At 42.4% G+C, this 72,089-nt stretch overlaps 1 protein-coding gene across 2 annotated transcripts; it reads left to right on the plus strand.

The window, feature by feature from the left end:
- The first annotated feature begins 1,190 nt into the window (after positions 1-1,190).
- On the plus strand, positions 1,191-25,284 carry LOC114026523 (lysophosphatidic acid receptor 6-like). Of its 2 annotated transcripts, none has more exons than XM_027840268.1 (3): positions 1,191-1,255; positions 18,483-18,528; positions 24,249-25,284. In XM_027840268.1, the coding sequence occupies exons 2-3, from the start codon at positions 18,512-18,514 to the stop codon at positions 24,919-24,921; spliced, it is 690 nt and encodes a 229-aa protein (XP_027696069.1). In that variant the 5' UTR covers positions 1,191-1,255; positions 18,483-18,511; the 3' UTR covers positions 24,922-25,284. The 2 variants fall into 2 exon arrangements, with proteins under 2 accessions (XP_027696069.1, XP_027696065.1); XM_027840264.1 differs by lacking the exon at positions 1,191-1,255 and adding an exon at positions 5,443-5,694.
- Positions 25,285-72,089: the final 46,805 nt, after the last annotated feature.

Here is a 72,089-nt window from a genome sequence, read left to right on the forward strand (position 1 = left end):
ATCATGCAACGTGGCTGTTATTGTGTACAACATTTTCTTGGTTCTGCTCACTTCACTCAGCATCAGACCATACAAGTCTTTCCAGGTTCTTCTGAAGTCAGCCTGTTCATCTTTTCTTACAGCACAATAGTATTCCATTACATTCATATACCACAACTTGTTCAGCCATTCCCCAATGGATGGGCATCCTCTCCATTTCCAATTCTTTGCCACCACAAAAAGAGCTGCTATGAATATTTTTGTACATGTGGGTCTTTTTCCCATTTGTATGACCTCTTTAGGATATAGCCCTAGAAGTGCTATTGCTGGGTCAAAGGGTATGCACATTTTTATAGCCCTTTTGGCATAGTTCCAGATTACTCTCCAAAATGGTTGGATCATTTCTAGGCCACATGTTTGCACAACAACTCCCAAGGCCCAAATAGACCCCAGGACATGATGTTGTATAGATAAACACTACTCAACAAAACACTTCATTGTGTCTAACAACTTGTTCTATATCCATTTCCCACTTCCATGGGAAAGGTGGTTAGGAGTTCGAGAAAGCTGGACAAGGTTGGGAGTGCGATTTAAGAAATATGAACTAGAGTCATTTGGGGGGTTGATTTAGGAGGTCAGGTGGAAGGAATCCTGGAAGGAATCCATGGAGTATAGTATAAAGGGATGATCGTGGGACTGGGAGTCAGGAGCCCCCTGGCATAAGCTTGCCTTTGCCCCTTACTACATAGTGAATCACTTTCCTCTCTGGTCCTTAGTTTCCTCCTCTATGTAGCAACACCTCTGAGGCTGCTCCCCAACTCAAATTCCTGGTTGGGTCCTCCAGGAACCCACATTCAAGATACTCTATTGGTCTGCACTCCTAAAAACTAGAGCTTGCAAGCCCCCATCAGTACATTTACCTTTAATAGTCAGCAAAAGGACACAATTAGCTCAAAGCAGAGGTATTTACTGAGATGTCATTGTAAGAAAAATAGCTACAAAACATATCCACTCTAAGTTCGCTTACAGTGTTCACTCTTCACAAGTATGACATCAGTAGCAAGAGTGTGCATACACATAGAGTACGCTGGTAGAGAGGCACACACGTAGGGGACACGTGCAGCCAAGGCAACTCATGACTATGATGTTGCAGGGCCCTGATAGCCTTTTTCTCTTCATAGTGTTGTCATATTGCTGACCTTGGTGAAATATTTCTGCTGGACATGTCAATCTTCCGGGATCCGTGAGTCTGCTGCTCGCAGGTGCCTCCAACTGAGTGAGTAGCTCTGTTGTAAGATTCATTGGTGGGATACGGGAAGAGAGAGAAATCCCTTCCTTTCTCCAAAGGTGCCCTCTGCCCTGGGCTTCTTGTGACTGGAAGGCCAAGAGGAGGACTCTTCTCAAGGCCTCCATTTAAGAAGGGTGCCCAGGCCAGCCAGCTATGCATTTCCCACTTGGCTTCACAACTTTGGACGTCCTTAAGCTCTTTGAGGGCAGAGATTATCTTTCTTTATTGGATTTTATCCCCATCACTTAGCACAGTGCCTGACACATAGTAGGTGCTTAATAAAAGTTTACTGACTGACCGAGTGGAGTCAGAGGGCCTTTGCTTAAGTCCCAGCTCTGCAACTTAATACCGTGTGACCTTAGGCAAGTCAACTTAGCATCCTGAGCCTGAGTTTCCCCATCTGCAAGATATGGGACTGAACTAGATGATTTTTCAAGGCCCCTGGCAGCTTTACAATCTATGATTCTATATCCTAAGATTCCTTCCAATTGTAGAGCTAGGAACCTCTCCAGGGGTGTGCTGGTAAATATTTAACAAGTCGATCTCTAGGGAAAATATACACACATACACACATATGCGCACACACACACATGTCATACTTTGAAGTGTAATCTGCATTATCAACATTTTCTCCATCGTTTTCTTTGATTCGTTAAGCAAAATTCAGGTCCTGCTTTGTAGCTTTTGCTAATTTCTGAGGTGTAAATGCTCACACTGAAAATTGCACAATCAGTTTACGCTGCAGAGCGAGCTCAAGCACAACACTGAACCTCCTCATCCCTCAGAAAGTTTCCCCAGCCCTCACCAAAGTGTTTTCTCTCCTGAAATTTTCCTAGAGCATTTTGCTCCCTTCACATTCTTCCTTGTATAATATTTATTTGTGAACACTTCATATCTACCCTAGTAGACTATAAGCTCTCTACTAACAATAATGATACCAATAATAGTGTTTATATACCACTTTAAGGTTGACAGAGCACTTTATAAATATTATCTCATTTGGTTCTCACAAGAACTCTGGTAGAAAGGTACTATTATTATTATCATCACCTCCATTTTACAGATGAGATAATTGAGGCTGACAGAGGTGAAGTGACTTGCCCAGGGTCACAAGCTAGGAAGTGTCTGAATCCAGGGACTGTGGTTCCCATTTTTGCATCTCCAGTGCTAAGCATGGGCCTTGTACATGTCACCACTCAATCAGTAGCTCTGCCATTTTCCTCCTCAAAAAACTGATTGCTTCAAGGTTAAGCTACAAGCTCCCCAGTCTGGGTCTCAGGACCCTGTAATATCTGACTACAACCCACCCTTTCAGCCTTACTTCACACGGCTCCCTATCATGCTTTCTATTTTCTGCCGACATTGGACTCTGCATCCTATCTCTTTCTTCTCTGTGTGGGCCAAGGCTGTTCCCTATTATTCAATGTCATCCCTCCTGATCTCTTTCTCTCAGGTTCCTTGTCTTCCTTCATGGCTCAGGCCCTGTGCCACCTCTTACAGGAAGTGTTCCCTCAATGTCCCATTTGCTAGTTCTCACGCTCTCTTCAAACTACCTTTTATTTATCTGTGTATCAGTTGTTTCTCCAACTCCTTGAGGGCTGGGACAGTTATTTTTATTTTTGTTTTGTTTTGTTTTGTTTTTTAATCTCTAGAGCCTGGAACATAATAGACCTTTAATAAATGCTTATTATTAAACTGAATAAATAGGCTGATTGCATGTATGTACAGGAAATTTGGGTCTCTATTCTTTTTTGGAAGCACCCCAAGTCATCAGCAACAGAGGTTGCAATCTAGGAAATTGCCTCAATTTTCAGTACCTAATGGAAAATCCTGGCCCTGAAGAACTGGGAATCAGAGCTATATGCTTAGGTCAGGAAATAGGCTGGGGGACCAAGAACAGGGAAGAAGAGAGACCACCTGGCAAGGGTTCTGGATCATATATTTAGAGCTTGAAGGAACATTAGAGATCATTTAGTCCAAGCTCCTCATTTTACAGAGGAGGAAACTGAGGCTCAGGGAGGGGAAGTGACTTGCTCCAGGCCACACAGAACTGGGGCTTGAACTCATGCCCTTTGACTTTAAATCTGACTATGTCTCCTTGCCCTTCCTGGAGGCTTCTGGGTTCAGGTTAAAAGACATCTGGTGCCCTCACTGGTTGCTTCAGTGACCTCAGGGCAAATATAAGGGCTCTGGCAATTGTATTGGAGAACAGTGTTCACCAAGAAAAATTTGACTGAATTCCCTCCTATGGGAATTCAGAGAGGGGCTGCTCCATCCAGGGTACTAGAGGGTCAGGGGCCACTTAGCCTCCCCCAAACTGCCTGGGTCACCAGTTCCTGTCAGCCAGCCAATAAGGGAGCATGGCTAGTGAGGAGTTTTTCCAAAATTCATCTGTGTGATCAGAAGCAAATCCTTTAAGGTTTCTGAGCTTTGGTTTCCTTGTGTGTAAAATGTAAGGGGTGGGAGAGCAGCACCAGAGGATCTGTCTCAAAGAGAGAAAAAGCTCTGGATTTGAAATTCCAGGATGTGCCACTTACTACCTAGTGTGACCTTGGAAAAGTCACCTCTCTTCTTTGGGCCTCTGAAAGATGAGGGCATTGAATCAGATGATTTCTAAGGTTTTTGCCAGTGAAATCCTCTGAGCCCATGATCTCAAAGCTCAACACTGACTTTGCAGACTGTTTGTGGAGGGTGGGGTGGCAGGGCCTCTTTACTCATTATTATTCATTAGTTTGTAATTCCCCATCACTATCTTAGAATCAGACAGTCTCTTGGCAACATAAACAGTGTGTATAACATACATAGGTTACTGTTATTTCATCAGTTATTCATCTGCTCATCCGGAAAGCTAGAGGTATGAAATGAGGGCTCAGATTAGGTCATCAGATTCTTTCTTTGGGTTCTCAGCAAGGATCTGAATTATTTATGCTCTTGCCAGGACATGGCCACTACCTAGACATTCATGGAAAACTTTCCCAAATGCTGGGTAATGGCACTATGGCCTTTATGACAACCCAAAAGAAAGAGGACTTTCATGGTGTCATTGAACCTCATGCTAGGAGGGACCTTAGAGATCATCTTGTTCAACTCTCCCATTTTACAGAGGGAGAAACTGAAGCCAGACTCACCAAGCATTTATTAAACACCTACTATGTGACAGGCTGGAGAAAGAAATGGCAAACCCCTCCAGCATCTTTGCCAAGAAAACCCCATGGATAGTATTGGCATGCTGTGATCCATGAGGTCACGTGCATCAGACACGACCGAATAGCCAATATTATAGGCATTGAATGGCTAACAGCTGGGGTTACAAAGAAAGACAAAAAAGTCTCTGCTTTCAAGGAGCTCACAGTCCAATGGGAGACAACATGCAAATAGCCCTGTGCAAACAGGCTAGGTACAAGATAAATTGGAAATAATCAACAGAAGGAAGGGACTAAGATTGAGGAGAGCAAGAGACTTCTTGCAGAAGGAGGCATTTGATCTGGGACTTGAAGGAAGCCAGGGAAGCCAGGAGGAGAAGGGGGAGGGAGCCTGGAAAGGTAGGAAGGCCCCCCAAAAAGAGGATTTGGGATTTGATCCAGAGAAGGGAAGTGACTTGCCCAAAGCCTTACTGTAAGAGGCAGCACAGCGGCGTGGAAAGAGAAGTAGATCTTGAGTTCAAGGTCCCAGGTTCAAATCCTTGATCTACCAAATATTTGACATGTGACCTTGGGCAAGTCAGTGGCCTTCAGATTTTTCCTCTGTAAAATGAAAGGGTTGGATCAGAAATTCTCTAAAGTCCTTTCCAGCCCTAAATTCTGTCATTCTCGTGAAAGTTGAAAGGGCTACGCAGATACAAGGTGGTTATTTTAGGTTTATTGTTATTTTAGGCTGTTTTTACTTGATAATTCAATGCCTGTGAGAGAAAGCCATGCCTCAATGTCAAAAGCCCTGAGCTGGAGGACTAACCCCGCCCCAAACTTTGCCCATGGCAGTGGTCCCATGGACTACACCCTTGGCAGAGCCCAACATGGTTCCAACTCTTGGTGTGTCAGATCCTTCACAAGGCAGTTTCCTTGGTGTTGAACCCAAGCTTTAACTTGTCCAGAGACTTAGACCTCATTCCCACGGAGAAGGGCTTCAGCCTTTAGTTCCTCAGAGGGAAACTTGAAGACAATTAGCTGAGCCGTGAGGATAGAAACATTACCTCTTCCAGATTGCACAGAGGCTTATTAACAGTTGTGATTCAGATATTTCTTGTGAAATCTGCCGTTGGGCATGGAGCCTAGCAAACTCCTCATGGCTCACTCTAGATAGACGATTTACTCAAGGCCCACAACTAAATATATCGCCAGGAAGAAGAAAGATTAAGTGATTTTTGGCCCTGGTGCCACTTGGCTATACACGACACTGGTGAAGAGAACGGGGCTGGCTCACCATCCCAAGTAAGTGCTTTTCTGACTCTTTTTTGGGGGGAATCTCTGCATGGTAACTGAATCTCACGTCTCCAACTAATCCTGAAAGTGGGGATAACTGGGAGAGAGAGAGAGAGAGAAAATGGAAGCCAGTTGACAACAGACGAGAGGAGTAATGCTTGCCTTGGAATGTAGTACCCAATTCCTTTCACTTAAAGCTCAACAGAACCTTCTTGCCTTATATTGCCAACATTTCGTATGTACATCTCTTCTTTCCAACTAGACCATGGTTTCTGGTATAGTGGAAAGAGCCCTGCCTTGGCAGTAAGCAGACTCACGATAGAACGATGGCTTTGCCACTTCTTAGCTGGGTGAGTTTGAGGAAGTCACTTCTCATCTCTGTGTGTCAGTTTCCACATCTGTAAATGGGGATAATAATACTTACATTACTTATGTAATACTTACAGTACTTAAAATATTACTTCATGGGGCTGTTGTGAGGATGATGGTTATAAAGCTCTTGGCAAAACTGTACAGCACTGTAGAAATGTGAACTAGTGATAAGCGTCTCTAATAATCACTTCATAAGCTAGTTTAACGTTCCCCTTGGCTCAACAGAACAGAGCTTGCCTAGGTAACGTGGTACAGTGGTATGGTTTGGAGAAAAGTACTGGGTTTGGAGGCAAATGACCTGGATTTAAATAACACTAAGGTCTGCTACTCACTAGCTTTTTGCCTTCAGGTATGCTATTTACCTTCTGTGGACCTCAGTTTCCTCATCTGTAAAGTGAGGAAGTTGTATTGGATGGTCTTCTAGCTTTGCATCTAAGAACCTTGAATGTATAAAAGTGGGGGAGAAGTTGGCCTAGGTAGTTAGCAAAGTTCCTTCTAGCTCTGATGCTCTCTAAGCTTCCATGCCAGCTGATTGCAGGACTAGAGAACATGTGAACTCGAAGGGACCTCTTTCTCTATTTGTAAGGGAGGCCTTCTGTTTATTTTCCTTCCCATTTATCGAACCCTCTTTTGGAACAAAGAAAAACAGCTGGGCAAAACTGAGCAACAAAGCAAGCTCGTCTGAAAGTAGACGCAACATGCCACCCCTGCGGTCCTCCTCACCATCACCTGTTCTCCCCATCAAGATTGTTCATTGAGTTTCGTTTGTGTTTTACTGCCTTTGAGAATTTTCGTTTATTTTCTCGTTGTTGTAGATGTGTTTCTCCTAATTCTCAGCATTAATTCATATAAGTGTTCCTACATATCTCTGAATTCCTCATATTTGTTGTTTGTATGATCCAACAATATTCCGTTACGTTCATACATGAGTAATATTTTGTTTCGCCATTTCATTTGGCTAATGAGGGGCTTTGTTTCCCATTCGTTTTTGTTAGCACAAAAATACATCTATGAGTATGTTGGGGTGTATTTGTATGTGTATAGTGACCTATTATACACACATACATATATATGTATGTATATATGATTTTTCTTTATGTCTTTGACCCAAGTATTACAACCTTTTATTTTACAAGAGAAGAACTGGAGGACGATAGAGGCAAAATAACTTGCCCGTTCTTATACAGCCATCTTGGCAGAGCCAAGATTTGAACCAAGATTTTCTGCATTCAAATCCAGGGCACTTTCCATTAGACCAGACTGCTTTTCAAAACTTCACATCATATAACCAATCCCTCCATGCTTGGGTTAAGATTCAGTTTCTCAATTCTGATAATATGGCTAATACCATTCCCTACCATATTGCCTGTCTTCATATGCAAATAGTTCTAATATTTCCTGTTCCCCTGAAGAATTCTGAGTTTCATTGATCTAAAGACAAATAACCATGCCATCTTAGATTCGGTGATGTCAAGTTTTGGGTGCCTTTGCCACAGGGCAAGTGTGCATAGTTTTATCTCTGCTGTGGTTGGGAGTCACCCTTTCATGCATCTTGCTTCTTGCAAATCACCATTTGCACACGTCAGCCAAACACACCTTTTGAAGTGGGCTTCCTGGGGCACCTCTAGGTAGATGGCTAAGTATGGGATTTTGAACCTTCTGACCCACTCCCTGCCTGGTAGTGTTGGCAAAGGTAGCCTGTTACGGGGCCAGAGCCCCTTATTTCACAACTTGGTAGAGTTTTTATCAGTAAACTGCCCGAGGATTGAGGTTCTTTGACTAGGCACTGGGGTGTGGCGCACCATTGTTTTCCTCCATCAGGCGGTGACCTCTCAGAGGGGAAGTGGAGCTAGAATTGAGGAAGTCAATGGTGGCACAGATCTGCCCCGCTCAAGACTGCCTGACTGAGGTGTGCTCTTGGCTCAACTGGGAGGTAAGGGAGTTTGTCTATGGGGAGCAACAGTGTGAACACGTGGAAAGAGCCGAGAGCCACGAATAAACAACGAAACCAAAACCATCCAATGGGATGGCAGCCTGCGGCTGTTTCCCAAACCCTTTGACTGAAAAACCCAAACCAGGGAGCTCAAGGAAACATAGTTTAGGAGCTCAGACTCAAGCCTCTCCTTTGTTTGCAAGCAAGCCAAAAGCCGGCACTCATTTTCTCTCCACAATAGCGCCGTAGGGAGCTTGTGAGTGTCCATCCCCAAGCTGTTCCCCTCGTGATGAAATCTTTCAGTGGGTCAGTGGCCAGCCAGGTGGGGTGAGCCAGGAATCCGGGGTGCTCTGGACGATCTCTGTCTCCTGCTTGGGCTCTTGGCTCCCTCGGCAATCCCGATTGGATGACGGGCCCCTGCTCCGGCCGCAGCTCTTGCTTCGCCCCTGCTGCATACATGCACTCATTTGCCCTTAAGCTTGCTAATGGCCAGAGGTCAGTCCACGCCATCGTTCAGAGGATGGGTGAGTGGTGAAAAAGCAAGCTTCCTCCATGCTGACGTTTGCTTTATCTTTTTCTTCTTTCTTCTTGAAAAACCCCAGCCTGTCCCTTTCCTGCCATTCCTACCCCACTGACTATCTTGACACTGAAGCCCACAGGGTACTGGACTAGATTCAGGGATTCTTTTTTCTCCATTTTTTTAAATTAATTAAAAATATTTTATTTTTTCTGATTACATGTAAAAATGATTTTTAACATTTAAAACATTTTTTTGAGTTCCAGGTTCTCTTCTTTCCTTCCTTCTCCCCTCCCCACCTCTGAAAAGGCAAGCAATTTGATATAGGTTCTGCATGTACAGTCATGCAAAACATCTTTCCCTATTAGTCATGTTGTGAAAGAAAACACAGATTAAAAAAAAAAACAAGAAAAATAAAGAAAATAAAAAAATATGCTTGGATCTGCATACAGACTCCATCAGTTGGAATCTGGAGGTGGATAGCATTTTTCATCACAAATCCTTCAGAACTGTCTTGAGTCACTGTATTGCTGAGAATAGCTAAGTCATTCACAGTTGACTGTTGTACGATATTGCTGTGACTGTGTACAATGTTTTTCTGGTTCTACTCACTTCATTTTGCATCGGTTTATGTAAGTCTTTCCAGGTTTTCCATCATAATCATATACCACAACTTGTTCAGCCATTCCCCAATTGCTGGGCATTACCTCAATTTCCAATTCTTTGCCCATCACAAAAAGTGCTACTAGAAATATTTTTAACTTAAATTTTTAAAAAAAAATTTTAATTAATTCATTTATTTTTAGTTTTCAACATTCACCTCCATAAGCTTTTGAGTTCCCAATTTTCTCTGCCTCCCTCCCCTCCCCCTTCCCAGATTGCCAGCATGCAATCTGATATAGGCTTTACATATACATTCCTATTAAACATATTTTCACATTAGTCATGCTGTAAAGAAGAATTAGAACCAATAGGAGAAACCACAAGAAAGAAGAAACAAAATAAAACAGAAGAAAAAAAAAAGCAAATAGTATGCTTTGATCTGTATCCAGACTTCACAGTTCCCTCTCTAGATGTGGATAGCACTTTCCACCATGAGTTCCTTGGAGATGTCTTAGATCCTTGCATTGCTGAGAAGAGCTAAGTCTATCAAAGTTAGTCATCCATTGAATAATATGGCTGTTACTGTGTACAATGTTCTGGTTCTGCTCACTTCACTCAGCATCAATCCATACAAGTCTTTCTAGGTTTTTCTGAAGTCCACCCGCTCATCATTTCTTATAGCACAATAGTATCCCATCACATTCACATACCACGACTTGTTCAGCCATTCCCCAATCGATGGACATCCCCTCAATTTCCAATTCTTTGCTGCCACAGAAAGAGCTGCTATAAATATTTTTGTACATGTGGGTCCTTTCCCATTTTTATGGTCTCTTTGGGATACAGCCTTAGAAGTGCTATTGCTGGGTCAAAGAGTATGCACATTTTTATAGCCCTTTGGGCATAGGTCCAAATTGCTCTCCAGAATGGTTGGATCATTTCACAACTCCACCAACAATGCGTTAGTGTTTCAATTTTCCCACATCCCCACCCAACATTTGTCATTTTCCTTTTCCGTCCATTAGCCAATCTGATAAGTGTGAGGTGGTACCTTAGAGTTGTTTTAATTTGCATTTCTCTATAGATTCAGTATTTCTTAATCTGGGATCTATGAACTTGTCTTTTTTTTTTTTTTAAAAACATTTTGATATCTATGTTTCATTGTTGTTCAGTTGTGTCCTACTCTTTATGACCCCATTTGGTGTTTTCTTGGCAAAAATACTGGAGAGTTTTGCCATTTCCTTCTCCAGCTCATTTTACAAATGAGGAAACTGAGGCAAGTAGGGTGAAGTGACTTGCCCAGCTAGTCAGTAGCTGAGGCCAGATTTGGACTTAGGAAGAGTCTTGCTGAGTCCAAGTCTAGGACTCTATCCTCTGCAGCGCCACCTAGCTGCCCAATATAGTTGATAACTATATTTAAGTATAATTGGTTTCCTTTGTAATCCTATATGTTTATACATTTAAAAACATTATTCCGAAGAGCAGTTCATAGGCTTCACCAGACTGCTCAAGGAGTCCAGGTTACAGAAGGGTTAAGAACCTGTGGTCTTAACTAAGGTTAAGGTCCCTTCTAGCTCTAATGCCTAGGATTCCTGTCTCACTCTTCCCTATTCCCATCTGCCACCCCACAACATCCTCCGTGGAAGGACTCTGCTCTCAGTCATTTATATCTGGGTGTGGATGAATTTGTCATCATGGTGTCTTCGGAGAGGTTTCTTAGCCTGATCTCTCAACGAGGAATAAAATGAAAGGTTTGGACCCTTGTTAAAAGTATTCCAGGCATCAGCGAGCAGATGGCAGGAGGGACTTTGGAGGAGACCAAGGGGAGCTTCTTTTTTCCCAGACCCTCAGACTCTACCACATATGTGATCACTTACACAGAATAATAGTCCCTGTTTCTGTATTACTAACAATCACTGTTGTAAGGAAACAAAGTCTATCCTGTTTTAAGGAAAACAACAGCCCTGGAAGTTTGTGAGTACAAGTATTATTGGCCCAATTTTATAGATGGGAAAACTGAGGCTTATGGAAAGTAAATTACTTTCCCAAGGTAACATAACCAGTCCGTATTCCAGTTTGGATCACACAGCTCCAGGTCTAGTGCTCTTCCCACTGTAGAACCCTGCCTCTGTCCACCTACATGATGCAATTAAAGGGTGCCCCAAAGACAGAGGTGTGCTGGAGCCAGCTTGGGACCAGCTTGCAAATGCTGGTTCCTAAATTTTCAGTATGAGCCTATACACTGGGGAAATCTGTAGATGCTACAAGTCATGACTTGATTTATTGTTTTACTGAATGTCTAGACCTAAGAAGTGATGTAGAAAATGTTAATAATGCAAATTAAATTTAAGAGCACATCATAGGTACATTTTTTGGAGAGTCGGTTGTTGAACATTTACCAGCACACCCCTTCAGAGTTCCATCCTCACCCTACCAACTGATCATGGGAACTGAAATTATCAAGATTAGTCTTTCCTAGGCCCCTGTTAAAGTACAAATGTCACTTGGGAGAAGGAACTCATAAACTCCTTCCTAAATAGTAACATGTTCACTGGGGAAGTATTCATAGAGCCCAAATTTTGGAAGTTGTAAGAAGGTTCTTGTTGCGTGGTAGTTAATCATGTTTCATTTCCAAAGATCCTCATATTTAAATATGGCACTCTGAAAGACTGATAGACTTTCATGCCCCTAAGAAATGAACCTTCAGTCATGGAATTTCAGACACTAGGGCCCCCAGAAAGGAGGAATATTTGGAGGCTGGGATTTGTCCCAACATCAATGAAATCAAACTTGTTTCCCCTACTTGTAAGACTGGCTCTTGCCGGCATGTGTAGTCTCAAAGTCAAAGGGCCTCAGTTTAAAATATAGCATTTCTTACTCTCTGTGTGACATTAGGCAAAGTTACATCTACTCTCTGAACCTCCATTCCTGTAAAACTGTAAAGTGAAGAGTTAAACTAAATCAGGAGTTCTTAACCTGGTGCTGTGAACTTGTCATCTTTGCAATAACGGTATTACAGTATACCTGGTTTCCTCTGTCTTCCTATTTATTTTATTTTATGCGTTTAAAAACAGGATTCTGAGAAGGGGCTCGTAAGCTTCACCAGACTGCACAAGGGACCATTCCACACAACAAAGCAAAGGGCCCCTGGATTAGATAATTTCCCAGTTCTCAATCTTATGATGTTATGAAATATTTTGATGCTATGAGCATTTTATCAGAGCCTAACCAATGTGAAATCTGGGGAAATTAGCTGACAGAAACTATGAAGTATACAGGCATCCTCTTCTTCCTCACGCAAAAGGATGCTTTGGGTAAAGTGGCATGAAGAGAAAGAGAAGGGGTGAGTTGAGGGAGAGTACCAACCAAGGCAGGCCTTACACATAGGAGGAGTGAGCAACTGCCTACGTCTTGTGATATGAGGAGTGAGCAAAAACTCCAGATTTTTTTCCATTAGCCTGTTACTGGGCCTGAAATTGGCATAGTCAGAGTACCTCCTCTGGGTCCAGTTTCATTTGATTCAACTCATATTTATTATGTATTAAGGTATCATCTTCACAAGGGCCTTGTTAGCATTTGCCTTTTTAACAGGAAGGAGTGATTGATTTTGTAGGCACAGATGAGTTAAAGAAATGAGCTGTCATGAGGGGCCTAAGAGGATGGGTCCATGGATAGGTAAGTTTTGATGAGGAGTGGAAATCCTGAGTTGGAAAAGGTCCAGAGAATGTATATGCCTTTAGTGAGGTCCCATACCAAGGGTTGGTGAGGATAGTCCTAGGTGGCCAGAATGGAGCAAAGAAAAATCATCTACTTTATAATTTGGCCATGGGCTGACCCTGGAGGTTCAAGTCTTCATGGGTCATAGGATTTCAAGCTGTAAAGTTCTTTTGAGGTCACCTAGTTCAATTCTTTCATTTTATAGATAAGGAAATTGAAGCTCAGGGAAGGGTAATGACTTGACCAAGCTCATACAGGTAGAAACTAACAGAGCTTGGGATGGGAATCCAGATCCTCTGATTTTAAGTGCAATGCCTTCTCCCATACAATATATATTTCAGTAAGTCAGACAACTAGCATTTCTTTAAGTGTCTACTATGTACCAGGCACTGTGCTAAGCACTGGGGATACAAAGGAAGAAAAAAACAATCCCTGCTGTCATGGAGTTCACAGTGTAATGGGGGAGACAATATGCAAACAACTACGTACAAGCAAGATACATGTAGGATAAATTGAGGATAGACTCACAAAGAAGGCACTGAGATAAAGGAGGAACAGGAAAGGTTTCTTTCAGAAGGTAGGACTTTAGCTGAGATTTGAGAGAAGCCAGGGGAGCAAGGAGGTAGAGCTGAGAAGGGGAGAGCATTTGAAGTCAAAAGGACAGCCAGTGACTATGCTCAGAGTTAGAAAAATTATGTCATGTGCAAGGAACAGCAAGGAGGCCACTGTCACCAGATCATAGGGTATGTGAGGGGAAGGGAGGTATAAGAAGACTGACAAGGTAGGAAGGGGCCAGGTTTTGAAGTGCTTTGAAAGCCAAACAAAGGATTTTATATTTGATCCTAACAGTAATAGGGAGCCACTGGAGTTTGTTGAATTGGAGACCAAGTGGAGGATGGATTGGAGTGGGGAGAGACTTGAAGCAGGGAGACCTAGCAGAAGACTATTGCAATAGTCCAGGCATGAGGTGATTGAGAGCCTGCATCAAAGTCATTGTAGTGTCAGAGGAGAAAATGAGCATAAATAAGAGATGCTACAACAGTAGTATTGGACAGGACTTGGCAACAATTTTGGATGTGAGGGGTGAGAGTGAGGGATCGAGGATGCCACCTGGCACTGGAAGCTTGGGTAAGAGGATGGTGGTACTCTCAGCAGCAACAGGGAAAGGCAGTAGAGGGGGAGGGTTTAGGGAGAAAGATAATGAGTTCAATTTTGGCCATGTTGAGTTTGAGATGTTTATGAGACATCTAGTCTGCAATGTCTAAAAAGCAGTTGGAGATGTGAGACAGAAGGTCAGGGGAGAGGTTAGCGCTGCACCGGTAGATCTGAGATGATAATTGAAGCCATGGGAGCTGACAAGATCATCAAATGAAATGCTATAGAGGGAGAAGAGGACCCATGATTGAGCCTTGGGGGACCCCCACTGTTAGTGGGCATCATGTGGATGAAGATCCAGCAAAAGAGGCAGAACATGATTGATCAGATCAGGAGAGAGCAAGAAGAGAGAGAAGAAAGTACCAAGGAGAAGACATATTAGATGGATGTTTGACTGCCCCCCATGAAGCGATCCCATCAGTCTGAAGACTTTCCCCCGCTATCCTGAGTCAGGATTGTACCAAACCTGAGTGGTGCGTGTTAAGTGTGAACAATCACAAAAGGGACGAAGATGCAGAGAGTACTGATAATCTAGTGAATAAAACATTTTTCATTTGAATGACAAGAACTGGGGAAAATGACAATAAACTTTTTATAGGAAAAATATATAGGCTTTTTCAGTGTGTACGTAAGCATTTTATTTTCTTTTAAAGGAATCTTATTTTGAGGATGTGCCTATGTTCATTCACATCAATACAGTCTATCTTTTCTTGATTGCTTTTGAAAGACAAGAGTGTGATGTAGTGGGAAGAGCACTGGATTTGGAATCCAAAGACCTGAGTTTGAATCTTGGCTTTGCTGTTTACTACCTGCCTGACCTTGGGCAAATTGCTTCCTCTCTCACTGCCTTACTTTACAGCTCTAAAGCTATGATCCTATGGGTTCTAGGACTTAGATACTGAAGAAAATGTAGTGCCTAGGGGCTGGGCCTGGTGCTGGTTTTGGTGCTGATCGGAGTTAGCCAGCCTGACTGATTCATTGAACAACTGAGTAGAACAGGAAATGTGTGTGTGTGTGTGTGTGTGTGTGTGTGTTTGAGTGTGTGTGTGTGTGTGTTGGGGGTGGGTAGAGGTCACTTATGCATACCCACTTCCTTGTTTTAAGCTCAAATATAGGACAATGACATTGGGCAGTTAGGCACTGCAGTGGTTAGAGCTCCTGGCCTGGAGTCAGGAAGACCTGAGTTCAAATCTGGCCTCAGACACTTACTAGCTGTTTGACCCTGGGCAAGTCACTTCACCTTGTTGGCCTCAGTTTTCTCATCTGTAAAATGAGCTGGAGAAGGAAATGACAAACTGCTCCAGGATCTTTGCCAAGAAAACCCCAAATGGGTCATGAAAGGTCTGACAGCTGAAAAAATAACTGAATAACAACATGAGACAATAACATTTCTACATGTCTCAAGTGGAACAGACAATGACGTACAAGGTAATCCCCTCTGTGTTGGCCATGTGGTAACCAGAAGTAAGATAACTTCTGAGGACATTCAACTCAGCACTAAAACATCGGGCTTGATCATGAAACTTGCTTCACTCACTCACTCATTCTTCTTTTTTTTTTTTTAAACCAGACTTGTGATTTCACCAGTACAGGAGGCTCCTAGTGAGGAACTTTCTTTACCAATGTAGATCAGCACCATACCCACAATGTCTACTCTTTTTTTTTATTGCAAGGCATTTGGGGTTAAGTGACTTGCCCAGGGTCACACAGCTAGTAAGTGTTATGTGTCTGAGGTCAGATTTGAACTCAGGTCCTTCTGACTCCAGGGCCAGTGCTCTAGCCACTGCACCCCCTAGCTGCTCCTCCCAATGTCTACTCTTAAGAGAGCTGCCTGGAGCATTGACAAGTTAGGTCACTTGCCCAGCATCACCCAGCCAGGATGTGGCAGAAATGGAGCCTAAACCTGGGTCTTCTCAATTCCTGAATCAGCTCTTCTAGCCACTACCTGGATAGCAGTACACTGCTACACTGGCCTCCCCATTCATTCATTCATTTAACAAACCCCTCTTGCATACCTATTATATTCAATGTCTTGTGCTAGGTCCTGGGGAAGGATAACAATGGTAAGTAAGACAGCTCCAGCCCTAGAGGACTTTGTGGTCTAATACTACAATGGATGGCCCCTCCTTCCATCACAGCTGATTCTAGCCTTTCCCCAATTCATATGATTCTTCTTATCCACATCCTTCAGTACATCTTCCCCAGAGGACCATTTCCTCCTGCCAATAGACTAGTTCCCTTCACCCTTGCTACAGTTAGTCCCCTCGCTTCTCTAGTTATACTTGTCTTCCGTAATGTCTTTTATCCTGTATTCCTCCTGAAAGTCACTCTTGGTCACATGCTGCAGCCTTCTTATGCCTACCATGTGTCTCTCCAGTGTACTGGGGCCACTTCACATACGAGTCTGGTTCTGCTGAGGCTGTGGTTTCAATCAATCAATCATCAAGCTGTTATTAAGGCCATGCTATGGTGGTAGGTACTGGGGATCAAAGACGAAAATGAAACACTTCCTACCCTCAAAGAGCTTACATTCTCTAATGGGAGACAACATGAATGAATGAATGAATGAATGAATGAATGAATGAATGAATGAAAAAAGGTCCTAAGTACTTACCACTATGTGCCAGGCTGGACCAACCACTAGAAATATAAAAACAAGCAAGATCGTACCTGCCAGCAAGGCTATTACGTTCTTATAGGGGACAGAGAGGTAGAGTTGGAAAGGGGTGGGGAGAGTGAGGGTGTAGGCTGCACATGTGATCTACAGGCAAAGGAGTGTACACAAAACTAATGGAAGGTAATTTTGGGAGGGAGTACAAAAGGCAACAGGAAAGGATTCATGTAAGAGATGGCATTTGAATAGCACTTTGAAAGAAATTGGGGAGGCAGGAGTGAGAGTATGCCAGGCATACAGGGCAGCCTGGGCAAAGACAGGAGTGGAAGCCAGGTTGACTGGATCATAGAGCATCTGAAGGAGAGTAATGTAAAATAAGGCTTGAAAGGTAGGCTGGAGCCAGACAGTGATGGGGCTTTAAACAGCAAATAGAGGAGTTTGTATTTGATTCTTGTGGTAATAGGGAGCCACTGGAATTTATTGAGCAGAGGAGTGACATGGTTGGAACTGCGGTTTGGGGAAATCACTTTGATAGCTGTATGGAGGATGGATTGGAGTAGGGAGAGACTTGAGGCAGGAAGACCATTATCTGAGCCATGGAGAATCACCTGGAGAACACTGGTATTCAAGAGCTGGGCTTTTGATGCAGAATGTAGTTTGGGATCATTGAAAACTAGCATTGCAATCTGTGCCATCCTTCTCTTCCTGTTCAACTTTGGGCACACTTCATTGCCTGTCCAAGATCTCTGTATGTGCTGATGGACTAAGTCAATGGGCTGCTATCACAATCTGTGGAGTCTGCCTGCTCTCTACAAGGGATTCCATTTCAGGTCCAGGTTGGAGTGGATTTCCTCTGAGTTCTCTTCTAGGTCTGATTCTGTGACTGCAAGCATTGTATTTCCTCAAACTATGAATTTTTAAATGAGTATCTCTGAAAACTAGAAAGTGGATTATTGTTAGTATTAATTAGCAGTCATCAAAGACATGGGTCTGTATTGGTTGTGTGGTGGGATTTCTCAGGATATAGGGATGCCTCAGCATGATGTGGAGGTGATCCTAGGTTCTCAAAGGCTATGCTAGTTAGGTGCGTGCTCTGTCGGGTCCTAGCAAATTGAAAAAGCTACAATCTTAATAATAATAATAATGAGAAAGAGGATGCTGATAATGATAACAAAGGGCAATTACCGTTTGCAGAGCACTGTACATTCATTATCTCATTTAATCTTCACAATAACCCCAGGAGGCAGATACTATTATTATCCCTATTATACAGGTGAGAAAGCTGGGACCCAAAGAAGTTAAATGACCTGTCCAGGGTCCTACTGCTAATAAGTGTCTGAGGTGGGATTCAAACCCAAGTCCAGCGCTCTGTCTACTGTGCTGCATTGCTTCTCAAGTTTGGAGGGGCTGATTATAATTGATGGAGAGAAGACTTTTTGGGGGGGGTGGGGATCAGAACTGTGCTTTCCTTGGTGTAAGGAAGGAACTCTGAATGGGGAAACTCTCTCTACCAATATAGATCAGCAAGTGTTCTGTAACTGGTGGTCTTAAAGAGATGCATGGGGCCCTGAGAAGTTAAGGGCAACAGGCAGCATGTGTCAGAGGTAGGATTGGCACTCAGGTCTTCATGACTCTGAAACCAAGGCTGTGGCTGGCCTCATATTCACTATACCAAGAGAACTCCAGCTCCTCAAAGCAGTGAGACTTTGACAAGTACAAGTTCACCCCTCCAGGCTTTATAATCTTGGGGATCTCAAATGAACGCATTGCATTAGACTGACATCAATGGCCTTTGCATGTGACTCACTAGGTACTGACGTGGGGATTTTGTGGGTGCTTTCAGTCGTTTTTAACATCTTGTAGTAACTGCTGTTTTCTTTCCTTAGATTTCCCTCCCAACATTCCCAAGTTATTGATGGCCCCAGGACTGATGTAAGTGTATGATATTTTCTTTATGAAATTCCCAAAGCTCTCCCTTCTCCCAAAGGGATCACAGTAAGGTGCCAAGAGCCTTGAGTGTTTCACAGTGGCCAGCCTCCAACCCCATGCAATGGGACACACTGGGAGAGGGAGACTGCCCCCTGGGGAGAGGAAGGAGCCGCAGAAATGGTGCTAGCAATCATCAGGACCCACCCAACGCCTTCATCTTCACTCCCACTACCTCTAGTAGCTGAGACAGGGGTCACTCAGCTAGGAAGTAGGACAGCCAGGATTTGAATACAGTTCTTCTTACTCTAAATCTAATGTTTTTTTCAATGGTATCATGCTGCCCTTTCTTTGACCACCCCCCCAACTTTTTCATGGCCAGCCCACAAGCTGCTACTGTTTCCTCACCATTTTCTTTACCGCCATGATGTCCCATTCTGAACACAAACCTAACCTCGCAGTGGGGAATTCCTTGTCTATTGGGGGCCAGGAATCAGTCAGGTCACAGAAGCAGGGAGACAGCAGGGTGAACTTGCAGTATTGACCCTGGGGCAGAGGACTTGAGTTTAAGGCCTGACTGTAGCAGCTGCTGTCTGTGTGACCTTGGGCAAGTCACTTTACCTGCCTGGGCCTTAGTTTCCTCATCTATAAAATGAAGGATGACCTCTGAGGTCCCTTCTAGCTTTAAACCTATGCTCCTATGAAGTTAAAAAAAGCTTCATTTAGTTTCGTTTTGAAATAAAAATCTAAAATGCTACGTTCATACTTAAAATGAAAATGAGGGGATATAAAACTATTCAATAAATGCAAAAAATTACATATATATGTATATATATTTATATATGTGTATTTATATATATATATATATATAAATATATATACATATGACAAATTCCTGCTGGTGTAATGGAATGAGCACTGAATTTGGAGTAATATTTGGGCTTCAGATCTTAAGCTTACTGGCTATATAATTTGGGGCAAGTCATTTAATTTCTTTGAGCCTCAATTCTGTCATCTGCAAAATAGAAATAATCATATTTGTAGTGCCTGTCTCTCCAGGCTATTGTAAAATGATGCATGTAAAAGTCTTTGTAAACTTAAAACACTATACAAATGTCAGTTCTTATTCCATTATGGGAAGGAGGATACAGAAGGTGGGTGAAAGAGAGAGACAGAGGGAGAGAGCCACACATACTGAAAAAAATGATACCCATACAGGAGTAGAGAGGGGGCCAGGCCATTCTTATAGGTATGTGGAGAAAGTGGTTGCCTGTCTGGTATAATTTTAGGGGCTCTAGGAAGGCTCCACTGCCATCCCAAGACATTCCCCCTTCTTCACCTCAGTGGGGCTTTTATTTGCTGATGACGCAAAGATGGCAGTCAAGCCCCATGCCTATAGAGGGGAGGCCCCTGCTTTATAGGAAAGGTATGGTGAGGGGAATTCTTAGACATAATAAAAATGTTTTCTTGTGCTTCTTCTTCTTCTTTTTTTTTTTTGACTAGGCAATGGGATTAAGTGACTTGCCCAGGGTCACACAACTAGTAAGTGTTATGTGTATGAGGCTGGATTTGAACTCAGGTCCTCCTGAATCCAGGGCTGGTGCTCTATCCACCGCACCACCTAGCTGCCCCGAAATATTTTCTAAGTTAGTGACCTAGCATTACTAATCAATCAATCAGTTGCACTCCATGGAACCTTAGATGAGAGGAAGGATTGCTTTATCCTTTGTATTTGTAACTCTAGCAACTACCACACACCTGGCACATAGTAGGTGCTTAACAGGTGCTTAGGGATTGATGGATTCAAACAAATCTTTTAAAGTCTTAATTAGACCACTGGCACAAACCAGTGATTAAAAACTGAACAAAAGGGGGTATGTTCCCCAAATCCTAACTATACATTGCAGAGGTCACTGTGTTCTGCGATGCCCGACCTCCAAAATGGCTAGGGCGCCAAGGCTTTTCAAGCCTCATGGTTAACATCTCAGACTTGGCTTTTGTTTCTCTTTCTGAACATCTGGTGTTCATTTCCAGTTAATTGTGGCTCTCAATGACCAGAGGCCGGTGGTGGTGGTGGTGGTGGGGTTTCTCTGCCACTTTTGGGGTCTCCAAATGACAAATAATGGGTGCCTACAGAGAAAGGGGGCAGGGAGGGATGTTTGCCTGCAAAACTGGCACTGGAATAGGCTGCCTGAGAACTTGGCCTTGCCGTGCTCCTAGCTGCTAATGAGCAATGCGCTCAAAGAAGGAGAATGGAAAATGTGAGTTTCTTTCCCACTAATGGGAAAAATAAAAGCATTTCAAGATTTTTGCCTTAGGGAGAAGTTCTAAGGTTTGAAGTACTCTACATGGGATTTCGAGACAAAGTGCCAATAAAGGTCTTGGTTTTACGGGAATGGGTGTTTTTTAAAAGATGGTAAAATTACCTCAAAGTAGTAACCCTAGCAGTAATACTGAGCTGAGCAGTAAGGCCTTCATTCAGAGCTTGAATAGTGGGGACAAAAAAAAAGGGAGACACTAAGTCTTTTTATTTTCGTGCCATTTCACCAAATCACAGAATCATAGATTTAGAGCTAGAAGGGGTCTTAGAGGCTAAGGAGTTAAAACATTGCCAACTCCATTTTGCACATGAGAAACTGAGGCACAGAAAAGTTAAGTGACTTGCCTAGGGCCACACCAATAATTATTGTATATAAACCTGAGGCAGGATTTGAATCTGGTCCTCCTGATGCCCAGCCCAGTGCCCTTTCCAAGACCATGCTGAGTAACTTCCTCGGACGCTATCTGAGTGCTGACAGCGTAGGCCTTCCCCCCATATCAAGAGAAGTTCAGATCTGAGCTACTTACGTGCAGGACTGACTCCCAATCAAAGGCGTCGGCAATGCTATTTCCTTGCTTGCTGAGAGTAACGTGTACCGTGCATTGATGACCTCATCAGCATGGCTATTCACTCTCTACCATCTTGGGGTGCAGAATACAACCTAGCCAAGTCATTATCCTTTTTGATTCTTGTCCATGTCCTGTATTCCTTCAGAGTGGATCCACCCACTGGGCTGGAAGCCATTCTTGGGGTCTTTTCAAGTTTTATGGATCCCAGTGCAGCAATTGGGTATCCATCAGGAGAGATGTATGGTGGATAGAAACAGGCTGCAGCACACTATTGATGATGTGAGACCAGAAAAGAAGGTGAGCCAGTCATGTAATGGAAGCCAGGGATAATAGATGGTATCATTCTATATAGGCATGAATTAGCTAGGACCGTTATATCATCTGATGGGATAGCCCACAGTGTGCCCTAGGCTCTGAAATATAGTTAGAAACTGAAGTTCCAATGGTGGACCCATTGGTGTGAAGCATCATGAAACAGGATACATCTATGGATGCGTAGAAGATGCAGAGATGAACCTTTCTTTGAGTTAAGTAATTTCTTTGGCATTCTTTTATAGTGCTACAATATCAGAGGATATAATCCTATGGCTGGAAGGGACCTCCAAGGTCATCTGGTCTAACCCCCTCATATTATAGATGAGGAAACAGAGGCCCGGAGAAGCTAATTGACCGTGACTTGTCCCAGGCCTTTCAGGTCAGATGTAGCAGAGCGCTGATTAGAACTCAGGTTTCCTGACTCCAAGTTCGGCCTTCTCCCGATTGTACCCTGATATCTCCAATCTCTCTTGGCCCTTCTGGGAAGCTTCATTTGACACTCCAACTTTTGGCAACTTGCTATCAATGTCACCCACCTTCTCACCCAAATTGCAACCCTGTTTAATCTTTCTAAAAGCTATTTGAGTAGAGCCCCTGATAGTTTTTGCTTTTCTGAGTTTTGGAGGCCCAATTAATCAATAATCATGATTACCGAATATTTCTTATGGGCAAGGCACAGTGCTGAGGGATGTAGGGAGCAAAATACATACATGAAGTAGTCACTGCTGTCATATTCCCTGCAGTGGGGCTGCTACATATACCAGTGAATGGGGCTCTCACAGCTACTGGGGAAAGGTTCCTCCTGGCTAAAGAGTGACAAGTTTTGTGATGAGATCCAGTTGAGAACCAGGCACTAAAACCTAAAGGACTGAAGCGGAAAGGGAAAGCAGGGACAGGAGTGGCGATTCCAAGGCAGAGAGCTCAGAAGCAGAGCGGCAGGTCAGGAGGGAGTAGGGTGTGGCGCTCCTTGGTTGGCTTGTCTGGCCCAGTTTATCCCCTTGAATCTCCTTCCTTTAATTGTGTCATAGACATTCTTTCCCCTCACCTGCTCTGATGTATGCTGTGAGAAAATGTGGGAGTAGATGTCATGCCTCAAGGAGTTTAGAGTAAAGCTGAGGAGCTAAGACATGCACAAGAAGGAATAATCAACTATATATGATGAAGATGCAAAGACCAGGAAGGAAGGATTATACGAGTATAGACGTCAAGTTGGAAGAGACCACTAGAATTCCAACTCCCTCATTTCACAGATGAGGAAACTGAGGCACAGTGAAGTTAAGTGCCTTGTCCAGGGTCACACAGCTAGTGTCTGAGGCAGGATTTGAATTGAGGTCTTCTTGACTCCAAGTCCTATGCTTTATCTACCATTCTACACTACCAGACACATGTATTACTAATATGAAACAAAACATTTTGGGTTGGGAATGAAACAATGCTGATCAGGCATAAGGGGGAAAGGAAAGGAATAATTATTTATTAAACACCTACTATGTGCCAGGCACTGTGCTAAGCACTTTACAGATATTATCTCATGTGATTCCCACAACAACCTTATGAGTTAGGTACTGTTATTATCTTTACTTCACAACTGATGAAACTGAGGAAAAGAGAGGTTAGATGACTTGCTCAGGGTCACACAGCTAGTGAGTATCTGAGGTCGGATTTAGATTTAGGTCTTTCTGTCTCCAGGCACAGTGTTCTATCCACTGTACCACCTAGCTGCATAAGCCATTCCCTCTGTAATAACTCTCACTTTAAAGAGAATGCTAGCCATGCTTCCGTTTTAAGTGGTATATTAGGAAAGGCATCAGTCTGGGAGTCAGCGAGCTTAGATTCAAATCGTCATTCTGCTCCTTATTATCTGTGTGATCCAGAGCAAGTCCCTTCCCCTCTCTGGGCTTCTGTTTCCTCTGTGTGATGAGAGGGCTTCCTCCCTAAGGCACTCTCCATCTCGAAATCCTACACTCCTAGCACCCACTTACGACAGATTTGACTGGCATTCTTGCCCAGCCGGTCTGTTTTCAATGAAGCACACCTTCTGTTACCCAGTCCTCCATTTCCATCGTCCTGTTGGTTGCATCCAACTGGAGCAATCATGCCCTTCCTCTGGCAAACTCTGGTCCCATGGGATTCACAGTTAAGCTCATCTTCTGTGTCGATGCATTAATGCATCCATGTAAGAGGAAATGAAATTGCTCTTCATTTTTCCCTGCAACTCAATTCACGAGGACCAATAAGGGCAAGTGTGAACAAACGTTTCATCTGCATGCAACAACAGCACAGAAATGGAACCCAGACACTGCATTTATCAGTGATCAGCAGCACAGAGGGTGTATGGTTTCATGATGATACACGGTCTGCTCTGAAGGGGGTTTAAGCAAACATATGAAAGATGTTAGCGTGTGCTAGCGTGCTCAAGAGAGTTGATCTGGCTAAAGTGAAACATACACCTAGGTTTGGGGAAGTCTGTTATTTGACCCATAGACTTACTCTAATTTCTTTCCTTCTTCACATCCTTTTAGGAACCCTTTCCATTTCCAAGGGCTCACCAAGCGAGATCATATGAAAGATCTCAGAAGTTATCTTGTGTTCAAATATCTCCAGTATCTCATCTTGCCATTCCCCAATGTCGTCATCAGCTTGCTGGGCCTGTGTGCCAGTTCATATGTCACACTGCTCCTGATGTCTCCCAACATTTCCAGGAAATCCACGGTAGTATTTATTCAGAATGTGGCCCAGGCAGACATCCTAGTGGGGTTTAGCGTGTTTGCCATGATCCAAGATGCCTCTCAGGGTGAAAGATCGTCATGCTCTTTTCAGACAGCCCTGTGGCAAAACTTCCAGACTGCAAATGCCCACATCAGCTCCCTTTTGCTCAGCTGTGTAAGTCTGGAGGCCTTTCTGATCACATTCCTTCCAGCTGAGACCCGCCATATAAGAACGGTCAGATGTGCCAGGGTGGCTTCTAAGTTCATCTGGACTTCTGTTATTGCTGAGTGTATTGTTTATCAACTGGAGTGCTTAAGGGACCTCAACATCACTTCTCTGGGTGCACCCAAGTACACACTGGTGCTACTTAACTCCTGCAATGGAGCAGCAGCCCTGATGAAGTCATTCATTTATCCCATCGGTTTATTCTTACGAATCATCAACGTATATCTCTTTTATAAGATATTCTTCAGCAAGTCACCTTGAAGTGATTCAAAAAGGAGATGCTCAGTGAATGGGCAGAGGAAGAGAAACATGTATATGATCTGTACACTGAGACTTAGAGGAATGTTTAGGGATGTCTGGCCCTCCTTATTGGTTCTATTGGGTGTTTACTATGTATTGCTTTCTGTCAAAGAACATGTGAAAAGCCTGGAGACTGTGCTAGAGGAGTTCATAGGTTCCTAGATTTAGAGCTGGAAGGGAACTCTGAGATCGAGTGTGGCCTGTCATCTTATACAGGAGACAGAGGCCCACAGAGGCCCATGTGCCCATGGTCACACAGGTAATAAGTATTAGAACCAGGATTTGAACCTAGGTCCTCTGCCTCCAAATCTCATTGTATCATGAGAGGTGAAATTGATTAAAGCACATTTTAATCATATAATCAGGAATTCTTCATTGATTGCCTACTACGTACAAAGCATTGTGCTAGGTGCTGTGAGGGGAATAAAGATAATGAATACTTAGGGTCTCTCCCCAAGGAGTGTACAGTGTAGTGAGGGAGATAACAGAAAGCAGTATAAGCTAAGAGGAGGTGGCATAGCAGAGTCACAACCTCTACAACCTTGGGTAAGTCACTTCCTCTATGTGGGCCTCTGTAAAATGAGGGAATGGATGCTTTCAGCCCTGACATTCTGCGACATCCTGAATGAATGATACAAACGTGAAGTGCTGTAGACTGACAAAGGAAGGCTGCAATCGACTTGGTTTCTGAGGTAGGTGGGGAAGGCTTTGCCAAGGAGGTGGTGGGATGTGAATCAGGCTTGAAGGCTAAGCTTGTTACTACCCTCCCATATACCTCCCAAAGGTATCATGTATACCTCCCAAAGGTAGGTATACACATACCTCCCAAAGCCACTCTCTTGGCCAAATGCAAGTTGGCTCAGGCCTGTGTTTATGGATACCTATAGTTCTTTGCAAAGCTCTTGTTAGAGCTTGGGTTCAGGAGAGTGGTTCTCCCTTAATTTCTTTCATCTAACATTTCTGGTGATCGAACCTCGAGGTGTTTCAAGTGGGCATGCTAGTTTAGATCTACATGAAACAAATATATCATTTGCCCTAAGACATTCTTTTTGTCCCCTTGCTTTATCTATGTAGTCACTAATAATAGCTCACATTTCTCTAGAGTGCAAAAGTTTGTAAAGTACTTTGCACAATTATCTCAATTGGTCTTCACAGTAGCCCTTCCAGATAGGAGCTGTGGTTTGATTGCCACCATTCTATGATAAGGAAACTGAGGCTTCAGTGACTTGCCCACGTCAAAGTCAGGATTTGAACTTGAGTCTTCTCACTCCAAGGCTAACACTGTTTATTACACCATTCTGCCTCCTCTAATGAATGAAGCTATTGAGTAAGAGCCTCAGTCCATAGTTAAAGTCTATGGACCTGTCAATGCTTGGCTCATACTAGGTTCCTCAACAGAAACTTTCCCTTAATGGACATCTCTGGGTCAACAATTTGAAGTTAAACTCAAGGACATCTGGGGGGCAGGAAATGGAAGCATGAGGAGGCAGGAAGGCCTAGACATCTGGCAAAATAAAGAGCTGCACACGTACTAGTCAGACCAGAAGATTCATAAGATCCCGTCTCTATACCCATGATCCTATGAGATTGGCCCATAGAGGATCTGGTGGACTGACAGGCAAAGCAAGTACCTTAGGTCAAACTGACTCCTAAGACTGATGCTTTCTAATTGGCTGGAATTACTTCTTTGCCCCTCTCTGACATGACTCTTTTTAGAGTGTAGCATACTCTCTGTATTCCTCCTTCCTTTTCCTTCCTCTCCTAATCCCTACAGAGAATGAGAATAAATGATCAGAGCCAGACATAGCCAGCAGACCCAAACTCTCTCCTGTGGTATTTCCACTCTTTCTAGGTCAAAGAGTGAAGCTAGAAATCCCCTTTCAATCCTCTTCCTGCCTCATGAAGAGACCAATTCAAATGAAATCGTTCCTTGAAGTGGACTGTGAGCCAGATGACAGGTTCTGATGACAGCTCAACTCATGCTCTTGAACATTTCTCTCATCTTCCTGAGATGGGGTGTGGCCTTAGAAATGCTTCTCCGTATAAAGGAAGGAGTACTTGGATTGCATTTCAAGAGTGCTTGAGTTCTCTAGTTCTGGCTCTGCCTCTTATTAGCTGTGGGACCTTGGGTAAATCCCCTCTCCTCGATGGGCCTCAGTTTCCTCCTTTTTAAAGTAAGAGGGTTGGCCTGAGTGATTTCTTTGGTCTCTTTCAGCTCTAACTTTCTATGATTCCCCATGGATGAAAAGGTTGGGGAGTGGGATTAAGTGGTAATTTTTATTGCTGCTCTCCAGCATGAGAACAATTCCCTCTGCACCCGCTATTTTGCACAATGATTACCAACGTAGCTGCTTCTGCCAAGAGGGTCTGGGAGGAGAGCCAAGGAAAAGGGAAGTGCCAGAAGGCTCTTCCTGTTCAATAGAGGAGGATGACTTATGAGACAGAGCCCTAGAAAAGGTTGCTAGAGAAGCAGAGGTTCTTCCTTTCCAGACCTGAATCATGGGTTGTTTGTCAACCGAGGAGGAGGATAGTTCTTATAATAGCTCCTTTTTCTGTAGTGCTCTGAAGTCTACAAAGTACTTTTTTCACAACCTCGTGAGGTAACTAGTATAAGCGTTTTTACAAGTGAGAATTGGACTCAATTGGACTTCCAATTGGGTTAGACTAGACAGCCAAGGAGGTTCAGTGATTCTGTGAAGCTAAGTTCCAGAGTGGTCAACTGATCTGCTCCAGGTCACATAGATAGGAAGCAAATTGAGATTTGAACCTGGGTCTTCTGGGTCTGAGACCAAGTCCAGTGCCCTTTCTACTTCACTGCACTGCCTACTTACTGGGTGTCAACTCACTAAAAGACTATAGGATACTAAGCATTGTCCAGGACACACATCCAATCTCTCTCCATCTAGAAACACAATCAAAATCTCTCTCTCTCTCTCTCTCTCTCTCTCTCTCTCTCTCTCTCTCTCTCTCCTTTCTCACTTTCTGGGTCTGCTGTTTTTCTGTCCAATGACTTCAGTTTTCAATCTATCTGCATTTTTGGCTTTCTTATGCATAGAGTAAGCCTTGTGCATAGGTGACTATGTAGATGTAATTTCATGAGTTCTGGGAAGGCCCGTATACTCCCTCCAGCTTTACTACTTGGTATCCATGTGACTTTTGGGCAAAACACTTTCTGCTGATGGGACTTTAGAGGTCATTTGATCGAACGCTTTCATTTTACAGATGAAAAAACTGAGGCCCAGAATAGGGCAGTAACTCACCCAAGGTCATGCAGATACTAAGTAGAATAGCAGAGACAGGATTCAAACTCAGGTCACAGGATTCTAGAATCAATGAGTCAGATATGGAAAGGTCCTCCAAAATCATCTAATCTAATTCCCTAGTTTTCCAGATGAGGAGCTAAGAATGAGAAACCAAAGAGGTTGAATGGCTTGCCAATGGTCATGCAGAGCCCCACAAAGTGAGCACTCTAGACTGTATCATGAAACTTCTGAGAAGCCAAGCAATGTGAGACAAACTAGACTGGGAGCTGATCCCTCACCTCACCAATAGCCTCTTTGAGGCTTCCAAAACTTGTTATCTACCAATTCCCTTCTAGATAAGAAATGAGGTGGAGAAAGTCTGCATACCTTCTGACAGATTTGTAGTAACTGTGCCTCACACTCTAGAGGAAAATTAAAGCCATCAGAACTAACTTAAATGTTTTTTTGCAAGTTCTAGAGCTCTGTCTATATCCTTGTAACCCTCAAGCATCAAGGTATTTCCACATGGCCAGATGTCTAACTAGTAAGGACTAAGGGTTTCGCATTTCATTTGGATGCTAGACATTGTGTGAGCACAGTGTTTGTCTCATTCAAGCCTTGGGTCGACTTACACAACCTCACCTGCTTGGTTACCATTGTCACCCTCCCAAAAGCAAGATGGAGTCCCCAGTGGTGTGCTGACAAATGTTTAACTGATTCTCTAGGGGAATATGTATGCAGGACACATTGTTAGGTTGAATCTATATTATTAACATTTTATCCATCACTTTCTTAAGTCTACCATAGGTTCCCAAAGTGGGAGATACCATCCCCTGGGGGGTGCTGGAATGATCCAAGGAGGGTGATAGTAGTCTTAGGTAATGCAAATTTCAAAAAAAAAAACATTGAAGGATTAAAGAAAGTAGATTTCCAGGGGGGCGGTGCTGAGTAATTTTTTTCTTTTGGAAAGGGGGTAGTAGGCAAAATAAGTTTGGGAACCTCTGGGACAATCAGGAAAATAGTCAATCAAGTTTGCCAATTTCCAAGGTGTAAATGCTCACAATGAAAGTTTAACAATCAGCTCTTGTGAGCCAGTTTGAGCTGGTTCTAGTATTCCTGAGTCCCCAGCAGAAGAAGACCGTGTAAGTGCTCACAGAATGACAGAGTTGGGGAAGAGATCTAAAAGGGTATATAAGCCAGCTGGTATCTGAACAAGAATCCCCTCTACAACACCCCCAAAAGTGGCCATCTGACTTCCACTTGAAGATCTCTAGTGACAAGATCTATTACCTCTGAAGACATCTCATTTCACTTTTGAATAGATCTAATTCATAGGAATTTCCCCTTTAATTCAAGCCTAAATCTCCTTCTCTGTAATTTCCACCTACTGTTCCTGCTTCTGTCTTCTAGGGCCAAGAAGAACAAAGCTAATCTCTCTTCTGTGTAACAACCCTTCAGATGTTGGAATCCGATGATTGATCATTTCCACCTGAATTTACCTTGTATTCTCATTAAAGTGAGGGGGTGATTTGTCATCCCAATGAATTTTTGAACCCCTGGTCCCTAGACCTAACCATGACATAAGTTACTAAAACTGGAAGCCCTCCTCCCTCCCCGGAGACCTGGCCCGTGGCCAGAATCCCCAGGCTGGAAGGGACCTCCAAGACCAATTCGTCTAATGTGTACCTGAGCAGAAATAATCTCAACAACGTCCCCAACAAGTGATTGTTCAGCCTCTACTATGTCCTTCCTAGATGTGTAAGCTGTGAACATGGAAGGGCAACTTTATTAGATGGGGCAGATGAAAAGGATCTTGTGAAAATAATATAACTATATTATTTTAGAATTGATAATACACTAAGTTTCTCAAGAATGAAAAAAAGACATATTTCTACCTGAGAAAGACCAAAAGATAGGGTGGGTTTGAATAGAAAAACAGTCCAAACACCCTAACACTAAAATAGAAACTTCAAAGTCACTGAAAAGATTTTGAAATGCATAATAAATCTTAAAGAAATCAGCATATATTTAAAAATATAATCAACCTCTCCCATGAGGTGTGTCGATAAGCCTGTATTTTCAAAGGCTCTGCCAGCAAAGCTCAAGCCCCAGCAGGTCCTACCCAGATGGAAGAGGCTTTGAGGGCAGAACCAGTGATGGGTTCTTGTCTGCAGTGCCAATCTAGCCAAATTTGAAGAGGTTCAGCACTAGGTTGGCAGCAGAGGAATGGATTTTTTTTTGCCACAGCTTCTCTCAAAGATAATATAAGTTTCAGAGGCACTGTGATTTGTGTTGGGCAGGGCATTGGCCACACAGAAGATATCACAGATCCATGAAATATTACTTGATAAATATTTTTAAAAATCATGAACTTAGAAAAGACATGAAAAAGAATAACCTCCATGGGCCTTGGTTGCCTTCCATGTAAAATGTGGGTCTTGAATTGGGCATGCCACTCCAAAATCCTTTGATCTTATGATACAAGAACCAGGCTTAGCATGCTAGGATTCTTTCCTGGAACCTTGGAACAATCATTGATTATCATCATGGCCAACTGGCCAACTGTGCTGCTCCCAAGACAGTTTTGAGTCTTTGAAAGTTAAGATATAGCTCCAGACTCCTTGAGCATGTTAGAAAAATATTCCATATTTGATACCACTGTTGATTTATGATTATTACCTAAATGGGGCAAATCAAGTACTTCTGATATCTACTATTATCTCATTTATCTGGTTTTGTTGGGGATAACTTAAACTTACTCTTTTAAGTATAAAATTTTAGGAGAACTTCAACTGTTTTTGATGAAAATCTTTCTAAAATGCATGACATACTTCCTTGCCTTAGAAGACAAAGTATATTAAATGAATTTTTACCTCCTATGGTTGAATTAGTCTTATCATTACAAATATAAGTGATTGTATGGAACTGTAATACAATGATGCCCTCAGGCCATATTAAGGAGTATAGAATTGAACTCAGGTCATTGGATTCTAGAATCATTGAGACAGAGATGGAAAGGTCCTCCAAAATCATCTAATCTAATTCCCTCGTTTTCCAGATGAGGAGCTAAGAATGAGAAACCAAAGAGGTTGAATGGCTTGCCAATGGTCATGCAGAGCCCCACAAAGTGAGCACTCTAGACTGTATCATGAAACTTCTGAGAAGCCAAGCAATGTGAGACAAACTAGACTGGGAGCCGATCCCTCACCTCACCAATAGCCTCTTTGAGGCTTCCAAACTTGTTATCTACCAATTCCCTTCTAGATAAGAAATGAGATAGAGAAAGTCTGCATACCTTCTGACAGACAGATTTGTAGTAACTGTGCCTCACACTCTAGAGGAAAATTAAAGCCATCAGAACTAACTTAAATATTTTTTTGCAAGTTCTAGAGCTCTGTCTATGTCCTCGTAACCCTCAAGCATCAAGGTGTTTCCACACGACCAGATAGATGTCTAACTAGTAAGGACTAAGGGTTTTGCATTTCATTTGGATGCTAGACATTGTGTGAGCACAGTGTTTGCCTCATTCAAGCCATATACACTGAATGGCCCCAGATTGCTACGATGACCAAATGGTAATTCAACTATTCAATTTAACAAATGTTAATTAAGAGCCTAGTTTGTGCAAGGCACTGTGTTAGGCAATGGGGACATGAAGGCAAAGGATGTCAGTCCCTGCTCTCAAGGGGCTTACATTTTGGGGGTGCTGCTGGTCTATAACAAGTACAGAGATAAGTAAATACACAGTAATTTGAGGACTGAGAGAAGACTAGCAACTGAAGGAGAGTGTGATGAGGGAAAGTTTCATGAAGAAGGTGGCACCTAAGCTAAGTCTAAAAGGGAAGGAGGGATAGAGATGAAAAGGGAGTCAATTGAAAACCTACAAATGGCTTGTGCAAATGCACCGAGATGAGAGATGAAAATCTAGAGTCTGAGGAACGGCTCATAGTCTAATTTGGCTGGAAGGTAGGGCAGGTGAAAATTGAGTTGTGGAGGACCTAAAAGGTGAGGCTAATAAGTTTGTATTTTGGGGGCAGCTAGGTGGTGCAGTGGATAGAGCTCTGGCCTTGGAGTCAGGAGGACCTGAGTTCAAATCCAGCTTCAGACACATGACACTTACTAGCTGTGCGACCCTGGGCAAGTCACTTAACCCCAATGGCCTCACCAAAAAGCAAAAAAAAAAAAAGAAGAAGAAGAAGTTTGTATTTTATACTAGAAGCAGTGGAGAGCCACTGAAATTTTTAATTTGTTTTGCTTTGTTTTGAGCAGGGGTATGACATGTTGCCTTAGGAAGATTATGTTGGCATTTGTGTGGGAGCTGGATTGTAGAGAGGAGAGACTAGAGTCTGAAAGACCAGTTAGAAAGCTATTACAATAGTCCAGATGAAAAGAAGTGAAGCAGGGTAATGGCCTTGTCAGTGGAGTTGTTGTTCAGTCATGTCTGACTCTTCGTGACCCCATTGGGGGTTTTCTTGGCAAAGATACCAGAGTGGTTTGCCATTTCCTTCTCCAGCTCATTTTACAGATGAGGAAACTGAGGCAAACAGGGTGAAGTGGAAGGGTCCAAATACAAGCAAACTAGCTCAGGAGAGCTGATTATTAAATATTCAGTGTGAACATTTATATTCCAGAAATTACCAAAGGTACAAATCAGGGCTTGATTTGCTGATTGTATTTACATATTATATAGTACTTATGGTCTATTGTATAGAATTAAGAATTTTAAATTTTATTTTAAATTATTTGTTTTAAATTTAATTTTAAAAAATATTTTATTTTTTCTAATTGCATGTAAAAACATTTAAAAACTTTTTAAAAAACATTTTGAGTTCTCTCCTTCACTCTTCTCCTCCTTCATTCCAGCAATTTGTTATAGATTATACAAGTGCAGTTATGCAAAACATTATTTCCATATTAGTCATATTGTGAAAGAAAACACAGACCAAAAAAATACAAGGGAAATAAAGTTTTAAAAAAAGTAGGCTTCTATCTGCATTCAGACTCCATTAGTTCTTTCTCTGGAGGTGGGTAGCATTTTTCATCACGAATCCTTTGGAATTGTCTTGGATCATTGTGTTGCTGAGAAAAGCTAAATCATTCACAGTTGATCATTGTACAATATTGTTGTTACAGTGTACAATGTTCTCCTGGTTCTGCTCTCTTTTCTTTGCATCAGTTCATGTAAGTCTTTCCAATAATCTTTTTCAACAAGCAATACTAATTCAAAGATTCCCAACAAGTCCTACTCTGGTATCATGGGCATAGAAGTGACTCTCTAGGTTCTTGAAGCTAAGGATCTGATTTAATTCCCAGGAGCCCAGAAGGTCTATTGCCTGATCCTGTTCAATAATAAGGAACAGGCATTGGCAATCCCATGTTCACCTAGGTAGTTATGCTTTTCGCCCAGCACCAGAGGGCACTTATGGGAAATATCAAGCCCTCTATGGTTTTCAGAGAACTGGCTACCTCAATCCCCTAGCTCAGTTCCTTTTGTGGGTAGGAGCATTCATCTCATCAGTCTGGGGTGTGATCTTTGTGAATATATCCAATTAGGCTCTTGGCTCAGGCCCTACTTATCAAGAAGGCTTCACAACCTCTTTTCTTTTTGATGTCGCAATTAATGCAATTATACTAGTATGGCACAATGGAGTTAAACACATAAACATAGCTGAACTTTATACAGTTCTTTACTTTTAACACAAGCAAAAGGAAATAAGACCAAATCTATTAAAACAACTACATTGAACCACCATGTGGGCTAGGTGCTCATGGCTTCTCTATGACCCTGGGAGCCCCATACCACTCTATAGGTCTGCCTCAAACCCAGGAGTTTCAGGAACATAATTCAAGTACAATAATAACAATAATAATAATAGTAATAATAATAATAATAATAATAATAATAACCAACATGACTTGAAGCTTAACATTAAAAAAAACTCAAACCTAAGATCTTGGCAACTGGTTCCATCACTTACCAGCAAATAGAAGGAGAAGAAATGGAAGCAGTGTCAGATTTTATATTCTTTGGCTCAAAGGTTGCTGCAGACGGTGACTATAACTATGAAATTAAAGGACACAGAGCTCCTTGGAAAGAAAGTTATGGCAAATCCGGACAGCACACTAAAAAGCAAACATCACTTTGCCAACAAAAGTCTGTATAGTCAAAGCCATGCTTTTTCTAGTAGCAATATATGGCTGTGAGAGTTGGACTGTCAAGAAAACTGATCTCTGCAGAATCGGTGCTTTCGAACTGTGGCACTGGAGAAGACTTTTGAGAGTCCCTTGGACAGCAAGGAGATCAATTCAGTAAATATTTAAAGAAATTAACTCAGACTACTCACTGGAAGGCTAAATACAGAAACTGAAGCTTAAATATTTTGCTACATAATGAGAAGTCAGGATTCATTGGAAAAGACCCTGATGTTGGGAAATATTGAAGGCAAAATAAAAAGGGGATGGCAGAGGATGAGATGGATAGAGAGTGTCATAGAAGCAACAAACATGAGCTTAGACAGACTTTGGGAGATAGTGGAGGCTAGAAGAGCCTGGTGTGCTATGTATGGTTCATGGGGTCATGAAGAGTCAGACATGATTGAACGACAACAAAATATAGTGTAATATTTGCAAAGCACTTTACAGATACTATTTCATTGAATCCTTACAATGCCCCTGGGAAGTTAATGCTATTATTATCTCCATTTTTCAGATGAAGAAACTGAGGCTGAGTGGTTAAATGACTTACTCAGTGTCACACAGATTGTAAGTATCTGAGGCAGGATTTGAACTCAGGTCTTCCAGACCCTAAGTTCACTTCTCTGTCCCTTGTACCACCTGGCCACCTGGCTACTCTGTCCTGTCCAGACCCTGCCCTCTGACTGCTTCCTGGCCTACCTGGATTATTGGCCAGCCTGTCTAGTTGTCCTATCCCTCCTCTCTGCTTGCTAATTGGTAGTGGAGCAGGGGAGTGAGTGCCAAGTACTGACAAGAGGTGCTTCCTGTGCTGCCATTCTTCTGTCTCATCCTTGAACAGCCCCTGCCATGGCTATCAGTTAGGCCACTTCTGCCCCGGGTTCTTCAGCTCTTCCTGTATCATCACTTAACAGCTGGAGGTGTGTGTGGGGGGAACAGAACAAGCCTGCTTCCTCAGAAGCTTTGCTCATTTAGTCTTGTCTTCTGTTCTTTTTTGGTTTGCTAGCCCCAAGTGCATTCCAGCCCCATTAGTCATGGCAAGGAGGAGGTGGGGGTGGTACAAAGAGTAAGGATGGATGCTATACTGATTTAAAAAAAATGTTTCAGGGCAGTAACCTTAATTTTGTATGCAAAATTAAACTACTACTGGACTGCTAATTGTTCCCTGATCTCATTCTTCTCTCTTTCACCTCTATGCATTTGTCTAGGCTGCCCCCCCGTCCCCCTCACACCCTTCTCATCTCTGCCTATTGGTCACTATACTTTCAAAAAGCAACCACATTCATAATATTGAGTGCTTTGATATGTGTTGCTTATCAGCTACTCCAGCATTTTGCATACTAATCAAAATATTGCTAATACTTTTTTTGTTAGTATTGCCATACTAATCAAAGTAAATAAAAATCATAGTAGTGACAACTGGCCAAGTGTCCCTTCTCCAAGCTTGAGGTATACTTATAGTCAGTCTTCATCAGTCACTTAAAACTTGCTATAACATTACTCTAATGGCAGAGACATTAGCACAAGGTCAGTTGTGATAAAATTCATTCAATAATCATTTATTAAGCACCCATTATATGTAGAACACTGTGCTCAGCAATGGTCATGTCAGAAGCCTTGGGCTCTAGCCCTGCCACTAACAAGGCATGACTTGAAGGAAGTTACTTTCCTTCTCCAGGCCTCAGTTTCCTCATCTGAAAAAATGAGATAGTTGGACTAGATGAACTCTTTTTTTCTGGATACTACTTAATGTTCCTCCATCTAAACCCTTTTCTGAGTTATGATCTGAAATTTGTTTAATTCCTATAATATCTCTGGGTTATAAGATGAAGTCCTCTTCACATCATCTCAGGAGTACCACTTAGCAAAACTGCAAAGGAGCTGGGTAGATCTGGAGTGAGGAGATTCTTTTCCAGTCCCCATGATGCTCTTGATTGCCATGTAAATCAGCTTTGGACCAAGATAGAAAAAGTTCCAGATGGAGTTGGTGGCCTTTGCCCTATTCACCAGCAACCAAAATCACTGTACTCCCTATACAAAGTTTAGCTAAGACATAGTCCCTGCTCTGGAGGAACTTCCCAGGATCATATATTTAGAGCTAAGAAGGATTTTAAAGGTCATCTAGTCCAAACCTCTCATTTTACATATAAGGAGCTAAGGCTCAGAGAGATTAAGTAGCACAGTTGGAATTGGAACCCAGTACTACTTCATGGTCTAATAAAGAGATAAGACATCAACATGAGTAGTTAGAAAATACACTAAATAAGAGCAGAGCAAAGTCTCAAGGGTAGTGTGAAGGGAGCCTATTGGGAGATTTCAATACAACTTGTCTCCCCTTCCCACCCAAAATGACATCAGAACTGCCACAAGAAGCTCCATTGTGGTTGAGAAACTAAAAAAAAAAAATTAAAAGAAGAGATAAAGCAGGAAATTAGACTTCTAAAGAAGAATTTGAAAAGACAAACAAGAATTGATGGTTTAGAACAGATTGTAGGACATCTTAATAAAGCAGCGGATGCTGAAAAAGATAACAGCAAAGAAAGAACTGAAAAATTCAGAGATAAATCAATGCTTTTTAAAAATCAAACATGTGATTTTATTGGTAGAGGAAATTCCCTCTACCAATGTAGATGGCACTTACTTTGCAATTTATAGTCCTAGAGAGTTGCTAGAGGGCACTCAGAGGTTGAATGACTTCCTTAGGGGCACAAAGATGGCATGTGTCAGAGATGGAATTTGAACCTAGGTATTCTTGATTCTGAAGATGTCTCTTTCACCATTATTTACACTCTCTCTGGAATTAACAAATATTGTATTTATATATATTTATATATATAATTTATATAATTATGTATATATTTCTCAAAAGAAAGTAAAATTTGGACTTGTAGTCTCTAAAAACTAAACCAACACAAAGCTTGGCCAGATGCCTCCCTCCAAATCATGATGAAACAAAAACCCTAAGTAACGCATTTAAGGAAATCATACAAGAAAATTGTGTAGAATTATTGGAAAAAAAGTGCAAAGTTCAGATGCATAGAATCTATAGGATACATGCAGAGAGGAACTCCAAGTTTAATTCACTCAGAAATATGGTTGACAAATTCCAGAACTAAAATCTTTAAAATGATATAATGAAAAGTATCCCAGGAAAACATATTCTGTTTTGTCTGAGGATCACTGAAGGAAAATGAATGAAAAGTTAAGGGCTAATTTTATGAAGAGTGATCAGACAAAAGTATCTTAAAGGTGGGAATGAGAGGGGAAGAGGAAAAAGAGAATTAGACCAGGGAAAGATTCCTGGGGGAGGTAGAATTTGAATTGGTCTTTAAAGGATGTGTAGGAATTCAACAGATAAAGAATGAGAAGGATATTTCAGGCATAGGCAATAGCCTATTTGAAGGAAGAGGTAGAAGAACTCAAAGTATATTCAAAAGCCAGGGAGTAATTCTGCTTGGAGACAGGACAGCTGATCATATTACCAGGGCCACTTGGTGAACTAATCATTGAGTTTTGTTTTCTCTGACCCAGGCTACAATCTGAAGATGTGGGTTCTTACCCAGTATATTGGTATATTGGTTGGGTAAGCCAAAATGCACAAATACACAAGCTAAGATGGGCAAGCTAATTCACATCCAGGCTTAGTAAATCAGTGATGCATTTTGTGTTTTGTGTGTGTGTGTGTGTGTGCATGTGTGTGTGTGTGTGTGTGTGTGTGTGTATTTTATAATATTTTTCATACAAAAAGCAAGTAGTCAGTATGGTAGGATTAACTTTCACTTTTCAGCTACTTAGCAAGTCCTGTTAATCAAGTTTACTTATCAAGAGAAGTATATGTGACTGGAGACATAAGCAACAGCGAAATGTGATATAATCAAAGCTTGAGGTGGTGTAATTCATGAAGCAATTCATTTTCTCTTATATTCTTAACCCTTTTATGGACTGCAAAATACTTGGTCTAGCTGAGAAAGCATTAACATATAAGGTGGCAGTGGGGTATGGTGGAAAGGACTCTGGCCTGAGAGTTCTAAGCTTAGCACTACCATTAATTTGCTGTAGCACCATGGGTAAATCATTCCCCAATCTGGGCCTCCATTTTCTCAACTGTAAAATGAGTTGATTGCACTTGATAACCCCTAAAGCTTCTTCCAGCTCTAACATTCTGTGACTAGAAAAAGTACTAGATTTGGAATCAGAAGACCTAGATTCAAATCTCAATGTTGCCACCTGTGTGCCTTGGACAAGTCATGCCCCCTCTTTGGGCCTCTGTGTTAATTCTCTGTGCATTGAAGGGTTTGTACTAGGTAACCTCTAAGGAACTTTCCAACTTGAACTCTCTGATCCTATGGTCCTTAAGCCCTTGATTTCATCTTGCCCCTTTTTCTCAGCAAGTACCCTTGAATCCTACCTTCCTAAGAAAACTGATTAAGGAAATTCTTTGTGAACACCCTCAGCACTGGTCCTACACCACACCTCAAAATCCCTCTATGTTGTCCTCTGCTGTCTCTTTCCTTGCTTCAGTCTCTCATCTGCATTTTTTCATCTGCTCATTTCTACTAAATTCTTCTTCATTGCTTGCAAATAGTCCGGAGTCTGTTATACCCTTGACTTGACCCTGCCATCCCTTCCAGCAACTGTTATCATATCTCTCCTCCCTTTTACTGCCTAACTCTTAGAAATGTTTATCCGTACTTTCTGTTTCCATTTCCTCATCATCCACTCAATGTAATAGAATTAAGAATTGTGTCTTAATTAATTAAGAATTAAGTGTCTACTGTATGCTAGGCACTCTGATGGGATACAAAGAGAAAAAAAAAACAGTCTCTAACCTCAATGATTTTGCATTCTACTGGGAAGATACAACGTGTGTAGGTAAGTAAATATAAACTGATTTGGGGAGGGAGAATGCACAGAAAACTAGGGGGATCAGGGAAGGCTTCAAATTGGAAGTGGTACTTGAGTTGGGCCTTGAAGGAATCTAAGGATTCTGAGAAAAAAAAGTGAGGAGAGAGTAAATTCCACGCATCGGAGTCAGCCTATGCACAGGCATGGAGTAGGGTTTCTGACAAGGCACAGAGATGGGAAGAGATGATAGAATGGAGAAGAGCAAGAAGGCCAGTTTGGGTGGAATAGTGAATGTGTAAAGGAGAGTAATGTGAAATAAGTCTGAAAAGGTAGTCTGGGGCCAGATTGTTAAAGACCTGAAATGATTTTATCATGGAAGCAATAGGGAGCCGCTGAAGATGTCTGGGCTGGGCAAAGCAGTGACATGGTCAGACTTTTGCTTGAGAAAGATTATTTGGCAGCTGCCTGGAGCGTGGATTGGAGAGACTTGAATTAAAGAGACCAATTAGGAGGCAATTTAATATTCTAGGCAAGAGATGATGAGGGCCTGAACTAGCATAGTGGCAGGGTGAGTTAAGAGAGGGAGCCGGATGTGAAATGTGTTGTGGAGTGAGAATGAACAAACCTTAGCAACTTTTTATTGAATGACTTCATCATTGTGATTGCTTCCTGGACCATGAGAGATCACAGCCTCTCCACATATAAGTGGGTAGTTTCATGGATTACTGCGGCCCAAGCAAACCTGGTGGTCTGTCTTCTGGTGGCTAGAAACATCTAACTTTTTTGAGCTAGTATGATGCCCAGTGGAAAACCTGTCAAGTCACCCAATCGCTAGTGCATTGTAGCATTGTAGGAGAAGGCTAAAGTGGGGTTGGGTGGCAAAAATTGGGGTAATCCTTTAAATTAGGGACTAGTGAGTGGAGACATCCAGCTGTGGAGATGAGTTGAGGTAAGAGGTGCATTATTTTTTATTACTCAGCCCAGTTCTCCAATCTCAGTATAAGCTTCCCTGTTAGTGTGGGGGAATCTCTTCAGGGAACACCCCTACTAGGGGAGCCATGCCTATCATAGTTCTGGGCCCATCTTAGTTACTCAATATATGCTTGACTTTAAATTTTTTACTTCCCAATCTCCAAGTAAACCCACATAGGGCTTCCTTTTCAGACTTTATTGCCTTATCTCCTTAGTTCCCAGCAGCAGAGAAGCAGGCTTCTTATTTTTCTCATTCATGGTATTTCATTCCAATGAAGCCAGAATGACCCATGCTCTGCAATCACGCCTTAGGAGAAGTCACTGATCTTAAAGATAATGTGGCAGTTTTCAGCCAGACAAAAGGGTTACCCAAGTCTGCTTGGCTGGATTTCTAGGTCCACACAGAATGCTTTTTGCACTTGAGAGGCTGGCTTATTCTCAGAATATATTAGTCACTCTGTTAAATTTATTCGTGGCCTAGCATGAACTCAGGTTGATGGTAGTGTGAAAACAGTCTACTTCATGGTATCTGTGAGATGTTCACTGCTATTCAAGGGATGGTTTGTGGCCAGGGAAGGTGACCACTTATGGGAAATATTGCCCCCAAGTAGGCCAAAGGACAATTCCAAGTTCTTTGCCAGGGTCCACGTGGGACACATTTGTTCCCATGAACAGAACTTATTTTTAGGGTGGACTTGATTGTCCATCTAAGTACATGCAAAATTACCTTTCTACGAGTTGGAAATTCTGAGCCCTTTCCTTGGCTCTTTTCTATCCTTCCCAGACTCAGCCTTGTGTGTATCATCATCATATATCACTAGCACTTTGGACTGACCTCCATTTTCTTTTGTCCCATTTGCTTTCCTGGGCCTAGTCTTTCCATTCTCGTCTTATTGGAATTTCCTGTCTTCTCACAGATCTAAATGGCGGTTGCTTCTGTCTACATTCGTTAAAGCTACTGGATATCTCCATTGATTGAAGTGACCCTGAGGAGTCACTCATTATCTTCTATAATAATAGAGTCACATAGACACAGAGAAATTCAGAGTTGGAAGGGACCTTGGAGGCCATCTAGTGCAACTGATGCCTGAAAGGAATTTCCACTAGAACATTTCCAACCAGTAGTCATCAAGCTTCTGGGTGAAAACCTCTGCCGAGAGGAAACCTAGCACCTTTCAAGGCAGCCCACAGCCTGGGGCATTGAGAAGGGAAGATATTTGTCTGTGGTCACATAGCTAGGATGAGTTAGAAGCAGGATTGAAGTTAGGTCTTCCTGACTCCAAGGGCAAACCTCTGACCACTATGACCTTTGGGATGAAGCTGCATCCAAGTGCTACGCCAGCACATGGTTTCTACTATGTATCATCCACCTACTTTTTGGCACCCTTCAACTTTTTGACCAATTACTTCTTCCACAGAAATGAAAACAGCATATTTTCCACTGGAAATGACTTCTGCCTAAGTGAATTAGAAACATTATGCATTTTCTTTTTAGGGGAAGCTCGGTTTTTCTGTTTTCCCCAAGACAATCTTGTGACTCCCATGTGGAAGAAATGTGGGGTTTCCTACTCTTAATGGTTTATTGTACATGTTCCATCAAAAAGCTTACATATCTGACTGGAGTTAAAAGCACTATGTCCCTGAGCAGTGCCCCAATTCACCCTTTTCTGATTTTCTGTGGTTATCCTAGATAATGTTTATATAACATTTACTATGTGCCAGGTACTGTGCTAAGAGCTTTACAATTATTATCTTATTTGATCTTCACAACAACCTGTGAGGTAGGACCTATTATTATCCTCATTTTAAGTTTGAGGAAACTGAGGCAAACAGCTCTTAAATGACTTGCCCAGGCTCATACAGCTAGTAAGTTTCTGAGTCTGGATTTGAACTCAGGCCTTGCTGACTCCAGGCCCAATACTCTACTCACTATGCCACTCTGAGACATCTATTCCAAAGTGTACCCCCCAATCTCACTTCACTCTCATTCTCAGCCTTCTACTTAACTGAAGTCAGTGCCCTCAGAATTAGCCTCTTTCTCCACCAATCTCACCATCAGCCTCAATGTATCTTCATCTTAGCCTTCCATCTAGCCTGAGGTTAACCTCTCTCTAAGATGGCAGTCTTCCAGTGAGACCTTACCAGACTTCTCCCTTCTCTCTTCCCTCACCACCATGCTTAATCTCTCCCTCTTGAATGGCTCATTCCTCTCACCTTTCAAACATACACAGGTCACCTCTATGTTGAAAACAAGCAAGTAAACAAAGGCAAACCATGACTTGATCTCACTGCCTCCTCCAGCTACTGTGACAAAAAATCAGGACTAGAAGGGACCTTAGATCCTAGAACATAGAGACCTTAGAAGGGAGGCAATGTCCCTTCCATGGGCCTTTCCAGACCTAATGAGTACAATGAGAACAAAGCATCTTGTCCAGTGGTGTCAAATTAAAAAAAACTACTAAATCTACAGATTAAGCCTCAGAGGCTACATGTGGACTTGGAAAACCACATATTAACATTATCTGTTTTATTTTATTTTTATTTATTTTGTTAAATAGCTCCCAATTACATTTTAATCTGATTCAGGATACACTTGAGTATTGTGGTTCGAATGCAGCCGGTAGACTGCATGTCTGGCATCTCGGATCTAGTCTAATCCCTTTGTTTTGAAGATGAGGAAACTAGGGTATTGGGCACTGTTGCGCGTTTCAGCCTTCATTCAACAAACATTTATTAACCACTATGATGCTAAGTGCTGGGGATGGAAAGATTAAAAAATGATGGTCCCTGACCTCAGGGGAAGAAGTAGCTTGGCAGAGCAGGCTGGATTTGGAATAAAAAAGATTCGGGTCTGAATCTGGCCTTAGACACTAACTAGCTGTGAGCCCCTGGACGAATCACTAAACCATTCTGAGCTTGGGTTTCCTCATATAAAAAATGAGGATAATAATACTTGTACTACCTACTGTATGGGCTATTATGAGGAAAACACTTTATAAACCTTAAATAATAATAATAGCTAACATTTCTATAGCATTTTAAGGTTTGAAAGCTCTTTACATATATCATTTCATTTGATCCTCACAAGAACCCTGGGAGATAGGCAACTATCATTTCCTTCATTTTACAGATGAGGAAATCGACACAGAGAGCTTGTGACTTGTCTGAGGCAGGGTTTGAACTCAGGTCTTCCTCCCTCCTAGTCCTGTGCTCTAGGCACTATACCACCTAGCTGCTGTGGAAATGTGAGTTATTATTATTGTTCAAGCCAGTCAAAGTTCCTAATTGGTAAGTGGTAAGTATCTGGGATAATAATCTGCCTAAACCACCAGTTTAGCTTACAGGAAATAATAATGATAGCTAATAGTTCTACGAGGCTCGAAGTTTTCCAAAGCACTTTCCTTAAACAGCTCTGTGGGGTAGATAGTGCAAGTATCATTCCTGTTTTACTTATGTGGAAGGTGAGGCTCAGAGAGAGTGATTTTGTTTGTGGCAGAGCCAGGAACAGGACTTGTGTCTCTGGAATCCTAGTCCAGTGGTCTTCCCATTATCCTGTGATATTGCCTGATTTTTCTCTCCTGGCTATATCACATATTGGGGGTTTGGATTTTCTATAATTTGCCAATCCCTTCACTCCACATAAAATGGCATGATGAACTCTTCTTTCTAGCATGGCCAGAGAATGGGCAGCTTCTGTTCATCAGATACTCTGGCTTCTAGAGAGGCAATACATATGGCAGGCATGGTTCCCTAACTTACAAAGAATTTGCCAAATAGTAGAAGGATCTACAAAGGGAAGTCTCAGTTTGTCAGCAAACAGAAATCCTTCTATGACTTCCTAGATTTGCCCAAGGCGATAACTAGTAAATGTTAGAGGTGACATTCCAACCCACGGTTCCCTGCTCAGCACTCTATCTACAATACCACACTCCTCCTCAAAGAGCTAAAACCTTCTTGAACCTAAATTGAACATCTTTAAATATTGCTGTGTTGGGCCTGACAGGACCTCATGCTTAGCAGCATTAATGTTTATTTGTCCTTATCCTACAGATATGTAGAACTGGGTAACAGTATCAGAAAACAACACAATGTTTTCTTTTATTTGTACCAAAATTACCTTATGCAAGCTTTAAATCTGTTATTTGACTGACAAATTTCCAGAAAAAAGCAAAAAATAGTATCTCATTTTCCCCTGGGAAGTTCTTCTGGCCTTACTTAATGGAATTGCCTGTGTTTTCTTTTCAGAGGAAGTCAAGTTCTTTTCTGTACCTCTAGGGGATATTGAAAGCTCCTGGGCAGATGAAAGAGAAATGGTTCTGTAGCCTCAATTGATTCTTGAAGAGGTTCCCCCAGAAAATATTTCTTTCATCGCAATTGGAAAGACTCAATCTTCCTAAGAACTACTAACGTTTGGAAGAACTAACCTAAATAACTTTTGGTCATTTTATTTATCTATTCATCCATGTATCGATTTGTTCAACAACACTCCTGGCTGTGCCATCGATAAAACACTCCATCTCTTAGTTTCTCCCATTCTACCCCCCCCCCCCCCAATGCCTGAAATGCTTTCCATCCTCTGCTCCTACTACTGGCCTCCCTGGCTTCCTTTAAATCCCAACTAAAATCCAACCTTCTGCAGTTAGCCTTCTTCGAGAAGCCTTCCCCAACCCCTCTTAATTCTAGTGCTTTCCCTCTTTTAATTATTCCCTATTTGTCCTATATAAAGCTTGCTAGTGCTTTCCTTCTAAGATTATCTCCAGTTCATTGGTATATATTTATTTGCATGTTGTCTCTCCCACTAGATTGTAAGCTCCTTGAAGGCAAGGGCTGTCTTTTGCCTTTTTTTTGTATCTCCAATGCTTAGCACAGTGCCTGGCACATAGGTGGCTCTTGCTAAATGTTTACTGACTGATTGATTGAAATACCTATTACATGCAGAGGCTGTTCCAGGTGCTAAGGGAGATATAAAGTTTAGATAAGACATGTTCTAAGGGATGATGGTGTGCATCCGCAGGTGTCATCAAGAGAGAAACCATCCAACGAGGGTCAGAGGAAGAAAGATGAGTGGTGGTAGTGGTTGATGCTTCCCTTCCGAGGGATGCTAGAAGAGCTATTTGTTGATCTGACTTATTAACAGGTAATTATTAAGAGCAGAGGACTCTGATAGCTTCCTGGTACGTGTATTCAGGACATGATAGAGAATCTCCCAAGACTTATTAATCCACACAACCTGGGCTATATAAATTAATTAGATGTTAGGGTAGTATTTGAAGAGTCCCTCATGTTAATCTAGAGCAGGGGTGGGGAACCTGTGACCCCGAGGCCACATGTGGCCTTCTAGGTCCTTGGGTACAGCCTTTTGACTGAGTCCAAGTTTTAAAGAGCAAATCCTTTTATTAAGGGGATTTGTTCTATAAAGTTTGGATTCCATCAGAGGGTCACATGTGGCCTTGAGGCCACAGGCTTCCCACCCCTCATCTAGAGGATAAGATACAGTCCACTTAGGTAGACTGGAACTGGCTGAACGGCCAGACCTGAAGAGTGGTCCTTAATGTTTTGTTATCAACTCGGAGTTCCCCAGGAATCTGTACCAGGCTCTGTGCTGCTTAACAGTTTTAACAGCATCTTGAATAGAAGCACAGATGATAACACAGTAGATAGAGTGTTGGATTTGGGATCAGGAAGACCTGAGTTCAAATCTGGACCCACATACTTCCTAGCTGTGCGACCCTGGGCAAGTCACTTCACCTTCCTCAGACTCGCTTTCTTCATCCTTAAAATGAAGATAATAATAGTTCCTACTTCACAGGGTTGTTGTGAGGATTAAATTAACACATGTAAAAACATGTGTTAATGTGATTCATGTAAAGAAGAATTACTGTCATGTAATGCATGTAATGTAGCACATGTAAACCCTTTAAGGAGCTAACCCATGTAAAGCAATTTGCAAATATTAAAGGGCTATATAAATGCTAACTATTATTATTATTATTGGACACAAAGCAATACCATTCTTTCAGGTCACCCAGGTTTATAACCTCAGTGGCAACTTCAGCCCTCCTATCTGTTCAGTTGCTAAGTTGAGCTGATTCTCTCTCCATAGCATCTTTTGTATCCATTCCCTTCTTTCTATTCACACGGCTACCCCCCTGATTCAGGCCCTCATCACTTCTTTCCTGAACAACAGCTTCCTCCGTGGGCTCCTGGCCTACAATCTCTCCTCCTTTCCAATCCATCCTCCACAGAGCTACAAAATTTGCATTTCTTAAGCACAGGTTTCACCATGCCAATCCCTTGCTCAAGGAGCTTCAGTGATTTTTTTTTTTTTTTGCTTTTTGCTGAGACAATCAGGGTTAAGTGACTGGCCCAGGGTCACACAGCTAGTAAGTAGCAAGTGTTTGAGGCTGGATTTGAACTCAGGTCCTCCTGACTGCAAGGCCAAAGCTCTATTCACTGCGCCACCTAGCTGCCTCTGCTTCACTGATTTTCCATTGCTTCTAAGATCAAATACAAATTTTATCAGGTATGTGTGACCCTTTACAATCTGACTCACTTCTTATTCCAAAAAGATTTCACATGATTTCTTCTTATTTGCTCTCTGTTTGAGCCAAACTGGCCTACCCAGCATTCTATCTCTTTTCTCACCTCTGCCTCTTGGAATTCCTAGTTTCCTTCAAAGCCCATCTCAGGTGCCACCTTCTACAGGAGACCTTTCCAGATCTCTAACCTCCTCCAAGTTACTTTATATTAATTCTTAAAAGAAATTTTTTATTGTGAACTCAATATCAACAAAAAACAAAGATTTCAATTTATAAGTCACTTAATATAGAGCACCTATATAGCAGACACCAGGAATCTGCTTCTGGAAGAACACATTCTTTGTTCCCCTACCATGTGGGTGAGAGTACCCTTTTCCATTGGCTGTGTAGTTGGTAAAGGCTGACTTAAAACCTAGCAAACTGAGACAGTCTTTTTTTCTGGTAGCGTTGGGGGTGGGGAAGGTCCTGTTCACCCCTATAGCGTGGGGTACCATGAACTGATGTAGGTGTTAGGGAGGGCCTATCTCCTCCCCTGTCCCTTTTAGGCCCTGTGAATCAGGCTTGGGATTTTGGTCTATTTCATTTGCCCTTTTCAATTCCTATGCATCAGACCCTCATTTGAGCCATGACAACTTCAGAGGCAGGATTTCAGGCCAGATGTTGCAGCTAGCCCAGCAGGGAAGCCCTGAGGAGCCAGGGTTGAGCCCAAAGGGCCTTTAACCTTGAAACTTTGTGGAACTTTGTCATATAGGAACTAAGCTAAACTGTGAACCTCACCCCCTTCCCCTCCCCAGAGATTGAGGTGGGGAGAATTATAGCCCCATGTATTGGGGTGGGGATGTTTGTGTATTTATTCTTCTTACACCTTTGAAACAAATATTCCCCTGTAAAGGCTAATCTATGAAATGGTTAAATGGAACTAGGTTACAGGTAACTCCTAAAACAGAAGGAATAATATTGGTGGGGGCTAGAGCCAATGGCAGAGAGACTGGATATCCTCAGCTCTCCCCTGCTCCAGAGTACTGGGAAAGGAGTGCAATGTAATATACCTGGCTTTCTGGCACTGGGGGCCAGGGTAGTCACTGTTACATATATATTTTGTTTTTACATAGCCTAGATTCCCCAAGCCACCCCCACCCCCAATCTCTTCCTTCCCTTCCAGACAGCCATCCTTTATAACAAAGCCTTTTCTTTTTTAAAGAAAAAGAAGAAGAGAAAAAAATAGCAAAGATGATCAACACATAGGAAAAAATCTGACACTATATGCAATGTTCCATACCCTTGGACCTCTCCAAAGGAGCGAGGAGGAAGTGTCTTCACAGATCTTTTCTTTGGGATCAAGTTTATTCTTGTTTTTTTTTTTGTTGTTTGTTTTTTGCTAGGCAGTTGGGGTTAAGTGACTTGCCTACACATCTAGTAAGTGTCAAGTGTCTGAGGCCAGATTTGAACTCAGGTCCTCCTGACTTCAGAGCTGGTACTCTATCCACTGCAGCGCTACCTAACTGCCCCCTGGATCAAGTTTATTCTTTATAATTTTACAACATTCAGTTTCAATTAGTTTCTGGTTGTTCTTTCCTTTTGCACTGTTCTAATCACTCTCTTGGCTCTGTTCACTTCACTCTGCATCAGTTCATGTAGATCTTTCCCTACTTCTCTATATCCATTATACACATAATTTCTTACATATCAGTAGTATACCCTCACATTCAGGGACCAAAATTTGTTTCTCACCTTTCCCCAATCATTGGGCACCTACTTCTGTTCCTGGTTCTTTGCTATCACAAAAAAGCCTTATTCCTTATCAGTGACCTCTTTGGTATATATGCACAGCAAGGGAATCTCTGGGTCAAAGGGTATGGCCATTTTCTATCACTTTATTTACGTAATTGTAAATTGCTTTCCAGAATGGAAAGCTAACGTAATTTCAGGCTGCATAACAATTCACCTGAAAAAGATCTGAACCGAAGCTCAAAATATGCCTCCTAAAACATTAATATGATCTCTGACTGCTTTAATGGACTCATAGTATCTGGGACCAGGCAGGTGATAATTGCTTGCATTACATGTAGCATATCATATGGTTCTAGGCCACACATTGTTGGAAGGACATTGATGATAATAATGACAATAAGTGTAACAACAACTAGCATTTTATCGCTTTTTAAGGTTTGGAAAACATTTTACAAATGTTATCTCGTTTTCTCACAACAATTGTGGGGGGTAGGTACTAATATTATCCCCATTTTCTGGCTGAGGAAATGGAAGGAAAGCTTCTTAAATAAGCTTTTTAATTAATTAAGCTGCATAACAAAAGGAAGACAGCAATCAAAATGGTGAAGGTCCTTGAGTCCACACAATATGAGGATAAGTTGAAGAAATTAGGGGTGTTTAGCATAGAAAAAAGGCTAGGGGAGAGTAGACATGATAGCTGTTTTCAATATTTAGAAGCTCATTAAATAAAAGAGGAATTTTATTTGTTCTTTTTGGCCCAGAACTTAGTGCGGTGCCAGGCACATAGTATACAAAGTAGATAAATGTTTGTTGATTGGCTATCTGACTGGCCCCAGGTGGCTGAACCATGGACCGATGGCTAGGAGTTGAAAGGTAGAACATCTAGGCTTGATGACAGGAAACATTTTCTAAAAATTGGAGCTGTGCCCAAATAGACTGGGGTCTGTTGGAATTACCCGAGAGAAGCTCCTCAGTTCTGAAAAAGTTGAGGATTACAAAACAATCTGTTGTTGCTCTTAAAAAGTGAGGGGTAACAAGATAATCTTTCTCAGCATAAAGAAGCAGTAAAGAGACTTTTGAATTTGATATGATTGTGATATAAAAAAAAAACCAACTTCCTGCTTAGTCATAATCTGTCAGCTGTGAGACGCTGGCCAAGTCATTTAACCTCTGTCTGCCTCAGTTTCCTCAACTGTAAAAGGATCAAATGAAGTAATATTTGTAAACGGCTTAGTACAGTACTTGGCACACAGTAGGCACTACACAAATACCTATTCCTCCCCCCCCAACAAGTCAGTGTTGATAATATGCTTTGCTGTTGTCAATTTACCCTCCACACATGGGGGGGTCTCCATTGTCTTTCGGGTTACCCACAATGATGATTCTTCAGAGATTTGACATCCATATAGCATCACTTGACAAATAATGGTGGTAAAAAGTTGAATTTTGTGTCAGGGAGCAGTTTGGGGTCATTGAAAGTGCTATATGGTTTTCAAAATGCGGTGCATGAAGCTGTCCTCCTTCTACTTAATCCTGAATCCAATTCATCATCTAAACACGGCGCCTGTCTCAGATATATGTGATGATGGACTAAAGTGGCTGCCCATCCACCTGCATGTTAGCCAGTAGGCATTCTTCATCAATTTGGTTTTTCTTTCTTTCTTTTTTTTTTGGAGAGGCAATGTGGTTAAGTGACTTGCCCAGAGTCACACATCTAATGAGTGTCATGTGTCTGAGGCCGGATTTGAACTCAGGTCCTCCTGACTCTGTGGCCGGTGCTCTATCCACTGCACCACCTAGCTGCCCCAATTTGGTTTTTCTTATGGGAATTGTTATGTGCATTTTTTTTGAGTGCTTGAAGATCTCATTGAGTAGGCCCTATAGTATTCTGGGGTATGATGCTATTAACATAGTGTCACTTGTGAACAGAATCATGTAGAGGAACTTCCATGTGTCGAGGATCTCTCTTCCATTGTACTCTGCAAATGACATACTCCACGACAATGGTAAACACCTTTGGTGAGCATGTGTGACTGTTTTATGCCTTTATTTGATACTAATGACTAGAAGATCATAGAATAAAATGACCTCGTTGGTTACATCTGTTGAAGAATTTTATGTGATTGAAGCATGTACATGGGGAATGCCTTGTTGGAGGGTGACTTTTTAAGGCTGCCTCTTGCTCTCCTGGCTTGTCATACAATGGGACCTTGTATTCCCTCTGAGACTGGGAAGACAGGGCATACAATGGAAAATTGTTAGTGAAAACCTGCCCATTCTCTTATTATGTTTTCATCAAGGATCAGCCGCACGTGTGCATTAGTGAGGTCTCAGCAAAATGATGAAGCAGCAATGTGCTTATCGCTTGTGGTTTCCTTGGGGTAACACATGTACCAACTCGCTTCTAGTGTTGTAACAGCTAATGCTCTCATTCTGGGCAGAAAACCCTCCCTTGGGGCCCGTTAGTGTTTTTTTTTTTTTTTTGTTGTTGTTGAAAACAAGCTGTGCATTAGACATTTGGGGTCCATAGATCATCATTATCACCACCACCATCATCATCCATGATCATCGTTACCATCATAGCTTCTATATCTTTAGCCCTTTAAGGTCGACAGAGCATTTTTCTCCCACTAGCCTGTGAGATAGGAAGCATTACTGTATTATTATACCCATATGTCCCCTCTCACCCCATATATCCCTGTACATCATGTGCTTGAGTATCAGAGCTGGAAGGGACCTTGGAGATAATCTAATCTGACCCTTTCATTTTACAGATAGGAAAACTGGAGCCCAGAGAGGGGCTCCCCGTGGAGTCCTGACTCCAGGGCTGGTGTTCTATCCATTGCGCCACCTGGATACCCCTGTAATCAAAGATTCTTAAGAGATCTTTTAGTTCTACCTCTTTGTTTTGTGGGTGAGGAAGCTAAGGTCTCCACAGAGGGAGTCACTTGCTCGAGGTCATATGTGGGAATTGATTTGAGGAGCAGTGATAAGACTGATCAGTGGTGGAAAGGGCTTTGGAAGTACATTCCTTGCATTACTTTCTGCTCACCAAAGATTTACTGACCACCTACTTTGTGCCCTGCATTGTGCTAGGGGATAGGGAGGATTCCAAGGCATATATGACCTAGTCTTCCAGTAGCTCATAGTCTAGTAGGAGAGATAAGACAGGGAAATCAAGCTGAATGTGATATACCTTAGTAGAAATATAACTCAAGCACCACCAGGGTACAGAGGAAGGAGAGCTCATTTCTAGTTGAAAATCAAGGAAGGCTTCATGGAAGATGTGACATTTGAGAGGAAATTTTTGAAGGATAGGTAGAATTTTGATAAGCAGAAATGGCGGGAGGAGGGAAGGAATAAATGGTATGAATAAAGGTATAAAGCCTGGAAAGATATTTGGGGAACAAGGAATAGTCTCATTTAGGACTTAGAACTGCAATGGACCTTTGTGGTTGTTAGAAAATCTGAAACAAGAATCGGCTACAGGAGTGTGTGAAGGAAAGCCTTTGTTACATTTCTCTCGAGAAGCGGGCACATCGCACCCTAGTACGGCATGTGTGCGCCAATACGGAAGCAGAGTCAACTTTTAAATAGTTAGTAAAATCCATGCTCTTCCCATTTGAGCTGGGATTGGACCAATTCATTTGGGTTACACTCTTCCTGAACCGCCCATCCCATGTTACTCCTTGTCATGTTTATCCCTCCACATAACTTATGAAATGTGCCTAGCTCTGTGCTATTGCTCCCCTCTGGGTGGAGAAGTTAGTATTAGTGAGCCTACTACCATGCACACTCCAAGTAAAGCTTAACCTTTGTCCTACTTCCAGCCTCCTCAACCAAACAACCAATTTCATCCACTTTTAGCCAATTCTAGAACCTCTGACCTAAAGCTACCTTTTCTCTCAATTTCCTTTAATGGAAACGTAATCGTTTCTTACCTCTCACAGTGGTTATCTAGTCCAATCTCCTTACTATCTAGAGTGTCCCAAAAAGTCTTGGTACAGTTTTAAGCTATTAAAGTTTACAACTGCACCAAGACTGTTGGGACACCCCGTATAGATGATTATACTGAGGGCTAGGGAGGTTGCATGATTGCCCAATCATACAGATCCTGTGTGATGGACCAAGGATTCCAGCCTAGGTCTTCTGACTTCAGATCCAGTGTTCTTTCCTCTATCTCATCTAGCCATCAGGGCTGCAATGCTGCATATTTAGCTTGGGCAAAAGTGGGCTGAAAGTGGGCTATCACATCCTAGAGATTTACCATTCAGTAGATCCAATTCAAATCAATTCACCAAGTATTTATGGAGCATGTACTCTGTGCTCAATGAAGGAAACTATTAATAACCTCTGGGGCTCTGGCCCGTGTTATTACTCTCTGTTTTCCCAGTGGTTGGTTATATGAGAGGGTAGATGAGGTGTTTCCCCAAGGAACTGTCTTTAATTCCTCACTTTGTTGCTTGGGTGTAGGGTTGGAGGTATAGGGTTTTGGGGGTAGGGAGGATGCAGAGCTATTGCCACTGAAGGAGAAGTGGGGGTGCCAGGGGGGCGGAGACCTAGATGGCAACACTTGGCAGGGAGATCAATTACAACAGCCTTATGAACTTGGTGGAGAATCTCTGGATTGTGCAATTTGCTGAAGTTCCCTTAAGCAGTAGAGTCAGTGCCTAACTCTCAGTCCTTGAGTCCCTATTCCTGGGCCCAGTAAGAGTGAGGTTGCTCCTGGGACTTTGTTGAAGTGAGAGGAATGTGTCTCGTTTTGGTCTTTAGATGTGCAAATAGAGGCTAAGTTCCATGCCAAGTGTGGTGAAGCAGGGAACACAATGGCTTTGATTTCAGAAGATGTGAATCCAGAGGCCAACTCTGTTACTACCTTGATATTCGACCTTGGGCAAATCCCTTAATTTCCTTGGGCCTTAGTAAAATCAGTTGGTTAGATTAGATGATCTCTAAGGTCCCTTTCAATTCTAAATCCCAAGAGTCTGTGAAGCAGGAGCCTGGGAGAGACTTTGCTTCAGGCCCCCAGGAGAGTCTGGGTACTGAGTGGAAATGCTTTTCAGGTTAACGAATGCCTCTCAGGATAACAGAAGCTCCAAGTTGAAAGGAACTTCAAAAGGCATCTAAGTCCATTCCCTATCTGAACAGGAATCTTTTCTACAGTATCCCCAGCAAGAGGTCATTCGGGTGTATTCTAGAGATAGTAAACTCACTATTTCCCCAGGCAGTTCATTCATTAATGAACAGCTCTCCTCATTAGGAAGTGTTTCCAGACATCAAGCTGAAATTTAACTCTTTGTACCTTCTTCTACCCATCACTCCCCAGTTTTTCCTCTGTGGCCATGCAGGACAATTCTAACCCTGCTTTCATATGACTATCCTTTAAATACTCGAAGATAATGATCCCCCTCCATCCCACCAAAAGAGTCTTTTGCTCTCGCTCCCACAAATCTCAGTCCACTCCAGTCTGTCCTCCGCTCAGATGCCAAAGCGATCTTTCTGTGCTCTTTCTGAAGCCCAGGTGTGACCATGTTACCTCAATTTACTCGGTAAATTCTGGTGAGGTCGTCTTGCTCGATTCAACTCAATGCTTTAGTCTGCCAAGGTTTTTGAGAATCCTATCTCTGTCATTCAATGTGTCAGCTATTCCATCTAGCCATGTGTCACTTGTGCATTTGAAAAGCATACCGTCAATGCCGTCATCTAAGTTATTGATGAACATGTTAAACAGCATAAGCCTAAGGACAGATTCCGGGGCTCTCTACAAGGGACCTCTTTTTGATGTGACATTAACCCTACGATGATTCTTTGGGTCTGGTCATTCAGTCAGTTCTGAATCCATTTAACTGAACTATATTGCCTAGCCCACATCACTCTATCTTGCCTGCAAAGATATCATGAGAGACTAATCAAATGCTTTTCTGAAAACTAGGTAAACTACATGTCTGTAATGTTACTCTGAGGTGGTCCTAGTTACCTTTACCAGAAGAAAATGTGACTAGTCTGGCATGCTCTGTCCTGGATAAGAAGGAAATGTGTTTACTGAGCATCGACTATATACCAGATTAGCGATGTATGCCTTGGGGTGTATGGGGATTTCAAGGAGGACTAGAACCTCTGGTGGGAGGGCTTGCTCGCCCTTTTCAGGTCTGCTCATCCACTTTTGATGTCCATCTGGCCCCCAGCTCTCCCCTCTGGCTCCAAGAAGCTGTAGCATGTGCAGTGGCCGCACCCCGGTAAAACTCTCGTGGCAGATGGGCTAAGCAAGGTTGAGGGTAACCAACAGAACTCAAATCTGTCAGTGAGTTAGAGGGGTGTCTTCCCTAAGCATGTGAAGACTTTCCCCAGGGGAATGGGCAGATGAGAAGAATTTATTCCAAGGGCCACGACAGCAGCTGAAGCAGGCACTATGGAGAGCTTAGAGCTTGGTCAGACATCAGAGATGCCAAGGTCATCCACTGCATCCCGGGCCATCTCCAGTCATCCTGGCTTTTGTCCTGCCACTGGACTTTGAGGACTCTGGAAGAGAGAGTGAGGCTGATGACTTTGTGCAATTTTGCCTCACTGAAATACAATTCACTCGCAAGTCAAAACATCACCCACAACCTCACTGGTCCTCTTCTAAAACGAAGGGTGAACAACAGCTATCTGTCAGGCACTGTGTTAAATGCTTCACAAATGTTATTTCACTTGATCCTCATAACAACCCTGTGAGGTAGGTGCTGTTATTATCTCCCCTTTACAGCTGAGGAAAGTGAGGCAGACAAAAGTTAAGGGACTCGCCCAGGGTTACACAGCTAGGAAGCATCTGAGATTGGATTTGAACTCAGGTCTTAGTGACTCCAGGGCCAGCACTCTATCCATTGTGCCACCTAGCTACCTCTAAATAAGGCCATATGGGTTAGGCCATACTGATTATTTGTAATCATAACAACACCCTCATTTTATAGGTGAGGAAACTGAGTTGAGGTGGCTAACCTAAAGTTATATAGTTAGTAAGTGGTAGAGCCAGGTTTTGAACCCAGGTCCTCTGACTTGAAATTCACCATTCTTTCCTCTACATCATGCTATCTCCCCATCTCCCTTCTCAGTGCTTCCTCTTCTAGGTGTTCCCTAACCATCCCTTTAATATTAAACTCTAGACTTCTGCCAGGAATTGAAGCCAAGTTCACCAGGCTGTGGTTTACAGACTTGATCTCTTCCCTCTTTTGAAAATTGTCACAACACTGGCCTTTCTCTAATCCTATTCTTCATGACCTTTCAAAGATCAAAGACAGTGGTTTGGCAATCACAAGGATCAGTTATTTCAGTGTCCTGGAATGTCATTTGCTTGCTAAATGCTCTCTCCTTATTGAGATTGAGTATCACCCCCCTCTTAGCCACTTTGGTTCTGTCCTTTCCAATTTAAAGATCATTTTCCTTGATGGAGAAAACAGAAGCAAACCAAGGATTAAGCAGCAATTCCTCCTCTGTGTTATCTAATGTCGTTATGCCATCTATACTGGGTAAGTGGTCTGGTCACTTCTTCAAGTCAGGTGGGTAGCATAGTAGATAGCACATTGGACTTGGAATCAGGAAGATCTGGATTCAGATCTCCCTCCCCCCCACCAAGGTACTTAATAGCTAGGGGATCCTAGTTATTTCATCTTTCTCAGTCTCAGTTTACCCATCTCTAAAATTGGGATAATATTAACACCTCGCTCCCATGGTTGTAGCAAGGAGAAAATAAGATAACGCATGTAAAGTGTTTTGCAAATCTTAAAGTGTTACAATTGTTGTTGTTCAGTTGTTTTAGTCGTGTCTGACTCTCCGTGACCCCATTTGGGGTTTTCTTGGCAAAGATACTGGAGTAGATTGCTATTTCCTTCTCCAGCTCATTTTACAGATGAGGAATCTGTAAAGGCAAACAGGTGTGCCTAGGGTCACACAGCTTGTGAGTGTCTGCGGCCAGATTTAAACTCAGGGAGACGAGTCTTCCTGACTCCAGGCCAAGCATGCTATCCACTGCAGCGCCCCCTAGCTGCCCCTAATGTGCTACAGAAATAGCTATTATTAGTGCTGTTTTCTTCTTGTTTCCCCCAAGAGAGCTAAAAATAGAGCAAACCAAAAACACTTTTGGGGTCTGTGGCATTTCTTTGGAACCTCATTCTGAGCCTTAGCCCAGGTACTGGTGTCACTGTTCTTCCAGGATTCTGCCACATTCTTATTTCATTCTCCGTCACCTGCCCCTGCTTCTATCTTCTGAGCATGTCTTTCTGGAACCTGAGTTAAATTTGAATCTAACAACTAAAGCCTAGAAATGATTTTCCTGGGGACGTACATGATCATCATCATGGGAAAATAAATGAGTTCCAACAATGATGTCTCCCGGCCACGTGGGCTTTCTTGCTTTCAAAGTGTTCTCACAGACACGAGTGAGGGGCAGCTCCCTGAAGCCCTGGGCATGTGGCAAGGCAGGAAGCATTATTCTTGTTTGCTGTAAGAGGAGCCTGAGGTCAGGACAATGACTTCGCTAAGGTCACCCCAGGGAACTGGTGGCTGAGCCAGGATGGAATCCCACATTTCCTCACCCAGTGCTCCCTCAGCCACCACTGCTACCATAAATAAGGGAGCCTTCAGTTACTGAGGCCCTTGCAAAAATGTGCATTTTCTACCCTCTGTTGCCAGGCATGTCCTCATTTTGATTCCTTTCGCAAATTCTTTGCATCCCGTAAAATTAAATCTGTTATGTTGTCACACTCCATGTCTGTGCCCTCTCTCTGGTTTGCCTGTCTCAAGTATCTGTCTTGGGGGGGCAGGGGGGAGGAATAGCTGGAAATGATTGTAGAATAAGAAGGCAAATGGCATCAATGCAACTTGATAAAAATCCAAGTACACTGGATGTAAAAAACGAAAAGAAACTACAGTGACATCTGCTAAGACTGTGCAGTGACAGCCTATTGCTCATTCTTTGGCCCAACAATCTGTCATCTGGAGCTATAGAGAGGATTGGAGGCTAGTAAGGGACCTTAGAAATCCAGTCCCACCCCTCATTTTACAGATGAGGAAACCGAGGTTCACAGAGTTGAGTGAATTGTCCAAGGTCACCCAGCTGGGTGAGCATCGGAGCTGGGTTTCAGATCCAGATCTCCTGCCTCCAAAGGGGAAAACAAGAGAAAACCTTAATTCACCCTTCCCACAGGGCGAAGGAACACATTTTCCCACCCTCTCCTGAACTCCAAGAGGGCTCTCCTCCAAGGGCTTGCACTTGCCCACCCTCTCTCAGTGAGCTGTGTGAGAACTGGGTTTCTGGGTTTGCCAGTTGAGCAATTTGCCAGGGCCTAACTCCTATCCTCCAGAAGAGCGGTGTGGGGCTCTGAGAAAAAAGCTCGTGTGTGGAGCCTGTCCCAAACAGGACACAAGGCCAGCCGGGTGACCAAACTGTGAGCTTCCTTTGGCCTTCACCAGATGGCAGCATTGCAGTGCCAATTAGCAAGAAAATCAGGAGGGACAAAGAAGAAGTCGAGTTAGCAAGTTTTAAATTCACAGGTTCGTAGATTTAGAGTTGTCAAGGACCTTAGACATAATTTGGTGCATCTTTTTTATTTTATAGAAAAGGAAACTGAGGTCCAGAAGGGAGGGTGTGACTTGTCCAAGGTCACACAGCAAGTTAGTGGCAGGGCTAGGATTTGAACCCAAGCCTTCTTACTCCAACTCCTGGGCTCCTTTCCGGGTTTTAGTTTCCTCATTTATAAAATAAGGCAGCTAAAAGACATCTGATAACTTAAAGCTGGAAGAGACAGCAGAGGTTATTTTGTCCAAGTCCCAGGGTACTTGCTCAAGGTCTCATAGCTAGTGCATTTGAACCCAGCTCTTTTGACCTAAATCCAGAGTTCATCCCAATATCCCATGGCTTCCCAGGACACAGGCTAGGCCTCTCTCCTTGTCCCCAGCTTCCTGAATTGCTTAGCACTTCTCCAGGTAGCTTGAAGATTCCTTAAGCTCTGCTTGAATCATTTGGGCAAAAGGAGAAGAGTCAGAGGAGTTACTGGGGTGGGGGAGCAGGAGCAAGGCAGGCTGACTTCACCGGGGTGCCCTTCTATCACCCAGCCGCTGTTCTGTCACATTCCTAAAGCCAGGGGCGCACCCTGAAGCACATGGGGAACACAGTAACATTCAATGCCTGCTCTGGGCTAGGCACTGTGCCAGGGGCACAGAAGTGAACCAGTCTCTGCCCTCAAGAAACTTACATTCCAGGGGCAGTGGGAGCAGGAATAGTATACATAGGTGAGAATACATATATAAGAATATGTGAAATAGAGAGCAAATACATTCAAGATCAATATTTTGGGAGGAGGGCAGGCACTAGCAGTATGGGGAGATCAGGGAAGGCTTTATGTGGGCTCATTTTTATAGGAATTGAGGGATTCTAAGATATACAGCAGGGCTCATTTTTTCCTTCTTAACTCAGGGTCTCCTAGGAATTCTCCACTCAATCCTGGGGGACCTTGGGTAAATCACTTCACCTTTTGGGGACTCCTTTCCTCATCCATTAAATGAGGGATTTACATTGTCTCTAAGCTTCCTTCCCTTCTCTAAACCTACAACCTATAATCCTGTGTTGAATGAATGTATAAAAAAGTCTTTATGAAGTGCCTACTATATACAGAGCTCTGTGTTAAGGCGGTGGGAGATTCAGAGATAAGTAAAATATGGTCCAGACCCTTAAGAAGCTTACAGTCTAGTAGTGGGGCTAAGGAGTATACCAGCTTTGATATACTTGCCGAAGCTTGCATTCCACTGACACGGCCTTTGAGAATCCACCATGATTAGGCATCTGAGGAACATGGCAAGTGGAGGAAAGATCCAATGATCACACAAAGTCTACTGCAGACAGTACATGAGGACAGATCCAGACATAGTGCCTTGCAAGTTGAGAGGAGAAAGGAGAGATCACTTCCCTTTAGGAGGAGAGCTCAGCTTAGGAAAGGCTTCCTGGAGGAGACAGCAGTCACCTGGCAGAAATTCTGTGAGAAAAAATTGTAGGAGGAAGAGATGGTGTGGTGACTAAACACCAAAGGCAGGGAGGCTGGGAAGCTCGCTGCCCACACGGGGAACAGTAAACTGTTCATTTAGCTCAAGCATAGAGTGTGTGAATCGGAGGTGGAGCCCAATCTGAGGGCTTTGAGTCCTAGGCTAGAGAATCTGGACAGAGGCAGCAGGGAACCATGGAAGGCTTGAGAGCAGAACAATAACTGATCCCACCAGAAGAGGAATTAGTTGGCACGGGCTGGACAGATCAGTGGCAGAAGAGAGCCTGGAGGAGATCGTTTAGGTGGGGAGGATGTTATGGTAAGACAGACAGAAGCAATAGCCTATCAAGCATTAGCTTGGCTGTAGAGGTGTGAGACAGCACCTTGGATCCTGGGAACAAAACTCAGGGGTTGGGGGAGGGCTGGAGGAGGGGAGGGACTGGAAAATTGGGACAAGGGTTGCCAAAGAAAACCTTTCCTTGCTCCCCAAATTCACCTAATCCCTCCCTGCCCCAGACTCAAAGAAAATCTACTTTTCCAATCTATTTTTCCCCAATGCCTTGGACAAGACTAGCCCATTTCTCCTGTCAGTGTTTACACAGTGAAGAAAGAGTACTGACTTTGAGACTTATTGCCGGGTAGTGGGGGGCTGTGGGAAATTTTTCAGGTTGCAGAGTCTGGCTTTGGTCCCAAACCAAGCCTAGGAATCTTCTGGGGGTGGGGAAGCGACGCAGCCTGAGAAGGGTGGGGGCCCCACTGCAGCTGACTCCATTGACTTGGCCACAATGGCTATTCATTTCAGTTCAATTCAGCGAGTAATTATCAGTCTATTGTAGTAAGGGTAGGGACAAAATACTCACCACACACTCTCAGCTGTTTCTAATAGTGCTCTTTTCTTCCATCTCCGAGCAGCATTACTGGGCCCATATCCAGAAGTCAGAACAACACTGGTTTGGCGGGCTCTGATAACCCCTTCAATGTCTCAGGACAAACAATGTAGGCTCCTTGGGGGAGGGGGCAGTCTCCCTAGCCTCTCTGCCTCGAGGAGCAGCCTAAAGTGGCCTTGCCCTGGGGATGCTTCTGAAGATGCTTGATCCCAACTGGAAGAGGCAGAAATTCTATCTGCCCTCACGGGGAGGTGGCAGTGCTCTCCTTCATGTAGAGATTCATGGGGGAATTGAAGGTCAAGGCTTAGCTTCAGCGGATAGAATCACAGACTCTTAAGAACTGGAATGCAATACAAAGATCACTTACCTGGTCCAATTCACTCATTTTGGACTAAGTGATGAAACTGCCAACAGCCACAAACTATCAGAGCTGAACTGGATCTTAAGGTTTCTTTAGTCCAGGAGTTTTGTGGATTCATGGGACTTCATGGTGGAAAGGCTCACAGAGTGGTTAAATGGCTTGCTCCAAATCCCAAAGCTAGTCACTCAGGGTAGAAGCTCCCCGGCCTCCAAACTCTATTCTCTTTCTGCCCAGAGGGCCACCTTTAAGCTCTTAGCAAGACAGACCAAATGAAAAATCGCCGAGTATGGAAAGGCCACATCCCTCATGTTCCCAAATATCAGGTTCAAATTTATCCTTACGACTGATTTTCTAAGCAGTGAGGTGCGGTGGCATGAGCGCTGGGCAGGCAACCAGAACACCTGGGTTCTTGTTCTTGCTCTGCCACAAACTCGAGGTGTAACTTTGAGCAAGTCACTTCTGCCCTTGGGGGCTTCAGTAACTTCCCCTATAAAATGGGGGGGGGGTTGCATCAAATGATGGCATCTAAGGTCCCTCCCTGGCTCTGACAGTCCAGTGCCTCTCATCCTTGGCATTCTATTCTTTCCGGCCCCTTCCAGATCTGACATTATCTTTTTTAAAGTACCTCCTAGCTCTAATATTCTGTGTTCTAAAGTTGCTATATATCTAGTTGATATCTAGTCTAGGTGCTAAAGTCCCTCTCAACTCTGATGTTCCATGTTCCAAGGTCTTTATCAACTCTGATATTTGATGTTCAAAGGTCCCTCTCAACCCTGATATTTGATGTTTGTTTTCGTTCCGACACTCTACTTCCTAAGGTCCCTCCCAGCTCTAAAAGTCTGTTCTCTGCTCTCTCCCAACGCTGACATTCTGTTTTTTTAAGGTCTTTTCCAACCAGGGGTATGCTGGTAAATGTTAAACTCTCCAAAAAAACCTTATTCATGACACATTTTAACTTTCATTTGCATTATTTACATTTTCTCCATCACTTTCTTGTCTAGACAATCATCAAAACAATAAACCAAGCCCTGATCTGTATCGTTTGCCAATTTCTGAGGTGTCAATGTTCACACTGAACATTTAACAACTGGCTAGGTTTGAGCTGGTCTTGGCGACCCCTGCTTCCAGGCTGCCATCCCGAAAAAGAGCCCCATAGCCACAGACAAGGCAAAGCCCAGGATCTAGGAGAAGACTTGCTGCTTCAGAGAGGGGTCCCTGGTATAACTAAAGATAAGACTTCCACAAACAGGCCTGACCCAAACCCTGGAGCCAGCTAACCCCACAGTGGCAGTCCCAGGGCCAAAGAACCTGGCTGCTTTGCCAATGTCCCTTGTGATGATGCTGGTTTAGAAGGCACATCTGGGGATCGGTGAGGTGAAGGGGACCTGATGCCACCAAGATGCTGAGGCTCTCATTTGTCCAAACCTCTGGTTGGTTCAGCACCACTATATATAATGAACCTCAGGTTGACTCAGAAGCTAAGAACTGCTCTTCACAAGGGAAGGGGTACAAATGAACTTGACTCAGGGTAAATTTTCAGGGGCTGAGGGACAAGCAGAACAGCCGCCTCTAGGGAAGAGAGAGAGGGAGAGAGGAAGAGACAGAGAGAGAGAGAGAGAGAGAGAGAAAGGGAGAGAAGAGGGGAGAGGAAAGAGAGAGGAGAGTGAGAGGAGAGAACCTCCTCATTTTACAGAGGAAGAGACTGAGGCCCAAAGAATTTTAGTGACTTGCCTAGAGTCACATAGGTAGTGAGTGATACGGTCAGCATTCCAACTGAGGTCTGCTCATGTCAAATCTAGCACTCATTCCCTGGCACCAACCTTGCCTACCTCCAGCATTCTTTGAGATCTCCACCTTTCTCCTTATGCCACCTTGCTGAGATATTGGACATGCTTATCTTGCCTTCTTGTGGTACCGAAACAAGGGGATGCTGTCCCCTTCATAGCCCTCCATGTCAAGATGACCATCACAAGGGTTTTGAGTAGTGCCAGTCTGCTCCCTTCTACCTCTGCCACCCTCTACCTCAGACCTCTATTGCTTTGACTCTTAGGAGTAGTTTCATCACACTGACATTGCCAGAGCCCAATTTACCAGTGTTTCTGGGTTCCTGACAGGCCTTTTCACCTACTAGTCTCCAGACACACCAAATCCCTACTGTACATTACCTTAGTTTGCATTCCATTACTTTTCTATTACTAACTCTTCCCCCTCTCCCCCATAACGGATGATGCGTTGGGCTTTGATGGAGTTGTTTTTATTATTGTTGTAATCCTAATATCATGGTCAGGAAGGCTGAGTCAGAAACTGTGAAGCCAGGTCGCAGGGCAAAGGCCAAAAGGCCTAGTCCTTAGACCAAGGGTTCAAGGCTACATCAAGAGATTCTTTGTGAGGAGTGCTAGGGATTATGGTTAAAGAGTTAACGTGACAGGGTCTATGGTGAGTCATAGGCTTTCAAACACATTTGTGGAAATGGGTGCTCTGACAGCTGCCACAGGGCTTCTGCTTTCTTTTAAGCTAAAATTTCCCAAGTCTTCTACTCAGTCCTACTCCAGCTGGTGGCCCCACTGGATTTCCGGGGTCTTTGCTAGTCTTAGATCAGCTTCGCTCATCGTCAGTATTTTGCAGCATGAAAATAATCTCTGAATGAAAAGCAAATCACAGAGGAAGACTTGAATCTCTTGGGATTTCTTCATTTTGTTACCCTTTGCATTTTATAAGTTATTATTACACAGGATTTGTAGCTTCGAGGGATTTTGGTGACTACCTATTAAAATTGTTTCATTTTTAAAGATAAGGAAAACAGAGTCCCAGAGAAATAAAGGACCTACTCCAAATCCTTTGTTAATAAGTGGCAAAGCTGGTGTGCAGACTCCCAAATCCTCTGGTTGCAAACTCAGTCCAGGATGGACTCAGCTCTTACAAAATGCTCACCCCTCCCCCAACCATTCCCAATTTTTGGACTAACATCCAGTTGAACACGTGTGATCATGTGAGTAAATAGGGTAATTGTTTAAACAGGCAGAAACGTGACCTCCAGGGTGTGGCTCCTTATGTACTTTGAGAGCCCCTGCATTCACACACAGCTATATTGTTTCTGGTGCCTTGAATGTGAGGATTGTTTTACTTTGTTCCCAAGTAAATTTAGTGGAGAGGAAACAAAATTAGCCACAAATTGAATGTGGTGAGTCAGCACAGGATCGTTTGGATTTTATGAGAAAAATAGACCATACGAGACTTTGTTTTAAGCTTGGAGAAGGGTAGCTATGGAACGACTGAAAACACCTTGCTTCGATAACCACTTAAGAGACAACTGCTTCTAACATAGGAGAGGCAGTGTGGTATAATGGACGGTATTAGATGGTCAGTCAGAGGACCTGGGTTTTAATTCAAATGCTATCACTTACTAGCTGTAGGGCCTTGGCTGGGCCGTGCTGGAAAATGTTGAAGTAGCTCTCCGGGGAAAAATAGTATGCGCAGCAGACTTTTAACTTGAGTCAGAATTATTAACATTTTCACCATCACTTTCTTAAATCTAGACAATCAATAAAAGAATAAATCAAGTCCTGATTTGTAGTGAATTTTGGAGGCATACATGCCCATCCTGAAAATTTAGCAGTGAGCTGGCTGGGAGATGGTAGTAGCTGATATACCACTGGTCCTTGGGCAAGCCATCACCCTTCTCTGGGCCCCAGCTTTCTTCTCTGTTGTTGTCGTTGTGTTCTGTCTTTTGTTCTCAAAGAGGACCATGGCATCAGGGAGGTGCTGCCATGACTTGCAAGTGAATTAGATTTAAGTGAGGGAGTGCTGTTCGAAGTCACCAGCCTCACTTTCTCCTCCGGTGCCATCTGGGTCCAGTGGAGAGATCTAGATCAGGACGACTGGAGATGGCCCTGGATGCAGTGGGAGACCTCGCCCTTTTTAAGGTCTTTAACAGGTCTCAGTTGGACTGAGACAGTAAAATGAAAAGGGTTGGCCTAGATTGATCAATCAATCACTCAACAAGAATCTATTAAGCTCCCACTATGTGCCAGGTGCTGTACATGCTGCTAGGGATGCCAATATGAAATAGAAGGTGTCACTGACCTCGGGGAGCTTATACCCTACTAGACAATATATGGCGTGTATCTCTAAGGTCCCTTTCAGCTCTAAATCCCATGAGCCAACAGAGGAGCAAGCAATTTACTGACTGTGTGACTGGATAAAATCACTTTACCTCCAAGACTCTCATTTTCCTCATCTGTAAAATGGGGATGATAAACCTCTAGTACGTCCCTCATTGCACTATCATAAGGATCAAATGAGAAACGATCAAATGAGTTGGCAAAGCACTTTGGAGCCGGCCCGTGCTCTAGACTTGTCAGCTTTGGTTAGGCTTGCTGGGCCTCCACTGGGCTAAATAGCTGCATTAATATCCTGAAGAGACGAAATGCAAAGCAAATGTAGACCAGACACAAAAAGACAGGATGATACAGAAATAATGCTAGAAATTAGGCATATCTTTATTTGAACTAGTTTGTATGCTGGGAAGAGCTCTGGATTGTGGGGTCAGGAGACCTGGGTTGGGATACAAAGTCTGCTACTTAATTACTCCCTGTGTGAGTGACTTTGGGCAAGTCCTTTCCCCTCCCTGGGTCTCAGTCTGTCGGATGTGGCTCCCCGCACATAGCAAGGGCTATGTAAATGTTAGTTGTTGTTGTTGTTGTTGTTGTTATTGGTTGACCTACATTTGTCTCCAGGCTGGTGCTGCTCAGGGACCCAGGCTCCCAGGTTATTGGCCTCCCCTCTCTAAGAAGCACCAGAGATTCAATCAGTGAGCCAGGCCTCATAGACAGGGGAGGATGGACCACATTTTGGCCCTAGCTTGGTTCCCACTCTGCCTTGTGACTTTGGCTTTGGATTCTGATTCTGGCTTGACAAACTCCATACCTAACTGTCCTCAAATGGTGTCTACTGCTTGTTTTTTCTCCTTTGCATATGTTTCCTGATTTCAATTTCTGATCCTGACTCCTTTCGTGGACCCTTATTACTCCATCCTGGTACTGAGTCATGATATGTCCCTGTTCCCTTTCCCAGCTCTAAGTATTTAGCTCTGTTTCTTGGAAATAGCAATGGGTTGAAAACTAGGAATCCCTGTTTGGTTATTTACTATCTGTTTGATCCTGGGAAAGTCACCTTTTCTCTATAAACCTTGTTTTCCTCAACTGTAAAATGGAGACAAAAATATCTTCATTGCCTCCATTATTGAGTTAAAGTACAAGAGTGCTTTGCATACTTTAAGGAGTCAGAAATGTGACGAATTATGATCTTTTCCTTCATTAACATCCTTCTCTGATGCCTCATCATGGCCTGGATGTGATATTGGATTCTTGAAGTCTATGTCAAGTTCTAGGCTTCAAATATAGATTTGGCAATCGAATGTATGTTTGTTGTCTGAGCCTAAGTAAGATGAGAGGCTTATCACCAGCTTTTTGATCACAAAGACTACTGATTAAGTCATAGTAATTGTGACCCTCTTTAAAAAGCATGTACATAGCTGGAAATCAAGCTGATGATGCAGACAATGATGACTACCATCTCAAGCTCATGCTCCATTATGCCTGATCATATCCTAGCCCACCCCACCAGAATCTCTCCTGGTGACGTGGGCTTTGGCTAGGGTGAGGGGTGTAGAGCAGAGGACTATGGTTATTAATAAAGCATTCACATAACATTCTTTAATCTTATGGCCTGATCTATGTTTTGGATGGGGCTCTCAAACATACTCTGAGACAGTTACATATCGAACATGTAACTCCTATTATCTCAGGAAGTCTTATCGTTACAGACTTAGCCCTTCTCCACCTACTCCTGTCCTCTCTCCTCATCTCATAGCACAAAAGATGCCCAGAGGGAGAAACAAAGATTCAACATAAGCTGCCTTGGATTTCTTCTCATAAGTCAGCAACATGGCAAGCCATACAGAGACACGCCTATGTCAGGGAAATCTCATGGGGAGCCTGGCAGTGCAGCCACTCTCCAAGTTTCTCTCCACACATACTTAAATCTGACACAAGGCTCCACAACAGCAGCCAGTCTGTTACTTACCAGCAATAGGCTCCAGTCTTCCTCCTCTGTAAATCCCTCCACCATTCCTGGATGCTCATGTGGGCAGTGTCCCACTGTGCTACCACTGGCCATGGTGCTGACACTTTGCCTTTTCTTTGACTATAACCTCCTTGAAGGGACCTAGAACAGTGCCAAGGACAGAATATGTACATGTGCTCTCTGTCTCCCTTCATATATAATATTTCATATTTACTATAATAATAGTAACGATAACTTAGTTAATTAATGGAATAAAAGAATTTGAGAGTTGGAAGAGACCTCAGCAGCCATCTAGTACAACCCATACACAAGAGGAATCTCTACTAAAACACACTTGACAAGTGGTTGTCCAGCTTCTGCTTGAAGACATTCAAGGAGGAGAGGGGGAACTTAGTGCTTCTTGAAGCAGGCCATTTTACTTTTGGATAGCTCTCATTATTAAGGAGTTTTTCCCATTACCAAGCCTAATTTTGCCTCTTTACAACTACCACTCATTGCTTCTAGTTCTACCGTCTAGGGCCAAATAGAACAAACCAAATCCCTCTTCCACATGACTGCCCTTCAAATACTTGAAGACAGCGCTATGTCATCCTCTCTTGTTCAATCTAAACAGCCCCAGTTCCTTCAGTCAATCTTTGACCAATTCCTTGGTCTTTTTCTTGGGGACAGGGAGGGGTCTGGACCTGTGATTTCATCCATTTGGGGAATACCCTGGAATGGAAACACCTTCTACTGATGCATCTCCTGCACTTATCTGTAATTTATGGTCTTAGGGAATAGCTTGAGGCACCAAGAGGTTAAGAGACTTCCCCATTATTACATAGCTAGTATGGGTCAGAGGAAGGACTCAAATCAATCAATCAATGAGAATTTATTGAGCGCCTACTATATGTCGGGCACTGTGCTAGGCAACAGGGATATAAAGACAAAAGTGTAATAGTATCTGCCCTCGAGGAGTTTACAATCTATCCAAGAGAGACAACATGTACCCATGCAGATAAAACAAACAGTGACTGGATCTCTGATTTCAGAAGAATAGGGAATTCACATGAGGAAATCTCCTTTACCAATGAATGTCATCACCTTCTCTGCAACTTATGGTCTCAGATTGTTGTCTAGGCCAGGGCTTCTTAAACGTTTTCCACTCATGACCCCTTCAGCACTTCTTAAACTTAAAACCTCCATATGGGGTCATGACCCACAGTTTAAGAAGAACTGGTGGAGTCCTGAGAGTTGAAGTGATTTGCCCCAGGTCACACAGCCAATATGTGTCAGAAGTGAGATTTTAACCCATATATATCTTCCTGGCTCTGAGGTCAGCTCCCATTGTTATCCTAGACAGCACATGTAAATATATATGCAAAATAGATATAAGCAAGGATGTGTTGGAGCCTCAATTGCCAAGTTTTTGGTGTGAGCATTTACACCTTGGAAGTTGGCAAACTGCAAATTAGGCTTGATTGCTTTGTTGAGTGTCTGGATTTAAGAAAGTGATGGAGAAAATGTTAACAATGCAGATCCAGCTGAAAAGTATGTCAGATGCATATCTTTCTCCCTAGAGAGCTGATAATTAAATATTTCCTAGCACACCTCTGGATGCAAAAGACTCCTGGGTCACTTGGCCAACAAATGGAAGACCAGACATCTTCTCCAGTTCTCATGACCTCTCAAACCTCTCCAAAATATGAATTATGTGCAAGAGGTAAAGTAATTTCATCTGTCTCCATGGTCTAGGATACCAAGAACCTTACCAAAGAAACAATTCAATGAACTAACATCAGAGAAGGCATATTAGTTAGGCTTCCAACATCTAATGTGTTCATGAAGCACCGGTCCCCAACTGCTAACCAAGATGGGGCAGTTTGGCTGTAGAAGCTGCCCCATGGTCTTGCCACAGAACTAAACTTTACCCTTAGAACTTCTGACCCCAGGAAACAAATGAACAATGAAAAGAATCCATACATCACCCCCGGGGTGGAGGGAAGAAACGTATCCTATAAACTCCAAGACACGTAGTGGTGAAATTTAACAATTCCATTGAAAAACAACAAATTCTGCAAGCAACCAGAAGAAAAACCTTCAAATATAAAAGAAAGGAACTTTAATAACATAAGGTTATTCTATACCCATTAGAAACTTCACGAGGGAATAGAATAATATCTTCTGAGGAGCAAAGCAGCTCAAGGTACAGCTCAAGGTAACATATCCTGCAAATTTGAGACTAAGTGTAAGTGAAAAAAGATGGATGTTCAATAAAAAAGAGGCATTGGAAACATTTCTAGAATGTTTCCAGGAAAACTAAATCAGAAGAAAAGATTTGTTTCTCAAACAACCCAGACAACAGCAATACTAGAAAGCAAACAAATACAGCTACCAAGGACAACAAAATTAACAAGGGAGAAACCATTAAGAGATTTCTTTCTGATTGAACACAAAGAGGCAAGAATGAAAGGAGAAGTCTAATGGAAATGATGGTGGAGAAACAGGCCTGAAACATCATGGATTAAACCTCACAACACCCTGCCTACCAGCATCAATGTCTTTTGTGGAACTAAATTACAAAATGGAAGGGTGTGTAAAAGGGGAAAGGGGAAGAAGATAGAAATATGTGACGTGCCTAATCAAATCAAAGGCTAACAATGAAGAGAAAATAACTTCTATAATCTCTCTGGAAGAAGAGATCCTACAGGAGAATGGGTGAGGAGGCAAAGGGAGGGATTGAAATGGGGAAATCTTGTTTTAGTGGTGTGAGGGGGGTACCAAGGATGGATGTTCCCATAGAGGAAGAGTGGTATTCTATAAAGGGAGATAGGAACCTTACAATGGATACAATCTACTGGGATTTGATGCTTAGAGAGACCCTTCATCCTACCTCAGGAGTAGAGGAATCAGCTCCTGGGGGGTAACTGACACCCAGAGAGTGGGAAGGCATGGACCCAGGGAGGTGATTTTATGGCAAATGGGGAAAAATGACCATAGGGATGACAATGGTTAATAATGAACTAAACAATCAGAGATATAGGGAAATTCCTACCATGGGACAATACAAGATACAAGATACATTAAAAAACAAAGATGAATGAAAATGAAGGGCTAGAAAAAATGTACTACATATCAGGAAAATTTTAAAAAAAAAGCACGTGTTGCTATCATCCTATTAAACAAAGCAAAAACAAGCATTCATAAAATAAAAAGTGAACAAGGAAATGATGTGTTTAAAAGAACTATAGATAACAAACTAATATCAATATTAAACTTATATGTTCCAAATGCCTTACCATCTAAATTTATGAAGAAAAAATTAATTGAACTACATGAAGACATAGGGGCAGGAGATTCCAATGTCTCCTTCTCAGTTTTGGACGAGTTTAGCAGAAAGATAAACAAAAGGAAAAACACAAAATTGAACCAAGTGCTGGAGAAATTAGAGCTAAAAGACCTAAGGCATCTTTTAAATGGACCTGCTAAAGAATATATGTACTTCTCAGAAACACATGGGGCGTCTACAAAAATTGACGATATATTAGGGAACGGAGATATTGAAAACAAATGCAAGAAGGCAGAAATAGTAAACACAACCTTTACAGACCATACAGCAACAAAAAGAGAAATAATTTCAGGTTAGCACAAACCAAAAAGACAAACTAAATAGAGACTTAACCATGAAATCCTAAACAATAAATGAGCCAAAGAATAAATATTAAAAACAGTGAAAAATATGTGAAAGAAAATCATAATTATGAAACAACATACCAAAGTTTTTGGCATTCAGACAAAGCCATCTTCAGGGGAAAACTCATATCTCTACAAACATACAGCAAAAAATAGAAAAAAAGAGCACTAATGAACTGAATGTATATTTAAAAAATTAGAAATCCAACAAATAAAAAAAACTTAAAGTAAGCACAAAGAACAGATATTAAAGATCATAGGAGAAATAGATGAAATTAAACTCTTCCCCCAAAGAAACTATAGAAATGATAAGTAAAACTAAGAAATGATAAGTAAAACTCCAGCTATTTAATTTTTTTTACTTCTTTACTTCTTTAAGGAGTACTTTGGAATTATATTTACATAAATATTTTGTGTTTGTATGTTTCTTTGTTGTTCTTGTACTGTTCTTTGAAAACACTAATAAAATTGATAATTAAAGAGGGCAGAAAATCAAATCAACAAAATAATAAATAAGGTAAAATCATAACAAAACCAGAAGAAATAAAAGGAATTATTAGAACCTACTATGCACAGACTAAGAACACAAAAGAAATAGAGGAATTCCTCAAAAAAAACCCCATGAAATACCCAAACTAACATAGGACCAAATAGAGATCATAAATAACCCAATCTCAGAAAAGGAAATAGAACTAGCTGTGAAGGAGCTACCAAATGAAAAAAACAACAAAACAAAACAAACCCTCCTAGTTCAGCTGGATTCTCAGGAGAATTCTGTCAAATTTTTATATAAGAATTAGTGCCAATACTATACAAATCATTCTCAAAAATTGAGAAAGAAAGCACCTGACCATATTCCTTTATAAAAAATACAAATATTGTCATAATACCTAAATCAGGGAAGGATAAAACACAGGGGAGCTATAGACTAATATTATTAATGAATATTAATTAAACATATTAAAATTAAATCCTGTTCTACTACAGCTATTCAACCAAGAGTTCATACATCATGACCAAATTGGATTTATATTAGTAAGAAATTTTCAATGATCAATGTAATAATATTAAAAACAAAAACATCCAAAATAATGACTTTCACAAATGAGGATGAAAAAGCTTTTGACACAGTATAACATTCATTTATGCTTTAAAAAACTCTACAAAGCATAGACATAGAGGAACCTTTTTAATATCATAAAAATTATTTATCAAAAATCAAAAGCAACAGGCAGCCAGGTAGCATAGTGGATAGAGTACCGACCCTGGAGTCAGGAGAACCTGAGTTCAAATCTGGTCTCAGACACATAATACTGTGTGACCCTGGGCAAGTCACTTAACTCCAATTGTCTCCAAAAAAAATCAAAAGTAAGCATCATATGCAATGGGGATATACTAGAAACTTTCCAAATAAATACAAAAGTAGAGCAAAGATGCTCAGTCCTCACAATTATTTAATATAGTTCTCAAAATGCTAGCAATAGAAATAAGGCAAGAGAAAGCTATTGAAGGTATAAGATAGGTAAAGAGGAGATGAAACTATCCCCATCTGCCGATGGTTTACTTAAAAAATTCTAAGAAATCAGCAGAGG

This window comes from Vombatus ursinus, unplaced genomic scaffold (assembly GCF_900497805.2).
Source record: "Vombatus ursinus unplaced genomic scaffold, bare-nosed wombat genome assembly UNPS02004691.1, whole genome shotgun sequence".
In the NCBI taxonomy this organism is placed as follows: Eukaryota; Metazoa; Chordata; class Mammalia; order Diprotodontia; family Vombatidae; genus Vombatus; species Vombatus ursinus.